Genomic DNA, 72,089 nt, shown 5'->3' with positions numbered 1-72,089 from the left:
CTATTCATTAAGCCCTTAGGTGCTCAGTAGAGTGCTATCACCACAGAGAAATAAAACGTGACACGTCTTCATAGAAGTTAATTCTCTCGGTAAAAACAAGAAATTCTTGCCTACTTGAAGACACATAAGAGAATACACAATTAAAGACACCCAAGTACTGTGGTTTAGTTTCACGAAATTAGAGTCAGTTGTAATTTCTATGTGGTTAAAAAATTTGCTCACCCCCTGAAACAGCTTCCTGTGACAGGCTGAGAGGTCTGAGTTCTTCTCTCGAAAGATATAAACAAATGTTTGCAAAAGTGAAACCATCTTCAGCATCCACATGGACTAACTGGTTAAATACACAGTTGACTTACCACTTGACCCAGTTTCTGCGGAGAAGGGCACAGCCTCCTGACCCACCATCTGAGTTGCTGTGGGAATGGCCCGGGACAGTTGAGAGACCAGCTTCCTTTGGAACAGACGGTCCTGACCGTTAAGGGCAAAAGAAACCACTCTTTATCCCCCTGGTAGCTCTACCTCACCAGTCACAGTTCTCGGGGACTCCCCGAAATAAAGCAACTTGAAAGCTCCCCCAGACCCTTGAGTGTTTCTTAAGCCTCTGAGAGGAACTAGGAAGTTGTTTCCTCCTCCCGCTTCCCTGTACCCCGCCTCTGATTTCCCTGTGCCCTTCAGACAGCCGTCCTCCTGGCCGCCCTAGATAAGGGAACTAAGTTCCCGCTGCTGCTTGGCGATACTAAGGGTGTGTGCGAAGGCACTGCTGGCATCTACCACTCTGAGCAGGTAACAGCTAGCAGCTGAGGAGAAGAATGTCACATGGTGACTATGCACTCAGACCCCAGGGGCCTAATGCTCGCCTGCAGCATTTCATCAGCCTCAGCAGACGCCCACTCCCTGAGTGAACATGGCATGGAGAACCACAGTGAGCGGCGTGCGCTTGGGTTTTTGTTGTCACTTTTGAGAGAGACTGTGCTTTGGCTGAGGCATGGGGTCCCCAGAAAGGATTTTGGGAAAATCGAAGCCACAGAGCAATGTCAGTCGGGAAGGGGGGTGCAAGAAGGGGCCTTAGTGCCCATGAGCTCAGGGCAGCCATGGGCATTGATACTGAGGAAAGCAAGGAGTTAGGCAAGCTGTTAGGAGCTGACCCTGCTCCAAAAAGGAGAACCCAGCGCAGGAAAATTCCATGGTGAGGACACGGAGGCGTCACCCAGTCGGAGCTGCAGAGAATGCGAGGGGAACAAGTTCAACCCCAGACTGAGGCTGAGGGTGGGGCGAGGTTTGACGCCGGGGAGAAAGGAGACTGAGGGAAGAACCCAGATCTGGAGTGCTGGGAGGAGACAGCGTGGAGGAGGGAAAGGCACGGGGGCGGTTTGGAAGAAGGACGAACTGAGAAGAGGAACTCGAAATAACTGAAAAATCTGTATAAACTTCTCCCGAATCAACTACTTGTACCTATGAGGGACCTAATTTGGGAATCAGCCTTACACATTAGTTTAGCATTCATATCACTGGTTAAATGACATCCTGTTAATGCCAAAGATGTGTTTGAGATAGCATTCAATACAGAACTTGGATCTACTAAAATAGAAATGAAAATGAGGACACTATTAAGAGAAAGGAAAAATAAACAAAAAGAGCCCAGGCCAGCATGTGTTTAGCAGTAAGTGTAACTGAAGGGAAACATCAAAGTGATGCTCCTCCGTACGGAGGGGTTGGTGCTGGTGGGAACCCAGGCTGTGAAGGCTTCCCAACGAGTCCTCTCCCGCCCGTCCCACCCAGCATGGGCTTCTGTGAGTGAGTGAGGGTCACCGTGCCCTGGGAAGCTCTGCCTACTGGTGGCGGCCACTGCCCTGGGATCAGCAGTGGTCCTTCTTCCTGGGGCTCTACCTCCTTTGCTGGGCTATTTAGAGCTACACCAGGACACCCCACAACCTTGAGAGAGTAAGTGATGGTGACTCGTGTTGCTTTATTGCCGATGCTCACCGGTCAGTCCCAGGCAAGGGGATGAGAGTCAAGTCAGACTTTGAAACTTGAGAAACCCCATGAATACACATACTGCACAAGTTATGGTTAAGCTGAAGAAAATAGCAGCAGGCAGTTACCTCATACATGTCACAGAATCATGTGAAATTTGGTTTCCCAAAGAAAAACCCTGTTTTGTAAATTTAGAATCACCCTAACTTCCCAATACTCACATGGCCTTCACTTTCAGTATTATTTTATTTTGGCTTCATTCCCAGAATTCTGCTTTTCCACACTCAGGCCATGGGATTTTTCCTTTTTTTAACTGAGATGTAATTGACATATAACATTGTGTAAGTTTAACATGTAGAACACATTGATTTGATACATTGATACTCCAACATGATTGCCATTGTAGCTTTAGCTAACACCTCTGTTTTGTCACATGATTATCATTTCTTCTAGTGGTGGGAACAATTAAGATCTATTCTCTTAGCAAGTTGAATGTTTATAATACAGTTTTGTTGTCTATAATCACTGTACTGTGTATTAGATCTCCAAGGCCATGGGATTCTTGAAACTTCTAAATTGGTAGGAAGGAATGATTTAGAGGTCTGAAGTTGAGGCAAGAGGAAAGTTTTATTTACCATTCTGATGTCTGGAACCATAACAGAGTCATCATTATTTGTGAAATGTCACCACGTTCTGTGGCTTTGGCATATGACTCGTAAACCCTACCTTTGAGGGTCTGAGTTCCTCTTATCACTATAATTCAACCCCAATTTCAGTCTAAGAAACTATCATGTTGTACGCTCATTCTTCCATACATGTAGATGACTCGTTTATTCAACAAATATTTACAGACTACCTAGCATGTGTCCAGCACTGTTCTAGGTGCTGAGGGCACATCGATGAACAAAATAGGCAAAGATCCTGACCTTCATGGAGCTTACATTCTACAGACAAGGACAAAATAAGCAAGGAAATGGCAGGATAGTAGGAGAGAAGTTCTATGGGGAAAAGCAGAGCAGGAAAGGAGACTAGGCAGGGCCAGGGTGGTTTGGGGTTCACATTTTACACAGGATAGTCAGAGAAAGCCTTGCCGACAGATGAGCACGGAAGCAGCAAGTGATTAGGTCCAATAATTAATGCTCATTAGCTCATCCTTTCTTGGTACTCAGTTCTTATATCAGGGAGGTTGGAAAACACAGTTATGACTTTAGCAATAATTTCACAGAAGATGCAGAAATATTCTTCATGTGACATTGGCCCTCAATAAAAAAGCAAAGGATCCAACGCATCTGTTGTTAATTCACTGCCTTTCAGCTCCTAACCCACCCTGCTTTGCCTTGCTTTATGATCTTAGAGCTGAAATCTATAAACATTTCTCCTTCGCCAGTGATGTAGAAGGCGCCAGAGAATAACAGGAAGAGGCAGAGGCTTCTTATTCTGGTTCCAGGATTTTGTTGTTGCTGTTTGTTCGTTTTTGCTCCCTGGGCTGATCTGTCAGTGCTGTATGGAGACCTAGTGATGCCCACCCTCCTGTGAGTCTCACGGTACCCCTGTGGGCAGCTTCCTGCTCAATAGCCCCAATGGCAGCCCCTCCGCAAACTCCCTGACAAGCCACTGGGTTGCAGTCACACCCTCTCTACCAAAGCCTGAATCTCAGTCTTGGGAGGGAAGGCATTTGCCAAGTGTGTTCTTTCTTGGGGGCTCTGCCTCAGCCTAAAGACTGCTCCCCACATCTGCCATTCCTCCTCCCTCCTTCCTTGGGTAGTTAATGCTCTTCTACTAGTTATTGATTCTTCATAGTAAATGTTCTTTGTCAGATCACTGATGTGATTTCTGTCTCTTGACTGGCTGCTGATTGATAGGTAGAACATTAAATTTAGCTCAGTGAAGGGATGTGAGAATGCTAGGATGAGGAAGGCCAGCAAGATGACATTTCCCAGAGCTTTAACTTGATGTTGAGAAACGGGTATTCAAAATTTTAGAATTATGATAATTTAATCTATCCCTTAAAATGGCTTCTTCAAATATCAGTGCTCTCAGATTATCGATCATCTCTCTCTCTCTCATCTATCTACTTTTTATTAGTAAATATTCCACTACAGAAAATTTGGAAACTACAGAAAAAAATAATCTATGATACTGATATTCCCATATAATAGCTATTCTAAGTTTTAAATAGCACTGCTTCTTAATGGAAAATGTGCAAAACTAATTCTAGAGAATAATCAGTTTTCTGCTGGATTAGTTGTTTGGTATTGAGTAATAGATCGAAGGGGCAAATACCCACTGAGTGTAATTTTAGGGAATCTGAGAATGTCACACCTGCTTCCCACATTTTCTCCCACATACTGGCTAATGCCAAAAACTCCATCATAGTGCTTGGTCCTCTCAGAAGCTGGGCTACCTGTGAGGACAACAAAGGGGAGATGATCTTTCCAAAATACAATCTCATTGATAATCAACCTGAAATATAGATTTTATAAGTACTCACTGGAAGAAAAATTGTTAACTATATCCTAACAGAGGCTTTCTCAGTGCGTATTCAGTTTATTCTGCAGTGTGCTAAAAAGTATACGAAAAAAAATGGTATGGGGGACTTCATTCAAGTAAGTTTGAAAAATAGCTGGACTAAAAAAATAAAGCAAGTTTCCTTACTACAGGACTTCTCAGAGCTCTTAATATGCTAATCAGCATTATGATCCTCCATGAGGGAGAGAGGGCATGCAGTGTCTCCCACAATTATTTTATCAGGGAACCCCTTTTTTATTCTCGTGCAGATACTTATGGGCCAAGGCTCTGCAGAACGTATTTTGAGAAATGTTGCCTTAGACATACAAATATTATTGTGTTGTGTGGCAGCCAAGGGAACAAGTCTCCATATCTCTGAAAGGAGCATAATTGGCTGAGGGTCCCAGCTGCTGCACTCTGAAATCCATCCTTGCATTCATGCTGAGGCCATGCTTACACAGGCTACTCTCAGCCAACGACCCTACTAAGGACACTGTGACAGGCCTATTCCTGGGAGATGGACTCTGATGGGCGACTTTGGCTGACGCTTCCACACAACCTTGCTTCCTCCTTCTCTCCTTCACTTGGAATCAGATCTTCATTGTGATCTGGTAGCCTTCCCAGCTTCTCCTGGCTCCCTTTGCAATCTCTCTCAGAGACGTTTCCTCTAATACATTTCTTTTATGCCACATCCCATCTTGGCATCTGTATCTTGAAGGACTTGGGACTTGGGCTAATGCAGCTTTGGAAGGGAGGAATCAGTCTCTAGAGAGTCTTGAGTTCTTTGCTTACTGGAGAATGATATGTTTTGTAGCATCTTAATCCCTCTCTTCTCTTCTTACCCACCATCCACCTATGGCCTGCTGGGATCAATCTTTTTGGAACACATAGGACCACTTAACGCCATCATGGCTCCATCCTGGTCATCTTTAGTCAACTCTTCTGCTTATACACCTTCTCCTGTTTCTCATTGCCTTTCTCCTTTGTGCTTCCTCTGCCCTCATCTCACTTCCCAATGTTCCCTTTCCTCCCATGCTTTTCCTCTGTGCCCTCTGGAATCTGAATTCCGTGATGGACAATCCTCCTAACATCCTTAACTTATTCTCAGAACATTCCTACCATCTCTTGTCCCTTGAGGATACTCCTTCCCTCTCACACCTACCTCAAATTTGGGGGTCAAGATGTGACATCCTTGGCCCCAATGCCACTTGCCTGGCCATCACTCTTAAAGCTGGTATATGAGAGACTACTTTGACCTCCAGCTCTCCAACTGTATCATCCTCTACTCCACCTCATCACTGCTACTGTCTGCCTGATTGCCCCCTGCTTTTATTTAAGACTCGTGTACATAGATAAGGGGCTTCTATTCACCCCAGCTTCCTCCATGATCCTGGTGACTTAATTGCCCATGTTGACCCCCATCCAGTGCCCAGGTCTTTCAGCTCATTAACTCAACTTCACCGGCCTTCACCTTCACTCCGCTAGTGTCCACACTTATAGTCAGATTTCAGGTTTGTTAACATTGATCTACTACTGAATTCTTGCAATAAAATTGTTCACTTTTCTGATTACAACTTCTGTTCCTTTTCTCTCGCTTGCTCCATTTACTCTCTCTGTAACTGTTGTTCTCCTCCATCAAGCCCCCCCAGCCTCTGCCTATCAGCCCCTCGTGTGATCATATCCCTCCCTGTCTAGCTGAGATCCAATAGTGTATCACTTAGTCATTCTCTGGTCAATACCCTGACTTCCCTTGAAGCCCCAGCCTTAGATCAGTCCATCAATCTACTTCTTCTCTCCGTTCCCTCTTTGAGTATGTTTCTGAGTGTAGCTGGTTAAAACCACTTAGCCATGAAGACAAGATCCATCATTAACCTATAGTCTCCAACCTCAACTAACTTTCAGAGATTTTTCTAGTTTCCCTGGTAGCTCTTCTGACTATCCCAAATTGTCACTTTCTCCTATGTTCCATTGGCGATTTCAAGCAATTTAAAACTCTTCCCGTCTCTTCAAACTCCCACTTCCACCGTCTACATTTATGCTCAGGAGATGACCTCATCTCCTACTTTTCTTAGAACTCTCTCAAATTCCGAGTCCTCAGCTTCACAAGTAATTGTGGTCATCTCCATTCTTCCCGCTTTCCATGGACAGAGTTACTTCTCTTATATTGAGGACTAATTTCTCCTCCTGCACTCTGGATCTCATTCTGTCTAACCTCCACCAGTTGTTTCCACATTTTGTTTTAGCTCTAACCTCTCTTTCTCTATTGGATTCTTCAGAATTTTAAAATGCTCAAGCCTCTCCCTTAAATAAAGGCTATAAATCTACCCTTAACCCCACACATTGCTCTAACTCTCTCTCTTCTCAGGCAGCCTTCATTAGTTGTCCAAACTCATTGTTCCTATGCCATCATTGTTCATTCCATACTCAATTCCCTCCAGCCTGCCTTCTGTCCCCAGCATCCCACTGAGATTGGTCTCCCTCTCTACAGGATGTCACCAACAAAGTCCTGTAGTGAAATGTAATCAATTGCTCTGCCAAGTTGGGGCAGCTAATGCATCATGTGCCCGTGAACAGGAAGTGTCCAATATCTCCTTACTCCCCAATATTATAAACAACAAAACCCTAAAGTCAACAACACACAAACACCACTAAATGTAGAGCTGCCCAAGCTGAAGCAGAGCTTAATGTCTCTGAAACCCTTATAGAATCTAAAAAACATTGGTATGGAACTTTCTAGTAAAGATGGCAGAGTGAAGCAGGATCATGACATTCCTTCCTCTAATACCTTATAAAATGACCCAAAAATAGTTTCCACAAAACTTCTAAAAATTTGCCAGTAACAACTGAACAAGAAATAGGGCACAATCTTATACCAAAACTTTGAAATGTGGTTCATCAGAGCTGTGCCTCAACCTAATCCTATTACAGATACAGTACTGATGAAAGAAGGAAAATTAGTAAATCCTGAGAATTATCTTAATACTCTCCAATGAGGAGACAAGTGGACTCAGAAGTTGAGTATGTATCCCTAGGAAAAGAAAGGAACAGCACCTACTGAGTAAAAGCCACCATATTCCAGAAGGGTTTCTAGGACTTTCCATATTCTAAGACACTGTGCTGAGTTGGGGCAATAAGACAAATTTCATGAGAGTGGAATATACCCTTGTATACACTGAGTGGGTTCTGGTAATAATACTTTGTTTCTTTTGTAGGATTTTGATTCCTTATAAAAATACTTTTAATCAAATCATGATTTAATGAAATAAAGCATTCTAATGCTATGGTGTGTCAGACATGACCAACTGTCACTCATGGTGATCCATTTCCTTGTGTGTCCTGTAGTCTTGACGTGAGCTCATATTTATTGGGGATTATTTTCTCTGCAGCAGCTTTTTGTGGCCTGAAATGGGAGCACTCTCTTCTGGAGGAGTTTTGCGTTTATTTCAGCCAGGAGCATGAGGGGACATCGATGGCCTGAGATGAATTTTCCTGACCTGGTTTTGGGGTTTTCCATTTTGAGGGTATTGTAAAATTGAACCTCATATTTGCATGAGGCATAGATTTTAGATTCTCAGAGATGTTTCCCCCATCACTTAGAACCTAGAGGGAAAACAGATAAGCTTCCTTATTGTCCTTTGCCCGTGGGTGAATTTCTTCTGGTCCACCTTTTCCCAAGTGCTAGCTTTATGTCAGGACCCTCAGTTTCAGCTCCCCATCTCATGTAGCCCAAGGCCTTGCCGTCTGCCCCCCTGTTGGAGTCACACTTAGTGGGCTTTTTATGTGTGCGACCTTTGATTTGTCTACATCTGACAGTAATCAAGATGGTAAATATCCATTGAGCAGTGTTTCAATGAATATTTGTTGAAAAATGTCATTCATTTATTCATTTCACAGGTATTTAGTGTCTACTGTCTTATAAATCTTCCTTTTGCCCCCTGTGTCCACTCTTCACTCTCCTCCACCCTGCTGTATGTCCAGGGAGGCTTATCTTGTTAATAGCAGACTCCTCTGTCCTCTGAGTTTCTGTTGGCTTTGGGCAATGGGGAGTTTTAGGCAGGAGACTGGAGAGTGAGGTCAAGGGATTTAGCTCCCTGGCTCCTTTCTGGTGGGGCCCTGGGGGTCTCCTTCCTGATGGCGCTGATGTGTCCCTTGACCTCCAGGCAGCTCTTGTCAGACAGCACCTTTGCCCTTGTTCCTAGCAGGCAGCATGGTGGCCTGCTCAGTAACACCAGGTACTGCACTATGTGCTGTGCTTCCCGATACCCTGTCTAAATCTTTGTAAAGAATCCTCTTACCAAACTTTCCTCAGTTGCCCTACTTGAGTGTGCCATTTGTTTTCTGCCAAGACTCTGAAGGACACAGCTCCCAAGTGTCAGGAACTTTGCCAGGCCCCAGGAGAAAGTGGTGAGCAAAGTAGACTGGTTCTCTGCCCTCACGGCGTTGACATTCTAGGGGGAGATGGTCAGGGACGTAACTGATTATAATTCAGGGAGTCATGTGCTATGCAGGGTGGTGGGGGGAAGCACACTGGAGCCCCGGGGACAGTCAGAGGGCACCTGGCCCAGCCCAGAGGGAAGGTTTCCTGGGGTAGGTGTCATCTAAGCTGAAAGCCTGGATGGGAGTCAGCCAGCAGAGGAGCGCATAGGTCTCTTCTCCGCTCCTCCATTTTCCTCCTAATGCCTTCTTCTTCAGGTCCTTGAGGGACCATCTACTTGTATCTCAGAGATGGGATGAGGGAATGGAAAGTAACAGAACTCAAGGTGGAGACATTTTATTACTTATTGGCGTCTATGACTGAGTTTCTGTGGAGGAGAAAGTTGAAGCCAAGAACCAGACTATTTTATTATTTATTTATTTATTTTTTGTGAGGAAGATCAGCCCTGTGCTAACGTCTGCCAATCCTCCTCTTTTTTTTTTTTTTTTGCTGAGGAAGACTGGCCCTGGGCTAACATCCGTGCCCATCTTCTTCCACTTTATATGGGACACTGCCACAGCATGGCTTGCCAAGCGGTACGTCGGTGTGCACCCAGGATCCGAACCGGTGAACCCCAGGCCGCCGCAGTGGAGCGCGTACACTTAACCGCTTGTGCCACTGGGCCGACCCCAAGAACCAGACTATTTTAGATTGCATTCCAGGAATCCAGAGCTCTCAGAGAGAACATTGTATGCAGAGGTCCGCTTGGGGAGGGCTTCCAGGAGACACACCTGTAAGGGAGTGAGCAAGGCAGGACCAGACAGAGGGAGAAGCCAACAGATATGTAGTTGCAACTGAGGCCTCAGCTGATCCTATGAGGAGCTCTGGAGCTAGGATAGTCCTTCAGCGCTGTCTCACATTGAGGGAAGGAGCTAGGCCTCTGCAATCCCACATCAGCCAGTCGTTGGCCCCAGCCATCCCCTGGGAGGGGTATAGCCTGGGCAGGCAGGTCCCATGGCTGAAGGTGGTTCCCAGTGAGGGGCACAGCAGCCCCATCCCCAGTAGCTGGGAGAGTGGCATTTGGGCAGAGCCCCACAGCATCCACTGTATAGGCCAAGGGTTCTGGATTTCCCTGAATAACAAGAAACAGAAACTGAAAATTTCAAAACCACCATTTCATAAGATGGTGAAACCCAGGTGTGCTCATGGGAGGAATCACGTGCCCAGCGTGACTGAAGGAGGAGTCACGTGTCCAGCGAGGCCACACTGCACACTCACTTCCCTTGACTGTTCCGTTGCTTACTCACCCGTCGTGAAGAAAAGAGTCAAAGAGGAACTGGAACATCCCTCCCGGCCCCATCCGTCAGCTTCCCCTTTTCCTCTTTCTCCTTCCCCACCTAATTGGCCACACTCCTGTTTTCGTAGAATCGGGCGCATTGGACAGTCATTCGTCTGATACTAACCATATCTTCAACAGATAAGAAATCTTTCCTTATGAACAGAGGTAAAAGGTAATAAACTAAGTAGCATCCTCACTTTAAAAATACTCCCTTTGACAAAATTAAATTATGAAAGATTTTAACTGCGCAGGACAGGGTTTGCCCTGGTCCTCAGCCTGGGTGGTTCCTCTGGGCCCTTCCTAGGGCCTAGGCCTCTGTGAGCCTTTGCGTTGTAAACTCCCTCCCTGCCCAGTGCTCTCCCAGGAGCACAGTCCTTGAGGCTCCTCAGAGGCTCCGCAGCCATCCCCTTCCAGGCCCTGTGGGCTCTTATCTCTGCACCACAGTCCCAGGTCCCCATCCTCTTCCTGTCTGAAAGGATTCAGCCACACCCTCTGGAAAGGGTCATTGGAAAGGGCCCCTCCCTCTCCCGGCAAACCAGGACCTTCAAACCACAAAGGCTGGTCCTGTGCCCTCTGGAGAGCCCAGAACTTGGGGATGAAAGTCATGCTTTTCTAGGGGGAAGGAAGAAATATGGTTCTGTGCTCCTTTGCCATGAGTCGGCCGGCGGAGGAAGAGAAAAGGCAGGAGCTATAAAGTCATCTTGCTTTTCTGATTGCATCACAGAGTCAGTGGATGTTTTTTCCGCTCTTATCTTTCTTGGCCTCTTCACAGCATTTGACATTGCTGACACTACCTCTTCCGCCCAGAGCTCTCTTCTCTGCAGTTAGCTCTGCCTTTCCTGGCACACCTTCTCCTCCTCCTTTGGGGACCCTTTGCTCCCTGTATCCCACGAGGTTCTGTCTTGAGCCATTTGTCCACTGCCTATGACCCTAGATGTGGATCTCTACCCATTTGCTCTGCTGGGTTCAAGGCCAGCACACCCAGCTTCTCCTGACACTGCCACCTGACGTCCCCCATGATTTCTAACTCAACCTATCCTGAAAACTAAACTTATCATCCCTCATCCTGAAGCCAGTGCTTCCCATCCCACTCGGCTGGAGCCCAAGCCTTGACCTCTCCCACTCGCTCCCTAAATCCAAGTCGTGATGAGTCTTTCTCCCTCGCAGCTTTCAAATCCATTAACTTTTCCCCACTTAGAGCTCTTTACTTTGGCAGAGGCCTCCCTTGTGTCCCAGAAGGAGCACTGCCAAAATCTCTGCCTCAGGTCTCTGCCTCCACTCTTGTCTTCTTCCAATACATTTTTGCCACTCCAGGGCCAATCAAATGTTCAAAGTATGAATTCGCTCCCTGGCTTTGAACCCATCTCCACCCCATGACCCCACAGCCCCACACTTCTCAGCACGGTGTGTAAGGCCCGTCCTCATTTGTCCTCCACTCACCAGCTTCCAGTCCCATTTCTTTCCACTCCCTTCTCACTTCCTACTCTCATGGAACCACTTACTCTTCCCTGCAGTTGCCTCCTCCCCATGCCTCCATGTTTTCTCATACACTGTTCCCATTGAAATTCTTCCATTCATCCCGCATATATACACTTTTCCTTGTGTTTTCTCCTCCCCCATATACACATATATTAGATCACTGAGAAAGAGACCTAGAACTGCTACGCTCTAAGGACAGCTTGCCAATTGGAGGACAGGAGACACACTCACCAGGTTTACTTATGCCGTGGGGGAAGCCTGAGAGCATTCTGGCCCCTGGTGAGACTCATTATGGGTGTGTCCTGCATCAATAGGAGTGGGAAGGCCATGGAAGTCGTGGAGTGACATGGATGGGTAGATTAATGTGTGCCCGTGGACGGCCTGAGTCTCCTGTGGCCATGCAAAGAATCCAGAATGTTCCATGAGTCTAGAGTAAGCTGCAGCAATCTCTGAGGAGCCTGATCCAGCCTCCCACAGGCCTCAGAGTCCTCTTTGAGGCTGGAGTAGGGTTTCTCAATTGTGACAGTGTTGACATTTAGATTGGATAAGAGTTTGTTGTGGGGGATTGTCCTCTGCATTGTAGGATGTTGAGCAGCATCTCTGGCTTCTTCCCAAGCTGTGACCCCAAAATGTCTCCAGACACTGCTGGATGGCCCCTGGAGAAAAATCTTCCTCTGGTTGAGATCCGCTACACTCGAAGAACCAACCGTAGGAGTGGGCGGAAAGGGAAAAAAATTTGGCGAGGGAGCACGGAACAGAAAAGGAATCCTATGCATCTTGAATTTGACTGAAAAATCATGGAGTTGGATTGAACATGCTAGGCAGGATGAAATGGAGCTTTGCGTTCTAAAACAAATGTAGCTCGGAATGAGGAAAAGTATGTTTGGTTATAAAATAATTTCATTTGTGCTTGTGAGCATGAGGCCTGACAGAACCATGAGACATCAGGAGGCTCCTCCTTGGGGCTCAGGTTTTAGCTGAGCCACCATCACTGCCGGGAAGCCTGTTCTTGACAGCCCAGCCCTGGGCGAGGAAGCCCTCCTCGCTGCTGGCAGGGTGCCTCACTCCACGTCCAGATTGTCTGTTTATCTCTCTGGCTCCTGTCTCTAGACTCTTAGATCAGTCCTTGAATACAGGAACTTGGCCCTGTTATAACCCTAGCACCAGATGCTAGCTTCTCAATAAGTATTGGATAAATAAAAGATTAATTTAAAACGCAAATCCCCTGAATTAGTGACATTTTCTACTGTAATCTGTTATTTACTCTGTGCCGGGTGAAGAACGGGAGAGGAAGTTTTGATAGTGGAAGAAGACTGTGGGGGCAAGGGGGCAGCCCCTTGAGAGGGGATAAAGCAATATTCTTTGTAATTAATATAAGGTCCCTTTAAGAAAGCAACTTCCAAAAGGATAGACAAAGGTCTTGTGGTAGAAATGCGTGGCGTCTTGATCAGCTCAGGCTGTTATAACAAATTACCATAGACTGGGGTCTTGAACTGCAGACATTGATTTTCACACTTCTGGAGGCTGGGAAGTACAAGATCAAGGTGCCAGCAGATCCGGAGTCTGGCGAGAGCTCTCTACCCGGTTGCAGACGGCCATCTTCTCATTGTATCCACACGTGGGATGAGCCAAGAAAGAGAGCACACGCTCATGTCTCTTTTACAAGGGCACTAATCCCATTTATGCAGGCTCCACCCTCATGATCTAGTTACCTCCCAGAGGTCCCACCTCCTAGTACAATCACACTGGGGGTTGGGATTTCAACATATGAATTTGGTAGAATGAGTAGGAGCAGCAGGGACTTTACATCTGAATTAGTAAAGGCGCTCTCGGTGCAAGTGGCATTGCTCTGGCTTGCCTAGCAATGAAGGAAGATTCTTGGGCTTGATCACAGGAGAGAAGGAATCGTGGAACATCTGGCCTTGGGAAAGATGTGATCCAGGGCAGTTCTGTGTCGGGACATCTCCCCCAGGTGGTCTTGGGTCCTCTCTCCAGGGCACTGCCAGCCACTGTGAGGCCCAGTCACGGTCATCATTTTTGGGAGCAGGAATCTGACTGGCACAGCTTGGGTAGCACACATCTACCTTTGTGGTGGGAAGGTGGCCTCTCTAATTTGTGTCCACTGCAATGCCCTTGAATGTGTTACCACACAAAGGGCACGATCTGCTCACCACAAGACAAAAGCCAATCATCAAGAGGCAAGATGGTGGAATAGAAAAAGCAGTTTATTACAGCTTGCTAGCAAGGGGGAAGATGGCTGACTAACATCTCAAAGAACCATCTTACAGAACAAAGACTACAGGCCAGTTACATAGACAGCTGGTCTCTGAATGGGGGTGGCATTGGGTCCCTGGGTGGGACATCCATCTGATTAGTGGGTGGAGGCATCTGGTCTCAGGGTGGGGGCATCCATCTGGTCTTAGTTCCCGGCAGTCTTTTGTTTTACTTGATATGCATCAGAGACTGGAGCAACGCCCTATATCCTGATCTTTCAGTTGTCATTGATGATGGCTGTCAGCATAGACTCTCTGCCCAGGGGTCATCACATTCCTAAGGAACTCAAAAGAACAAAGTTATCAACTTTTAGCAGCTTGGAGGGGCCATGAAATCCAGAGTTAGTCAGAGGTCATTCTAAGTTACAATATGGTTTCTTTTCTACAATATGGCTTCCCTTATGTTAACCTTGTACTGAGCCAGTATCAATGCTCCCTATTTTTTTGGTTCATTCTTCAACCTTGAGGGAATGGGGTGCCGACTGCTCTAGCAGCTTCCTGCTGGTAAGGAATGTAGGCCTAACAAGGACTTGAGGAATGACCAGCTTATAATTGTAACTACCCACAAGTTCCAGAGCACTGTTCCTAGAGGGATCGATATCCTTGGGTCTCTGGGAATAGACTTGACAAGAGAATTAAGAATCTTGAACCTGAACAGAAGGTATAACAAGATCATCACTAAAGGATCTATTAGTAAGTACAACCATATCTCATTGGGAAGAAATTCTTATTTACAAAGATATGCTGGGGTGAGAGGGAAGGCGACATCCCTATCTTGGCTTTTGAGGCATTGTAAATGTTTAAAGCGGACGTACAAAGCCTGCCCAACAGGCTAGTCAGGGCTTTCTGTAAAAAAAAAAGAAAATTGGGTTAAGCCAAATTAATTTTAAACCAAATGGCTCCCCCATATACTCCAATATATCCTATTGCTCTCCATTTATTTATCATTTTCCTCCTTTTTCCATAGAAAGCTTGATGATTAAAATATCGTCCCTTGGCGCCAGGGTGGTTGCCACCTGCCCTGGGTCCCTCAAGTCCCTTGGTGCTGGGCCTTTATCCCATTGGTTCACCTAGTTATCCACATTGGGGGGAGATAGTGGACAAGCATAGATATACGTATACATATTAACAGAGGAAAGTTTTCTTATGTTTTTCAATTATTTTTAGATTGTCGTGCAAGCATTGTACATGTGCTTTTTTTGACTCTTTATGATTACATTGTTTACAATTATAGAAAAGACTAGTTTTAAAATAAGTTCTTAAGTTTTATCAGAAATAGTCTTTATCAGAAAGATAAATTCGTCCAGAGTTGGCAACAGGTATTAGTTCAGTGTGAATCCTTCCTTGCATCCAAGGGAAATTCCGGGTGCAGTGTTTAAGCCATCCAGGCAGTAGCCAAGGCCAGAGATTTGTTCTACATAACACTGAGTTCCATTAGGAGTCACCCAATACATGCCTGGCCTTCGAGACCAGTCTGTTCCAAATCAATCACTTTCTTTAAATATGATAGTATTTTGAAAACCTTAAATGGAACAATTATAAAATAAGCATACGGTTTAAGCATAACAAAGGTTTAAATGAGGAGATTTAAGACTGGGAATACAGGCCTGGTCCAGAGTCTTGGGACAGCTGTCTAAAACATCATCCTGGTATGGTCCTTTCCAACAGGGCCGCAAAGAGTCTTTTATTTGATGCCTCTTCTGATAAATAAATTCTCCAGGTTATGGTCCATGATCCTTAAGGTCTGGGAGCTCTCTGTGGAAAGAAGCGGCTACCAACCTCTCATCATTCTTTTCCTTTTTTTAAGTGCCTCAATAAGACCTTGACAATAATTAAGATTATTTCCTTTAAGCAAAGTTGGTTCATACATTTGTCTAATTGTATAGGCCGTCCAGTTATTATTTTGGAAGGAGACAGCTGATATTTACCAAAAGGTGTAGATCTAAGATTGAGGAGCACTAGTGGAAGAGATTTTGGCCGTGAGAGATTAAATGCTCCTGAAAGCTTTGCCAACTGAGTTTTGATTGTGCCATTAGTTCTTTCCACCAATCCTGAGGATTGGGGATGGTAATAACAGTGGAAATGCTGCATTATTGGCCAAATATTACAAATAGATTTAATTATTTCTGGTGAAATGAGTTCCCGGTAATTATATAACTCAGTAGGAATTCCCCAAACAGGAATTATTCTCTCCAATAATAATTTGTCTAAAGCCATCGCTCTTCTGTAAGGAAACGCCTCAACCCAATGTAAGAATACACAGATCATTACAAGATATATTTATATCCTTGAGATGGTGACATTTGGATGCAGTACAATTGTCATACCTCAAGGGGTCCTTTAGAAAGGGGAAAGTGGCTTTGTGATTCATGAAATAGTTTCTCTAGATTATATTTTGGGCATATAACACAACAAGTGTAGGCTTTATGGGCCACTGTGGGAGAAAGTTTCCAAAAGTTTTGTTTTCCCCATAAAATCATCTTTTCAGGTGCACAATGGGTTAATTGGTGTATATCCTGGAGCAGTGGCAACTATGCTCCAATAGGTACTATGGGTTTCTTATTGGGTCCAACCCACATCTGTGAGGGGGTCTCAAAAATTCCCCCTTTTGACTGCCATGTCTGTTTCTCTTCTTCCGGGCCGATTTCTTGAGCCTGTAGAAGGAAACCTTTTACTGGGCTAGCAGAGTTAATGGAAGGTAGCAGGCATTCTCGAGGCTGGACAGCATATCCAGCTTGATAATGTTTTGCTTATCATTTAAGTAAGACTCATCTATAAACCAAATTAAACAGAATGTAGTCATGGTCTTTTCCTCTTGTGATGTTGGAAGCAAGGTAGCAGGGTTAAAATAGTGAATAATATTTACCTATGCAATATAACCTGAGGAGGTTTATCATTTACTTGACAATGCTTCCCATGCAATTTAGCACACCAAACAAGCCTAATTAGTTGAGTATCTTCCTCTTTATAGGAAGAGAGAATAAATTTCTTTGAGAAGTCCCAGGGCCCTTTGAGAATTCCCAAAGAGAAAAGTCAAAAGAAAGACTTTATTTAGGATATGAATTTTGGGGATTTTGTCAAAAATATCAAAAGATTTTAAAACATTTGGTCAGACAAGATCAAGGGGCTGCTGATCTTGTTGCAATGAAACAATGCTTAGTAATCCATTCAAACAAAGCGACAACCTTAATAGACCTCAGTCTTTTTGAACATAGGAAATTATTTTAAGATAGTTTTTCTGTCTTTTAGGTAGACTTACTCAAAGGTAAAGAAAAATGTTTTATAACCTCTTTATCAAGTTCAAGAAAATTATCCTTTTAAGAGAGAGGAAAAAACCAAATTCTAATTTTGCACTGGCTTACTTACGACATTAAAACTTATTTACTTAATTGGATTTAGTTTAATCTTAGCCAACTTGACCATGTATAAAACTCAGGGTTTTACTTTCACAAACTTTCTGTCACTTTTTACATTTAGAATTTGTCCCATGCCTTCCTTTCTCCTCTTCTAGTACTTTAGGACAAATTTATCTCTCTTAACCAAACAAACAAAAATATTTCTATTTTTCATAACTTCTTTACTAAAAAACATATCTTACTTTTCTTGAATACAAGCATATTTTCCTTAATAATTTCTAGTAGTTTTAATCACATATTAGAATTTTAAACCCTTAGAAACCTTAATTTTCAAGTAAAAACTAAGAAGTAAGCAATTATAAACTTTCTTTTACAGTAGCATTTCGTGGCTTGGCAAATTTATAAATACCTTTTACAATTTTTAAAAATAGTTACTTCATAGCACAATCTTTTAAAAAAAACACAAGACATGTTTACTAATAGACCCAAAACACCTTTTAGTTTTGCTGTAATAAGCCAAAAGTAGATAAACTTAGATATGTTTAGCAATAATGTTTCAGTATTTTATCTTTGAAAATGACCCAGACACTCAACAAACTTTTATCATTAACTTAATTTAGCAAAACTCGAAAGTTTTGGAATTTGGAAGCTGTTTTTTCAAGTATACAGACTATAAAAGGTAATTATTGTACCCAAAAACTCTCACTTATTTTCTTCTATCTAAATCATTTGTTTCCAACAATTCTCGCTTAAACTAACAAACTTAAACCAGCTTTCATTTACCAAAGATTAATTTATATCATGTTATCTTGAAAGACATTTGGGTTAATTTCTATTACTTGTAGAATTTCTGTAAGCACTTACTCTAAGCCAATTAAACAAAGATCTTAATTTTGACCATCCCATCCAGAGGTAAAATATCACACCCATGTAACATACATATAGATACACATACACAGAGTCTCCGCAGCTATTACTGCCATGAATCAGGTATGAGGCTTCCTAGTTATGAATCCAAATTTTTGTTTTAAGCCTTTTGACTAACGTTGATGGAGAAGACACTCGAGATGCTAGATTTTTGGCAAGGGCACTCTTATGGCTGTTTTTCTGGCCTTTTATCTTTTTTTCCTTCAGTCCTAGGGGTTAGTCATGGGCCAGATAACAGTTCCCAGAGAGGTGAGATGATAATCCTTTTTGAGATAAAGGAACTGGGTGGAATTTGAACTGCCTCTAGAGCTGCATTTCCAGTCTTGCAAGGATTTTTTTTTTTTTTTTTGGTGAGGAAGATCAGCCCTGAGCTAACATCCATGCTAATCCTCCTCTTTTTGCTGAGGAAGACCGGCCCTGAGCTAACATCTATTGCCAATCCTCCTTCTTTTTTTTTTGTTCCCAAAGCCCCAGTAGATAGTTGGATGTCATAGTTGCACATCCTTCTAGTTGCTGTATGTGGGACGCGGCCTCAGCATGGCCAGAGAAGCAGTGTGTCAGTGCGCGCCCAGGATCCGAACCTGGGCCGCCAGTAGGGGAGCGCGCGCACTTAATTGCTAAGCCACCGGTCCAGCCTGGATTTTTTTTTTTTAACGACAATTGCTCTGAATTTCTCAGAAATTGGGTTGTAACTGAAATGACATTATAGGTTGATCTACCTGTCCAAATACATCACAAAGGCACAGAGAAACCACTCAAGTTTTCCCCAAGAAGGAGTTTCTGGGGCATAACCCATCCAGTTGAGATTGTTTCCAATTAGTTAAAATGCACCCAAGGGGTGAGTCTCCGGGGATGTGTGGGGTGTTCCCCATGGCGGTAAAGCAGGTGTCCCACTGACAGCGGGCCGGAGAAGGGTGCAGAGCCGGACTGCAGGCATCAATATAGCCATAAGATTTAGTCAAGTCCCACTCAGCCTGGGCACTTAGTCCCTGAGCCAGCACAAGGCAAGCCAGGGAGGCAAGAGGCAAAAGCCTGGAGTGGGCTGGAGGCCGGGGCTCCCAACGCCGGGGTTGAGAGTTAAGTCTCTGGCAAAGGTTTCCAATTTTACAGAAGGTCCAGGTTCTGCTCAGGTCCAGCCTGACTTAACCCCGACTTGGTGACAACAGAGGAGGGGACGAACGAGACAGACAAAGAAGGGAAGGAGGTGATCAGGCCTCACCCTCATGGCCTCTTCCCAAGGATTATCAAGATAAGGGTCACACAAACAACAGTTCCAGTGCTGGGGCACACAACCCTGGCAGGACAGTTTACAGAATAAATTACAGGTCTCTTGTCGCAATAACTGACTCAGTAGGTGCCTAAAATACTTAACACGTTCTTGACAGGAGATAAAACAGGGTTCCAGATTGTCAGTCAAATGACTGACCCAGGGGCAACCTGGAATCACTCCAGGTGCCCCAAAACCAAATGAGAGCTCCCAGAGGTAGAGCTCAGACTCTCAAACCAGCCAGAGGAGAGCTCCTAGGGGTGGAACACAGACTCTCTGAAACCAGAAGCTGCAACCTCGTCAGTCAAAGGACTGACCCACGGGCCAACCTGGAATCACTCCAGGTGCCCAAACAGATTAACAGAAATCAGATACCAGAACGTCAAGAGAGGGCACCTCACCTGGGGTCGCCGAGGTGATCAGGCCTAGAAACAAGAGGGGAGCTCCCAGGGGTGGAGACTACGACTCTTTAAAGATTTATTTGTTTCTTGGTTAGAAAGCTCAAAAGGAGCCCCAAATGGCCACTGTGACTTTAAATTATCCTGGGTTATCTTGCCAGCTGTTTACAGCTATCTCCATTTTAGGGGGCTTTTCCCAAGGTGGCTATAACAAGCAAGGTCTGATAGTGAGCCAGTGGGAGCAGCTCCCCCAAGAATAATCAAGGGGTCAGCTCTTTCCCTTACATGTCCTGGCACCCACAAAGTTCAGGTGATATAAGCCCTGGACGAGCTGCTGCCACCGATGGCCTCACCACTAACAATGAGGGCCCAGTAAGATACGTTCTTCAGGAAGGGTCCCTATGAGGCCGTTGTACGTCATGGGCAGACACCCTGACACCTCTGTAAAGTCCCCAGTCACCTGGGAACATCCCGAAGGACCAGAGAGAACAGTGCTTCTTTTCTTCGGAGTCAGAAGACCCTCACAAGATTAGTCTAAAAGGCAGTTGGTTACAGTCACCGAGAAACTCAGTCCCCAAGCAACCAATTTTAACCAATAAAACAGTCAGACATAGACAAACATGAACAGACACCAAAATCCGATATTCTAGGACTCTAACCGAGAGCTTGGGTCTCTAATCCAATCCTTTTGAGTGCCCCAGAGGCTGTAACCTTTATATTGCCTCCCACAATCCTAGCCTTGGGACTTTAACCCAGAAACCAAATCTCATCAGTGCAGCCTCTACTTGGGACTTTAACCCAGCGACCAAATCTCATCAGTGAGGGTCTAACCCAGTATCCTGGTGAGATATTAGACAATTTTAGGTACAAGCGCATTTCAACGAGGTCACTCACCCTAACCCAAAAGACTTCTGATCCTGGAGCTCTATACAGACACAGACAAAACAGACACCATTGAGCTGGTTCCTAGATTCCGGGTAAAATCCTATCACTCTTCCACTCTGGTAGGGCACCCTATTAGGCAGATGGTCCCCCCTTCTCAAAGAGGGGACTCCAGATGGAAATGAAGGAAAGTTCCAGATGTGAGCCCATCGACCCACCAGAAGTAGCCGTTTTTCTTTCTACCATAGGGAGTGTTGGGAGGCAGCCAGCGTTGGCATGGGAGAGCAGGTAGGGCAGATCCCTGAGACAAAGAGAGCCTCGGCAGCCACTAGGGACTTACCCGACAGGTGGCTAGTCCGAGGTTGGCAGGCCTCGAGCAGGACTTAACGTCCCACCAGAGTCACCAGATTTCTGTTACCGCCCAAAGGGCACAATCTGCTCGTGGTGAGACAAAAGCCAATCGTCAAGAGGCAAGAGGGTGGAAAAGAAAGGGCAGTTTATTACAGCTTGCTAGCAAGGGGGAAGATGGCCAACTAATGTCTCAAAGAACCGTCTTACAGGATAAAGACTACAGGCCAGTTATATAGAGGGCTGGTCTCCAAGTAGGGGAGGCATCGGGTCCCTGGGTGGGGACATCCATCTGATTACTGAGTGGAGGCATCTAGTCTCAGGGTGGGGGCATTCATCTGGTCTTAGTTCTTGGCAGTCCTTTGTTTTACTTGATATGCATCAGAGACTGGAGCAACGCCCTATACCCTGATCTTTCAGTTGTCATTGATGATGGCTGTCAGCATAGACTCTCTGCCCAGGGGTCATCACATTCCTAAGGAACTCAAAAGAACAAAGTTATCAACTTTTAGCAGCTTGGAGGGGCCATGAAATCCAGAGTTAATCAGAGGTCGTTCTAAGTTACAATATGGTTTCTTCTCTACAATATGGCTACCCTTATGCCAACCTTGTATTGAGCCGGTATCAAATGGTCATCAAAGGCTGACTGCCCTTGAACCCACTGATGGAAGTTCACACCACCGTAACGACAGTGCCCCCTGTGTGGAAGGACTCCCCCACCTTCGAGAGGTCTCACCAGGAATCACACCTGCACCTGACCCAGCCTCCAGACACCATCTGGCAGTTCAAAGAAAATACAGGACACAGAGAAATGTGTTAAGTGGCACCTGGGATGCAGTCATTTCTATAGATGAAAGTATAGAAATAGAGCCAGACACCATGGTGGTTTAAAATAGTATAGAGACGGCATTTTAAGTTAGTAAGAAATTATTTAATAAATGGTCTTGGGATGACTGTGTGCCATCTGGGGAAAAAAATCCTGAATTCCCACTTCCTTCATACTCCAAGATAAATTCCAGAGAATAATACAGGTTATAAAAAATGAAACCATAGAAGCTTAGAAGAAAAAATGGCAGAAATTTACAGTCTCAGAGTGGGGAAGGCTTTTCTAAACATGCTGAAAATCCCAGAAACCAAAGAAAAAGTTACGTTCAACTGCATAAAAATAAAATCTTTCTGCGTGGCAAATAACAATAACCACAATAATAGATAAATTCACTGAGTGGTTGTCATGTTACAGGTAATACATGTCACATATTGCCATATGCCAGTTAGTACATTAATTCATTTACTCTGTGGGACATCAAGATTTGGCCACCCTGAAATCTATCTCTTTACCTTGATTGTTTTCTCTGACGGACATTTGACCTCCCCCACTAACTGCCTAAAGAATTTGACATAGTAACTCCTCCCTGGAACAGATCTTCTATCTGATCGCTGTAATATAATGTAAAATAGATGTTACAATAGGAAAGGCACCAACAAGCCCATCTTATCAGAAGTTCTGTCTCTCTGGCCACATTCTCTGGATGGCCCCGTGAGGAGTTGCCAGACAAACATTTACATTTATAAGGGAAATCTGCATTTGTAAAGGTATCTCCCTCTCTGCATTGGGAAGAGGGGGGATGACCTCATTTCTAGAAACTTATCAATGTGGAAAGTGAGGCCTTAAATCTGCATAATAATCTTACTCTTGTTTACAGTGCTTTAGTGGTAATCTCCTGTAACTGACTCCCCCCACCCCCAACATCCTCCTTTGGCTGAACATGGTATTTAAGACGAGAATTTCTGCTATTGTGTTGAGAAACGCAGTGTCCCCGCTTTCTCCCATGTATACATGTTATTAAACTTGGTATTATTTTCTCCTGCTAACCTGTCTTGTTAATTATTTGGCCAGCCATAAGAACCTTAAGGGAAGGGGCACAGGAGGATTCTCCCTATTCCCCCACAACTCCTTGGAACAATCTATGAGGTTGGTATTATTATCCCATTTCACAGATAAAGTGATGCATGGAGAGCTTAAGCAATTTGCCCAAGATCATAAAGTGAAAAAACCCAAGGTATGGTATACAGTACTAGCATTTGTGAAAATAGGAGATCAAGATATGGATGTGAATTTGCTTATACATGCAGGACATGTCTCCTGAGGATAAGAAACTGGTAAATTAATTGCTTCTAGGAAGGGAACCTGGGTCACTGCCGACAGGGGTGGGAAGGAGAATTTTTACTTCTTCCCTTTGGTATCTACGAACTGAAAGCAAGCGGGGAGAGGGGGAATTATAAAACAAGACCTGAGAATTCAAAGAGTGCCTGGTGCCTTGCCTGCAGGCGCAGGCTTCTCCGCACCCCATGATGACCCCAGCTCAGGGCAGTGTTGCTGGGACAATGAGGAATAAGCACATTCTATTCAGTGTAGTCTATAGAAGGAGGAATAGAGCCAAGCAGTGGGTTGTGGACAGCCTTTCTTTGCAAAATGGTCGCAATAAAACACCGACCTTAAAAGCCGTGAGCTTCAGGTGTCTGGAAAACTCTGCTGTGTGGAACCTCATTCCCTGGGGCCCATGGGATCCTGGCCCTCTCTGCCTCCACTGCCTCTGCCCTCTGCAGGCCTGGGCACACGCGGCACGGCAGGAGGGAGGTTGTGATGCCTGCTCCTTCTCTGAGTCTCTCCTTTTTTCCTTTGGATAGAAGACTTTTTCTCAAAAGCAAAGCTGATCATGTCTAACACCATCTGGGGTTTCCTGCAGCCTGCAGGATAAAATCCATACTTGACAGCGGGACTTAGACGTTGCACACAGTAGGCACTCCATAAATGTTGAATTGATGAGTCACAGGGGAGGGTGGAATCATAAATAGCTAATGCACTTGGGTACTGTGTTAGAGAGACCTCCTGCTCCGCGTCACCCTGTGCTTTGCTCCTGCTCACAGGGAGGGCAGAGTGTTGCCCAGGGGAAGGCTGGAGGGGACACTTCCTGGTCCTGTCCTCCCTTTGTACTGGCCTCTGCTCAGATCTCCCTCGGGGGAATGCCCACACTCACCCACAATCACAGTCTCTCCATTTCTCTCTCTCTCTGACATCTATCTCTCTATCCATCTATATCTATCTATCTGTCCATCTATCATCCATCTAACTCATCTTTGCTGTGCCCCTTTAGGCACCTGGACCATGCCTCGCTCTACCTCATTCAAAGAACGCTTAACAAACTCCAGTGTAACTTTATTTGCCTGCCTGTCTCTCTAAATAATGAATCTCATGAGGACAGGGACTCTCTTTCATGGCATGGTTTTGTGTCTTGCAGAGAATAGGCCCTCCATAAATGTTTGTTGAATGAATGCTGAATGTTGAACTGCAAATGGTTAATACACAACTGAACTGTACTAGGGAGACCGCCCCCAACTTCCCCTCTCCCCAGGTTTCTGCTTTGGCTGGAAGAAGGGCAGAACCTCTTCCCACGTTCCCTCTCCCTCTCAGGGGAGGGCTGACAGGGTCACTTCCCATTCTTCTCCCACTTGTGACTGCCCAGCCTCCATAAGAGGAGAGTGGGCTTGGGGTCTACTGATTGCTCCCCTTTCCACAGGCACACCTGAGGGCGAGGGTCCCAGATCAGATCGAAGGGGATGGTAAGAAACCCCATCTCCTTCCTACTCAAGCCACGTCCGCCCACGTCTGCCCAGGGGACTTTGCCGGAGCTTCTTGTTGGATATTTAGTACTTATCTAATTTTTCTTTTTTTTTTTTTTTGTGAGGAAGATCAGCCCTGTGCTAACGTCTGCCAATCCTCCTCTTTTTTTTTTTTTTTTTTGCTGAGGAAGACTGGCCCTGGGCTAACATCCATGCCCATCTTCCTCTACTTTATATGGGACGCCGGCACAGCGTGGCTTGACAAGCGGTGTGTTGGTGCCCGCCCGGGATCCGATCCTGCGAACTCCGGGCTGCCGAAGCAGAGCACGCACACTTAACCGCTACGCCACCAGGCCAGCCACAGTGCATATCTAATTCTTAGTAAATTAATTCTTACTTTCTTTCTCCTTGTGTGTGAGCTTCTGTCAGAGTCCAGACGGAGGGGTGGGGAGTTGGCCTGCCACCAGAGATCTCCCACTTTGCTTTGAGCTATAGTGTCTGCATCTGGCCAGAATTACATTATCAGGTTAATTACCCTCGAAAGTCTTTCCAAAGGAGCTACCTGAGGTCAAATGGATTGAACACAATCGCCACAAAGTTGGGAGCCCTTGCCATCTATTACTCTGAATCCATGGTGTTTGATTTCACACCCGAATAGCCCTTTCAGCTCTGCAGGGCTTCTGTTCCACTGCAGAAAGTGAGCTGGATTGCCACGATGTTGAAGGGCATTCTCTGGGGGAGTGCAGTCCTAATCTAAAGAGGAACTAGCTGTTACTGGGAAAGGAGCTCATGGTTACGAGAACTTCTCTGTGCCAGGCACTGCTTTAAACACTCACCATGCGATTTCTCATTTAATCCCCGGAGCAAACCTATGAGATAGGTATTATTATTAGCCCCCTATTACAGATGAGGAAACTGAGGCTTAGAAACATTAAGTAACTTGCCTAGGAATTTAAACAAGAAATCCCTGATGCCATGGTCCAAGTTATACTGATATTTATTGAATATCTATTGTATGCCAGACTTGCACTGTCCATTAATATAGCCATTGGCCATATTAAAATTAAATTAAAGTTAAAAATCTAATTCCACAGTCACATTAGCCACATTTCACACTAGTCTGGTGGCCACTGTATTGGATGGTGCAGAAACAGAGCATTTCCATCATTACAGAAAATTCTACTGGACGGTGCTGGTCTAGACACTGTATCCTAACATAACTCTGGCAGATAGATACTAATAGTATCCCAAATTACAGGAAAGGAACCTGAGATCCAGAGACTTTAAGTCACTTCCCCAAGCTCCCACAGCCTCAAGGCTGGAACTCAAGTCAGTTAGACTTTTAAATCCCTGCTCTTTTGTCTACTAGGCTCTGCTTTCTATTCTGCGGGAACCAGTGAGTAAACCAATCAACGGAGAGTCCAGACTTGATTAAATGCTAAAAAAAATCATAATGTTCTTAAAAGGGATTTTTGAAGAATATTAGCTAAGGAAAAAAAACCCAAGGAGAGGCATTTTAGAGTAAATATGGACTACTGCTGTTTTAAAACTAACTTTGTTGCTTTCTCCACAGAATTATCATTGCCTCACTCACGGCTGACACAGCCTTCCAGAGTTTTCCAGTTCTTCAGGGATACTGCTTTACTGGACATAGTTGATGGGATGGCTCACTGGAGGGACGAGGAAATGGTCGGGGGAGAATTCTTTCACCAACATAAGCAAAGTCTACATTCACTTGTAAATATCTCAAACAGACCTTTTCTACATGAGAGACTGGTTCTCTCTGGAAGTTGAAGCCGCCAAGCTCAGCTTGGGCACCAGACATCCCACTTTCATTTACTTTTCACTTGGAATGGATGGGTCAAAGCATAACTCAAAACCAGAAATGAAAGTGAAATACTTGGAGCTTCAAATACAGATATTTTACATTGCCAGTTAAGTTTAGATTCCTATGCTTTAAAAACCAGCTTGCAGGAAGACAGAGTTAGTGTTCTGTTATAAAATCAAGGAGCCGAATCCAGACTCTCCCTGCCCTGCGGTCCGCCCACTTCCAGCCAGGCAGGATCTTCCTCAGACTGCAGCCCTCGCTCGGGCAGGCTCTCAGTTTGATGGGCTTTAAGCAGTGGTTTTCAAACTTGGCTACACTTAGAATCACCAGGAGCTTCTAAAAGTCAAAACCACAGGCCACATTGCAGACCGATCAAATCAGAATTGCTGGGGTGGGACTCAGGTGTCACTATTTGTAAAACTCCCCAGGCGACTCCAACCTGCAGCTAAGATGAGGCCAGGTCCAGGAGCATGGCCCGCAAGAATTCTAGGCCCAGTTCTCCCTGATTAACATGGGTGCCAATGCTGAAGGGAGTTGGAACTGCTCCCACCTGCCCTCCTCCATGGCTCATAGCTGGCTACCCATGTGTGCTGGGGAAAGACCACGTGCGCATGGACCCCTGCAATGCTCTGGCCCACCCCAGACCTACTGCATCAGAATCCTGGGGCTGCGGGTGGGCTCAGCTCTTTGTGCGTCGGTTGAGGGGGTTAGCTTGACTGATCCTCAACAACCTTTCCGTTTGCAAATTATATGACACCACGAGCGTCACCCAAACCAGGTGATAACAATAATGGAGCAAGTGTGAATAAAAAAAAAACCCACCTAAATCCCGATCGTATTTGTTTGCTTCAAACGCTTGGTACCTGCAACCATTGTTGGATATACAAGAGAGACACGTAGCAGGGGCTTGTGGTGTTTTATGGACTGTGAAACATGCTTTGTCACAAAAACATTTTGCTGACTTTGTTGTAAGGTCGTGAGTTTGGGGATCTGCAGAGACTGGCGCTCAGTAGCTGGGACCTTCATTTTACCACAGGCATCAGCCTGTGTCCTCCACTGATGCTCTTCTTGTTCTTCAGAAACAAGAGTGAGCTGTGCATCACCTGCCCTGAGCTGCTGTGGAAATACTTCCTGTCCACCATGGGCACGGTGCCAGCAGAGACAAACAGCAAACAGCTGAATGTTAGAATGCCCCCTGTCTACACTCTCTGCAGTCAAGACGGCTGCGAGATGCCCCGTTGGTTTGCTAAAGTGACCACGGGGGGGCAGTGTAGCCCAATGTTCTTGGCTTTGAAGGCCTTTCTGTTGAATCTAGTTTGAAAAAGACGTTTATGTGACTTCTTTAAGAAACTAGTTACCACCTTAAGAAAAAGAAACAAAAATAAGTTGCTGAAACATGATAGAATCACAATGACACAGAACTTATAATCAAATTAATGTAGTAACAGAACGGAGCCAAACATAAAACTTGTAAAAATGCTCATAGAAAATTATGAAGGAAAAATGGGAAATTTGGCACAATTATGACATATATATAATATAAAATATTAAAATTTGACTATGTTTTGGAAAAATACAAGCAAGACTTTTATAGTGAATTTTACTTAAAAGCAAAAATACTACGGAAATGCTTTCCTGTTTTTGCCTCTTTTATCCGCCCTCATCCCTGGAAGCTCTCCACACACCCTGACTGCGAGTATGTGAGTATGTTAATAAACCATGAGCAAGAGCAGTTAGAGAGTCCACGACTTGTTCTCCGGCTCACATCTTCACTTCTAGCCTCCAGGGTAGCTTCTGGTAAGTCTTATACCTTCATTGGAAGGGTTAACACTTGAAAGTTGATGTTCATGTTTGGGAGTCTGTCTTTCCCTTAGATAGAAAATAATTGACTTGTAAATTTAACCACAGCAGCGGAACTGCCAATGCATTTTAATTTAATCAGAGCTTTTTAAACTAAGAACCTTTGGAATACAAGTGTAAACAGAATCCTAATTTATGAATTTGCACATCATTCTTCCCTGCTAAGGACCTTCACCTTTCCTTTAACTTGACCCATGCATGGAAAGTAGGCAATGCCCTCCTTGACAGGGGCCTCCAGCTGAGGCAGCAGGGTACCTTCCCCAGGGGATGGTGAATGGAGTCAGAACCTGAAGGTCACGATGAGTTCAAATTTGTTTGTCAGTCTAAGAGGTGGGGCAGAGAGGAGGTGGGAATGGAGTGTCCAGGAAATGAGTGAAGGAATGGGCATGGGGAGATGATGGGGATGCGCCTGGAAAGGCTGCAGACACCCAGGTAGCTTTTTCTTCATGCTAACGTTGGATAGATTCATTAAGATGGAAGAGGATACGAAGTGCATGTATATCAGCCGTAAAAATCGACGTCTTCCGACCTGCCCATGGCAGCTGCTTTCATCGTATGGGACAGGCCTCCTCCTCCTTGACCCTTCCCTTTGCTGTAACGCCAGCCCCTCCCATCCTTCCTTGGCTCATGCCTCCTTTGGCCTAAGAGATGGAAGGAAGGCAGCCCTTCAAGTATTGTTAGGGAGAAGCTGTCCTAAGAGCCAGCTCCAGCTGTCCTCATTTCAGGGACCTGCAGGCAGGACGGTAGCCGGCTCTGGGTGGTGAGAGCACGGCAGGCTGAAAACCAGCGTGTTCCAAACTGTGAACGTGACCCAGACAGGTCACCTCTACCCGGAGTGCCTATTCTCTCCGAGGATAAGAGACATGTGCACAGAAATCCAAATGGGCACCATTGTCATCATTCCAATTACAGCCCAGTTTTGGGGAGGGATTTTAAGTGAAAGAAAAGCAACCGTTATAGCAACCTACCTCATCCTCATACATCATGTGTCTGCAACTCAGGACTGCAGATCAATCACCAGGCCCTGACATTACCTATCTTCTTCATTTTCAAACATGGACACCTGACATATGCTTGAACACACATCGATCTTTTTTTTTTTAAACGTGTCAATTCTTTTGCTTGAGGAGTAGAATTAAATTTGAAATTTAAAAGTTTTCAGGGTCAATTTCTCAGAAACTCCACCCCTAGAGGCAGCATCATTAAATATGAATTATTCTGGCAATTTGACCCAAGGAGAGGGTCAACTTTTAAATATACTTAAAAAGAAATACGATTTTCAATGTGTGTGTTTGTGTGTGAAATTTTCCAGAATGGCTACTTATAAAACACTCTCACCATTTTATGTGCTGTTCTCTAAATGTACGCTTGACTGAAAGAACAAGAATACAAGCCATTATTTTAGAGGGTGGTTTTTATTAGATGCATATTTTCCTTTAAGCAATTTGTAACTTTCTATGTACATAAGAATATCATATATATGTATACATGTGTATCCACCCAAAGATATCAAAATGTCTTTGAATTGCCCCAGCGCTGGGGTCATATGCTCCTGATGCACTCTCAACAACCTGAAGAGCCAAAGAAAAGGCTCTTCCAGTGGCTTCCTGTTGACAGCCACAGCCCTCAAGTTTTGTGTTTCAGAGCTTGAGAGAAATCAGCAGCACCTCTTATTATTCTGACACCTTAATCTCCTGAGGATTCTCACTCCTTTATGTTTCCTCACCTAATCTTTGCTACAATGCTCTTAGCTAACCCTACATTCAAAACAATCTCAGGCATGTACAAAATAACAAAAGTAGCAACCGCAAAAAACAAATCATCACTCTCCATTTGACATGAATAAATCCCGTGTGTTGGGCACAATTTGTCTGGAGAATGCATCAGGAAGGTGTGTCCAAAGCCCCCACACTCAGCCTGAAACGCGGAGGTTGGTAAATTGTACTTTCCTGTCGCATAAAGTTCGAGGCAGCCTGCTTGCAAGTGAATGTGTCCATTCTCCCCTTTGCCTATTGATGGTTACATAGAAAGACATACTTGAACAGTAGTTTGTCCCGAGCAGGCAGAAACTCAGTCATTAGGGCTCCTCTCACCTCTTTGAGGCCTCTTTACTCAGTGCTTATAAAGCTCTGGATTGTCATTAACTATGTAATCAGTCCTCGCCTGGATCTCATGTCTGACCTAAGGTGTTCCTGGACCTCAGGCTCATGCATTCATAAATCTAGTGTTTCAGAACCTCCTGGAGATGCCTCATTACTCGAGCTGGGATGGGAATGACTGCTCTGAGGGCAGGGAGGCCAATGAGAGGCAGCCCAGAGTCCCTCTACGTAAGGCTGCATTGAAGCTCACAAAACCAACCCTTCCTCTTCCACCAACCCCTCCTGTTTTGACTTAAACCTCTTGCTCCTTCCATGCCTAAGGTCTCTTTTAGGCCATCTCCCATCTGCACGCTTGAAGCCTGGAGGCCCTCTCTGACTCCTCTCTGCCCTTCACCTCCAAGCCAAATCCACCCAATGTTCTGCTGACTCTCATCCCAAATGCTGTGAAAATACACCCCTCCTTCCCATCCCCGGTGCCTCAACCAAGTGGAGGCCTCCTTGCTCCATCTGACTGTTGTTGGTCTCTTTTCCAGGTCATGCTTAGGCCATGGAATGAGCCTTCTGCAACCCCAACCAGGGGTCCCTGTTTTGCTCTCAGGTTTGATGAGCAAAGCTGTCTCAGTTCCTCATGATCCAGCCTCGTCCTTCCTCCCCAGGGGCTCCCCCAACCAGCTACACATCTGCCAACGGCCAAGCTTTGCCTGTGTGTTCCTGGAGCTTGGAGCTCAGTTCCCTCTCCTCCACCAACAGCTGATCCACCTCAAATCCCTTCTCTTTAAAGAAGCTTTCCCAGCCCTTACCAGGCCACAGGGCTCTCACTTGGTCTTGAACGTCTGTGGAACTTATTAACCACACCTTGGAGGGGAGATCCCCTTGGAGAAGAGACCACACTTGGAAGACGTCATTTCTTAATGGATCACATTCATGTCTTTCTCCCCACAGCAAGACAAGGACCTATTTTAAACATATTTGAAAACTGTACATTGCCTTGCACAGGTAAGAAACTATATAATATGTTTCTCAATTCATTTGGTTATTCCTGTTCAGGTAACCAAACCCAAGAATCAGCAATTCTCTGAGGGTTTTTTTTTATAATGAACTTTTGCAGTGAAGGGAGCGTTTGCCAATAAACTGATGTATGTGGAAGGGAGATGAGAAGGTTGCTATTTCATCACCATAGATGGATTCGGCTTTCTGGTATTGATGGACTTAAAATATCTAATATACTTAAAAGAGATGCCAAATAGATGGATGAATCTTAGACCCTCTATGACAGTAACTTCCTTATTAAAAGAACCACTCCCACCTCCAGGCTGTGTATAAAAACCCAGTCCAGGTCACAAGCCAACAGAGATTTCCTGGTCCCCAGTGGATCGAGTATAAACTGAGCTCCCTCGCTCAGGAGCCTCTGGCTGGAAGAGTGGACAGCGTTTGCAAAAGCGTCTGACAACGTGCTTCCGGAGAAAACCGGAGAGGTAGCTTCTGAACTTCTCGCCGACAAAGGCGTAGATGACGGGGTTGATGCAGCAGTGTGTCATCCCAAGAGTTTCTGTCACCTGCATGGCTTGGTCCAGCCTATTAGAGCTACTGCATTTATTCAGGCCAAAAGATTCCTGGAAGGTGTTCAGGAGAAGGACGACGTTGTAGGGAGCCCAGAAAAGAAAATAAACAATCATGATCACGAAGATGAGCCTCACGGCCCTGTGCCTCTTCTTCTCATTGCGACACCGAAGCAGGGTTTTTAGGATTCCTGAGTAGCAGATGACCATTACCAGCAGTGGCAGGACCAGCCCCAAGATGGTCATCTTTACTGCCTGGAAATTCCTCCAGAAATGATAATCACTGGCTGGATAATGAGGGCTGCATGTAAAACGAGAACCCTCTTTTTGGGATTTGGTGAAGATGGTTCCTGGGAGAGAGGCGAACACAGCCAACACCCAAATGACCCCACTTGTCACCACCCCAGAGGTGACCGTCCTGGCTTTTAAAGCAAACACAGCATGGACGATAGCCAGGTACCTATCGATTGTCAGGAGGATGATGAAGAAGATTCCAGAGAAGAAACCTATAAAATAGAGCCCAGTCAAAAGTTGACACATTGTATTTCCAAAGTCCCACTGGTGTGCTGCGTAGTGAGCCCAGAATGGGAGGGTGAGAAGGAAAAGCAGGTCAGAGATGGCCAAGTTGAGCAGGTAGATGTCAGTCATGCTCTTCAGCTTTTTGCAGTTTATGAGGATGAGGACAACCAGCATGTTGCCCACAAAACCAAAGATGAACACCAGCGAGTAGAGTGGGGGCAGGAGACCGGCTGCAATTTGTCTCACATCGGTTTTTTGGCAGGGCTCTGATATACCATAATCAATGTAATAGAACGGAGTTGTCGTTTGGTAATCCATCTTGCTCAACCCTGTGCATAAAGAAACAGTGATCTTTTATAAAGCCTTACAATGTACTTAGCAGTCCACCATGAATGCCAACCATCTTATACATTAATAGGCTTTTAAAATTGATACATAGATTTCTATATTTAACTGAGCTCCCTATTTTGGCCAAACAATGAACTTTTGTAGTAAAAGAGAAGGTTTGCTGTTAGCTTCTCTGCTCATTAGATAGACAGCTTGGCTCTGTTGGGGAAATTTACGAAAGCATCATCTCTCCAAATAAAATCTGGTGTTCTATAGCCACAGGGAGTGAATGGAGCTTTGATGGCAATTTCAAGAAACTGAGTCAGGCACCGTCCAACACTGTCTTACAGTCTATGCTGAAGCTGCCATTCCCTGGAGCTAACCTACACATAGCATCACCAAAAATGTGCTAGTAATAATTAATAGTTCTCAATGGCACTCTGCGTGCCAACCACTGTTCTAAGCTTTACATCCATTCATTCATTAATCCTCAAGGTGACTCCAGGAGGCAGGTCATGTTATTGTCCCCATTTTGCAAATAAGGACCTTGAAGTCACAGATGAGTAACTTGCCCAAAGACACACAGCTAGGAAGCAGCTTATTTTGAATGTAGGCAGCCTGCACTCTTATCCACCATGCTCCCCTTACTCCTTGGTGAGAGAACTAGAGTGGGACCATCAGCCTGGCACGTCTGTGTAGTCAGAATGAAATGGGCTAATGCCCAAGTCCCCCCAAAATGTGATAGGAGCCAGAAGCCCATTTGTAAAATCCAGACTGCCATTCTCACATTTTCTCTGAAGTTTACGTTTATAGTTCCTGAGTGGCTGAAATTAAGAGCTCCCACACATACACAAGAAATGGCCAATTGGAAAATATTTCCTCTACCACCATACATTCTGTGTTAGCTCAGTTCCTTTGCAATCTGCTGGCTTGCCTGGTCTGCTTCAGTTCCACTGCTTGGCTGAGAATTTTCTCTAATTAATCCTTGTGTGTCTCAAGTTCCCTGTACCTCAGATTAGGCATCTGGGAGAAGCACACAGAAAATTTCACCTTTAAATTCTGAGCCAGAAAAAAGGTGACGGCTTTTTTTTTTTTTAAAATAATATTCTCCCTTTAAAATCTTTCATTCATAATCGTGTTTTATATCTTTGATGTTATCACAGTCTGAAACTCTTTCTAAATTCTAACTCTTTAGATTATATTTTAATATAGTTCTATGAGCACCTGGTGTTTGTTTAATGTCTTTTCTGGGTTTCCTGTAAAGGCTTTTACTCATCACAGAAGCCGAGCTAACTAATACGCCAAGTGGCTGAGAGGTGACTTACCGAGAGAGGTTCTCGTGGGGAGACGGATGTCTCAGCTCCTCTGCCCAGCTGGCTGTGCAAATCAAACATATAGACAGCATAAAAGTAGGAAATGCTGCTTCTTCTGAAAGGGGGGTGGAGTTTTAATGAAGTATGTTACCAAGCAAAAAATCAGAGAACAGTTCTTCTTTTTTTTCAATTGAGCTTAAAATAGGCTACAGAATAGACCTCTGTCTGAGAGTGTTTTCGTGGGCTTCCCTGATGACACTGTCTTCTTTTGGTTCTCTGCTCATCAACTACACAGAGTCTGTGAGAAAACAGAAAGAACCGAAGGATATTAGAACTAGAAGAACATTCACATTCATCTAGTCAAAAGCCCTCATTTTGCTGAAAGAAACTGATGTCCAGGAAGCAAATGATTTGTACAAGACCACAGGGCTTATCAGTGGTGAGACAAAAAGGGTGTGAGATTCTGATTCTCTCCCTATTTGTCCTCAAAGAAAGCCAACTGGAACCAACTTTAAATTGAGATGGGAATGCCTCACACCAGCCCCATGCTCCCCTTTGTCCACTCTCCTCTCATCCCCTCTGCCTACCACAACTCACACACATACGCTCACCACCCAATACTGTTTTTCTCTGTAAACTAAAATGACTAGTTGTCCAAAGGGTTTTAACTATAGCTTCACCTCAGAGCTAAGCACGTTGCCTGTCTTTCTCTGGATCGGGTACCTAGAGGGGTGTCTCCTTACAAGTTTTCACTCTACCTGGTCTCTGTTTCGCAGCCTTGCAAACCGGCAGGCATCTGTGAGTGCCTGTGCTGTGCCAGATACAGAGACAGAGTCCCCCCTCCAACGATACAGTTTGTCTGGAGCCGTGAGAAATTTTCAACATGACTTGGGCAAGAACTGACACAAGAACAGGGTCAAGTTCAGGATTATAAGACAATACTACTGTATGTGCAGTCATGTCAAGCTTTCTTGGTGGTTGGTACTACTTATCTAAAAACCTCAATCGTTGACAGCAGAGCTGAGAACACGGGGGAGAGCCGCTCCTGAACCACAAGAGCGCCCTCTGGGGGGCCTCTGTTTCCTCTACTGTGGAATCAGAAGCATTGGCTTGTGATCTAAGGGAAGGCAAAGGAGACCCTAAACCTGTGGAGGCAGCCTGACACAGGGGCTAAGGAAGTGGCTCCTGCAGGCAGTCTGCCCCAGCTTGAAGCCTGCCCAACCCTCAGCTTTCTCATCTGTGGAGTGGGCCGCATAACCGTAGCTGCTTCATGGATTTGTTGGGAGGGTTACGTGAGGCAGCCACGTCCAGAATTTAGCACATAATCTGCACTCAGTAAACCTCAAACTCCTAGTCACTCATTCAGCGATCCTTTCTTGGAGAGAGTTTATTTTATAAAATTCTAACTAAATTAGTTCCCTGGGGTCCTTGTCTAGAGCAGATTAGTATCAGCAAACTAGAAGCTGAAAGGGTGAAGCTAATGGTTGGTGCGTAGAGAACAGGAGGAAATGACACCAGAAAACCATAGAAGTAGCCCAGCGACCAAGAACCACTCCATATAGGGTATACGTTTGTGTTACAACAGCGCCCAATAACTTGCAATCATAACCAGGACAGTGAATCATGAAAAAAATGTTCACGTTCATTCTGTATGTGCAGTTCGAGAGGCAATGATTAAAACCGGACTCTGTAGATAAACTGTGGGGTTTAAACCCCAGCTTCATTATTTGCTACTTGACTCTGAACGAGTTACTGAAACTCTCCAGGACTTAGTTTTCTTATCTGTAAAATGGGGGCTAAAACCCCAAAACACAAACCTACTTGATAGGTCTGTGGTCAAGATCAAATGATATAACCAGTGTAGAGTCTTTCACAGATATCTGCCCTCTGTGGGCTATTTAAATGGTGAAATATGGGTAAACAAAATGGGTAGCAAATAAATCCATATAAAATTTCACAGAAAATAGGTCACATAAATACAGTTTTGGTTCTCTGAAGAGCAGCCTGTGTTCACTGGTGATGCACTTGTGTAGAACTCTCAGATGCTGCTGGACAAATGTTACACATCTGTAGGTGACAATGGCTGGTTCTTACTTTCAGCACTGGAGCTGGGGCTTTGCCCTGTGTTCTGGGTGTCCCTTATAGGGGTGGCTGAGGACATGACCACATGCTCACCCGCAGAGGGCAGCATGGAGTAGTGGAGCAGGCTCAGAGTCACCCAGACTGTGCTGCTGCCTTGCTGTGTGCCCTTGGTAAGATACTTCCCTTCTCTGAGCTTTCATTTCCTCATCTGTTTTGTGATGTGCTAGACCTGGGGGGCAAGGGAGGCAGCTCCCCACTTACATACCAAATGGCTCCATGGCCAAGTTGGTTTGGAAAATACACATTGGATGGGAAACAGGGTGAGGATTCACAGGCTGACACAAGGAAACCCTTGCAGGTTTCTGGGTCCAGAGGTGAGTTCAGATCACCTCTTGGGACAGGGGTTTGTCCCAAGGATGCACAAAGAAGTGAGGACCCATGAGAACTTCTTCAGCATTTAATCCATGAAACATTTACTCTGGATACAACAATGATGACAACAAACTAGGAGTTACTCAAGCGGTGACTTTGTTTCTCTGCTTCTCTTTCTATTTTGGCCCTTCCGGTTTGCAGGGCTCTCGTTCACATATGTATGGCATTCAGACTCCCCACAAGAAATGATCTTTTGACCAGTTTGTCACTCTAGACTTGGTATCCATCTTGGAGAGTGTCTTGTGCCAGCCCTCCTTTTAGGGCACTGGCCAGCCTTTAAACAGCTGCTCCACATCTAGTCACTGCACCCGAATTCCAAAGGTCACATCACTCTCCTTGCCCCCGCCATCCCTGGACCCTCGACTGGGAGCATCCTCTACAGGATGGGGGATGTTAGTTCTTCTCCTTGGATGCAAAGGGCCAAGCTCAAGAGCACAAGTAGCTGAAACCCTGCCACACAGCAGCTCACACATACGCATTGGGGCTGGGGTTGGCTCTAGGTCAATGTCAGTCAGCAGGGAGATGAGCTGTAAAAATAGCGAATTCTCATTGTGTGAAATTAGGAAAAATAGAAAGTAGGAAAAAAATTAGACACATTTTCACAATCTCGAAACAATCCCTCTTAACACATGATGTGTTTCAATCCAGACCTTTTCCCCTGCATACTTTTTAATTAATTGTCCTCTTACATACGCCCAATTCTGTATGCTGCTCTGGTTTTTTTGCTGAAGATTACAGTATAGACATTTTCTCACGTTATTAAAAAACTCTTTATGACTATAGTTCTTTGTTATTTTTGAGGTATAACTCACGTGCAGCAAAGGGCACTACTGCTCGGTGTACAGCGTGGGGAGGTATGACATGCATGCACCCGTGTAACCACCACCCTGGTCCAGATGATCACCCCAGAAGGTGCCCCCCAGAGTCGAGGGCCACTCTGACTTCTGTCATCCTGGACTAGATGTGCCCGTTCTTTAACTTCATATAAATGGAATCACAGATGCTGTCCTGTTTCATGTCTGGCTTCTTTTGTCCAGCAGAATGCCATGGCTATATGCGACAGAGCTCTGTTATTAGGCAGTTGGGCTCTCTCCAGTGTGGGCAGTGTGTTTTGAGTGTTGCTGTCGGTGCTGTCATATCCCCACCAAGGAGGAAGCTCCCAGTGTCCCCAAAGCCATCTTGACCAGGAAAGCCAGAGAATGCCCACACTCCTCACAAAAATAGGAAGAATCAACCCCCGCCCCGTGTCACATTTTGTCACCTGTGGGGGTCAGCAAAGATGCTTGGGGCCTATGACTCCCAGCAGTCCTTCACCCTCTGTCTCAGACACTGGCACGGTGAGTGGGGCTGAAGTCACCATGCTGTCCTCTCCATGCCTACTGTCTCGGTCCTCATCCTCCCCAGTATAACCCCTTTTCCCAGCCCATGAGCATGTCCCCCACGCCCTGTGTAGATCATCAAACCAAGTCGACACTTGCAGGCTGTCTACCTCATCACTTGTCTGCATACGTCCAGACATGGTGGAAACCCCTTAACTCAGTGGGAAGTCTCCTCTATGCATTTTGGGTATTGCTTTCAGATCAGCGCTCAGACCTGGGGCTAATGCATCTTAGGTGCAGTAACAGAAGTCAAATGTGCCGATCAAGGTATATCACGGTCCCACTGTGATCTTCACGGGGTCAGATCCCACCTGCAGCTCTAGATTCGGCTCTGTGATAACAGGATACTGTGTGGGACTTTTCTTGTTGCACCAACCTGGCAACTGGCCTGAGGCTGAAGGCAAAGAGGTGTTAAGTACCCTACCGTTCTAAAGAAAACCACTGACACCTCAGCTCACGCACCTCCCCCAGGGCTGACAAAGAGTGACAGAAACAGCGCTGAGCCCCCATCACTGTGTCAACTCCTCCCACCCCTGTCTGGTATCAGGAGATGAGCTTGGGTGGGAAAGGGTTGTGGAAGTGGGTGGGATTGATGAGAGGAGGGAGAGGTCCTCTCCTCAAAGCCAAGGGAGGGGGCTCTGAGACAATCGTGTGAGGAATGGGGGCTTGCAGGAGGGGAGCCCAGCACCTCATTCCTGGGTGGGGCATCCACTAGGCAGCAGACCAGTTGGACAGAGAAAGAGGGGATTAGAGAGAGGCAGTGGTGGAGACAGGGTGTGGCAGTGAGGCAGCAAGGATGTCCCAAGGATGTGAGAGCACCCCTGGGCCAAGTTACAAACATGGTGCCAAAGTGGCGAGTCTGAAGAAATTCCAACCTCAGTCACACACCACACCCAGGGCCAGGCCTCCGCTCAATTCTGGGCTGCCTCGCAGCCGTCAACTCACCAGCCTGGATGCCCCTTCTCTCATGGTGAGCTTCCTCTTAGGGCCCTCAGTGGCCTTTGCTGCTAATCTCACCTGAGGCCATTTCAATTTGTCAGGGAAATTTTAATAATGAGAAAAAGCAGAAGTGGAAAGATGGGGTCTTGATGCTTACTCCCAGGAGGCAGCAGGGCCTCGCTGAAAAATGCTCAGCACCCCCCCAGCAGCTTTGAGCACCACAGATGGAGGAGGACGGCACTGGTGGACCATGTCAAGCCCCCAACTCCACTGAAAGTCTTAAGAGACACATCCCTTGGAATGATGACCTTCCCTGACACCTGCTTCACGCAAACAACCCACTCAAGTATTCTCCCCGGAGTAAAGAAGACTTGAGGTTTCCACTTCTAGAAATGGAGATGGTTAGCAAATTTTAAGCGACAGTTTCTTTGTTGGCAATAAAATCCTACTGTAGCTGTTATTATCATTGAGTTAGTCACTCTCTCCTCTGGGCTTTCAAAAAATTTCACATATACCTCTATTTCTGTGCTCTGCACAGTGCATTGTGATTTATGAATACACCATTCTCTACCGCTCCTCCCCATCAGCAGTCCCCGGACGTGGAGGTCTAAGGGCGTGGGCATTAACATATCCTCTTTAAGTACCTGACCCAGTCTGGCACATGGTAGATCCTCAGTGTGTTTGTCACATTGAATTCCACGATGGAAAAACAAATGGACGCTTTTCTAAATTTTATTTATGAAGTTATTATACACCATATGTATTAATTAGCATTTGTGCTTAGCAAACATTCACCACCACCCCAACTCAGTGACTTAAAACAGTAAATATGGACCTCTTGCTCCTGAGCCATGTGGCTGCCTTGTGGCTGGGGCCTGGCTCTGTTCTGTGTCTTCTCGAGAGCTCACAGGGCCTGGCTGAAGGAGTTGTGGTCTGGGCTGGGCCCTCCTGTGGCTGAGCAACGAGAGCCAGGGGCTCAGCCCAACCACTCTCAATGCTCTGCTCCAATGAGGCAGATGTCACTTCTGCTCATTTTCCATAGGCTGAGCCACCTGTGGACGGGGCGGGTGTGTCACTTGCAGGGCACGCTGCAAGTCACAGGGCGAGGACAGGCATGTGTAATCACACAGAAAGGAGCGAAAAGTCGCGAACAATAAGACAATCTATCACACCACAGTACAACAAAGTGGGCAGGTCTTCTTTCATTGTGGCAAGAACATTTAGCATGAGCTCTACCCTCGTAACAAGTTTTTAAGTGTACAATACAGTATTGTTATCTATAGGCATGATATTGTAAAGCAGATATTTAGAATTTATTTATCTTGTATAACTGAAATTTTATGCACATTCATAAATGGATAAAGAAAATGTGGTGTACATATACAATGGGACATTATTCAACCTTAAAAGAGAAAGAAATTCTGCAATATGCAACAACATGGACGAAGCTGGAGGACATCATGCTAAGTGAAATAAACCAGTCACCAAAGGACAAATACTGCATGATTCCACTTACACGAAGTACCTAAAATAGTCAAACTCATAGATGTGAAGAATAGAATGGTGGTTGCCAGAGGCTGGGGGGAAGAGGAAATGAGGAGTGCTAATCAGACAGTTTTTTTTTAAACAATCTAGTTAGAGCATTGATTCACTTTCCAAGTTATAGCTATTTTAAAAAACAATATTTACATTTCATTATCATCAAAACAAAATTTAATGCATTCATTAGCATAACACAAATATCTGAGGGTGAACCGTGCCCCCCCTCATCCCCAACACACACACTTCTTTCTGAAACCTTCTCTAGCCGTGAAGCAAGAAAGTAAAACCATAGTAACTTCTAGCTCCTGAGTTGCCAGGTTCCAGAAGTCCTGTGTTTCTTGCTTGCATCAGATCAGAAATGCACTGGGTAACATTCCTAACATTCTCTCTCTCTCTCTCTCTTTTTTTTTTGGTGAGGAAGATTGGCCCTGAGGTAACATCTGTTGCCAATTTTCCTCTTTTTTGCTGAGGAAGATTGGCTCTGAGCTAACATCTGTGCCCATCTTCCTCTATTTTGTATGTGGGACGCTGCCACAGCATGGCTTGATGGGCAGGGTGTCTGTCTGCTCCCAGGATTTGAAACTGCGAACCTCAGGCCGCCAAAGCGGAGTGCTCAAACTTTACCACTATGCCACCGGGCCAGCCCCAACGTTCTTAACTTGGCTCAAGCAAGACAAAAGTCTTTGCTTACTTGCGTGAGCCAACCCCCTTCCTCTACACACAGGGCTGACGAGCTTTGATTGGGGGCCAGCTAGATTCAGGAGTCCCCACAGGCCAGACGGGGCCATTTGAGCATCAATACGGACATCTGCAAAGCCCTGAAGCATCCAAACCTCATTAAATCCATGCGTTCATAACGATGCAAATAAGATTTTTGGCAGCAAGTCTGAGGGAATAAAGGCACAGCCAAGGTGACAGTTGTGGAGTGTTCACTGTGATCCAAATGATATTATTTAGACGCTACATCACCATAAGCTAGCAAGCCCATAGACCACAGACCTCCAACGCCCTGATCAACGACAACTCATGCTGAATCAGCAGTCTCCCAAACAGACTACATGCTCCAAAATTTGAAGCTCAAAACCAGAATTGTCTCTATGACTAATACACTATTTCAGGCTTGGCATAATAGTAACTCTTAAAAAGATAGTATCACATTTGCAAATTGCAGTTTTCAGCTTTAATTTTATTTTGACAAAAAATATATCGAATTCTATGCCTATATTCAAAAATGAGCTGCTGGAAGGTAGTTTTTTCCAACCCATCTAGAGTCTTTCTCATCTAGGCCCACGCTGCCTGGTAACTTAGACCCCGAGATCACAGGCTGGATGTGTGATTTCCAAGGCAGGGGTCTCTGTCACCTCGCAGGCCCCTTCTCTGCCCTGAGGACACACCCCAGAGCCCCACCCATTGTTTTCCCTCTCCTGGGCCCAACAAAGGCGCTTGTTGCACCGTTTCCTTCACATTCTCCGCAACTCCGCTCTCCTGGACATCCACAAACTGGTTTTTGGAGGAGGACACTACGACAGGCGAGACTTGTTTGGTAAAGGCTGTGGGCAAACAGATGGAGCAAGGGCCGCAGGGAGGCAGGGAAAGGCAACAGGAAACGCGCACGCGCGCACACACACACGCACACGCACATGCACACGGTCAGATCTGATACGCAAGGCCTCCACAGGTTCTGGTGCACCCATGCTGACCTCTCCTCTGAGCTGATTCTGGAAACATAATGGTCTCACACATCCTCCTGTGCTCTTGCTAAGGCCCCTCCACTCCTGGTGGAGGAACTCATTAGTCCCCACTCTTTCTCAAAATCACAACCTCCAACTCTCCCCTTTTCCTGGAAGGACCAAACAAGGGCTTTTATTTTTCATCTCGTTATAGATGATGCATGTTTTATAAACAAAAATTTTTACAAATTTTTATATAGGGGAATGTGGCCTAAGAAGCATGTGAAAAATAGGGCATGATATTTAATAGACTTCAAATGTGGGGTGCATGGTTGTCGTAGATAAACCATAATAAAGCAAACATGTGTCATGCATGTACGGAGAAGGGGATCATGGACCCAACCAAAGCTCACAGAAAGTTATTGCAGTTCCAAGGCTCTCCATGACCTGGTGAAGCCTTCAAAGTCAAACACGGGTGGGAGATTTATTTCCTGGCTGGATGAGGGAACCCCTTACCTTCATCCTCATTCAGGCTCAGCTGTGCTCAGGTCTCCCTCCTCCTTACACTCGGCCCTGAACCCATGCAGCCTCATTTCGTTCACCCATGCCTGTCTTGCTCTCTTCCCCACCTCCAGCTGGGCCACTGATTACAAGAGATTGACAGAATCAGAGAGTGAACGAAGACATGGAGAAGACTGGAAAAAGAGCATTAGCACAACGCGATGAGGCATTTTCCAGGAATTGAGATGAGGGGCGGGAGAGTTAACGTCTCCACCCACAGTTGTTCTGGAATGTTCCCTGAGCATACCTTGGCTATCCAAGGAGTGACATAAGTCTGTCTTGGTACACACAGCCCTGAGGTTCCTGGGCACTTGCTTTCGAGACTTACAGGCCTCTTTTCTTCAACAAACCTTGAGGTGTACGATCATATGTAGATTGTTATCACCCTTTAAAAATAAGCAAACTGCTGCTCATTTACAAACCAGCCGAGACTTCCTGCTCCCCAGTGGAAGGGGTGTATGTTGAACTCACTCGATCCGCTGTCTCCCTATAGAAAACTGGGCATTGTTTGCAGAGATGTTTGGCAATGTGCTTTCGGAAAAACACGGAGAGATATCTTCTGAACTTCTCGCCGACGAAGGCGTAGATGATGGGGTTGATGCAGCAGTGCGTCATCCCAAGAGTCTCCGTCACCTGCATGGCTCGGTCCAGCCGACCAGTGCTCTCACAGTTACTTAGGTCAAAGAATTCCTGGAAGGTGCTCAGGATAAGGACGATGCTGTAGGGAGCCCAGAAAAGAAAATAAACAATCATGATCACGAAAATGAGCCTCACGGCCTTGTGCTTCTTCTTCTCGTTGCGACACCGAAGTAGGGTTTTTAGGATTCCTGAGTAGCAGATGATCATGACCAGCAGTGGCAGGACCAGCCCCAAGATGCTCCTCATTATAGTATGGAAATCCTTCCATCTTGGTGGAAAATAAGGGCCACAGGAGTAACCAGAATCTTTATCAGATCCCAAGAAGTCTTCTTTTTGGGATTTGGTAAAGATGATTCCTGGGAGAGAGGCAAAAACAGCCACCACCCAAGTGACTCCACTTGTCATCACCCCAAAGGTGACCGTCCTGGCTTTTAAAGCAAACACAGCATGGACGATAGCCAGGTACCTATCGATTGTCAGGAGGATGATGAAGAAGATTCCGCCAAAATAACCAACGTGATACAGTCCTGTGAATAACTTACACATCCCATCTCCCAAGACCCACCCATTTATAACATAATGAGTCCAGAGTGGGAAAGTAAGAAGAAAAAGCAGGTCAGAGATGGCCAAGTTGAGCAGGTAGATGTCAGTCATGCTCTTCAGCTTTTTGCAGTTTATGAGGATGAGGACAACCAGCATGTTGCCCACAAAACCAGAGATGAACACCAGCGAGTAGAGCGGGGGCAGGAGGCCGGCTGCAATTTGTTTCACGTCGACCTTTTGGCAGGGTTCACTGTAATCATAGTCATAACTAGTGGTGGATTCTCCAACTTTCCCCTCGATACTCGTTGTAAGCGGAGAATGAGATGTGAACAGCATGTTGTGGCTGAGCTGGGGAAACGTGACATTGCCATCCATTTTTCTCTGTCCTGTAAACAGAGAACAAAGTGACGACACACAAGATAACTGCCACAATCCCTGATCTTACAAAACTCCTTGCTCCACTTTAGCAACGTCTCACTCTTTGATCTTTCCTTTGCAGCTGTCTCTTTGAAAGCACGTGTGCGAGTTCATCACTTCCCCTTATTCCTTGTAGCAGGAGCCAGTTGTCTCCTCACCAGCCATTTCCCATGCCCTGGGCCTTCCCAGTGAGCCCATTCTCACTATAAGGCTAAACGTGCTGGACACTTGCTTTCTCTATGTCCTCTGCAGGTGGCGCACACACCTGTGACCCACTCTTGGACAATAATATGTAAGGTGACTCTGCTAGGGGGCTTTGGGAATGCTCTTCTCTGATAAGAGAGATGCAGGAGAAATCCCAGCCTGGTCCTTCCATTTTTGTAGCTTGTCTTATGAGGGCTTGGTGCTTGGGACCATGGATGAAAGACTCAGAGAACAGGAGCAAAACTAAGCAGAATCCCAACATCACCAGTCCCAGACCCTCCCTTGAGCTGCCCATCTTCTGACTTCTTTTTATTTGAGAAAAATAAGCCCTTGTTTTTAAGCCATTATGAGCTGCATTTTCTGTTACTTGCAGCCCAAAGCATTCTAACTCATACCTTTCTCAACTTTATCATCCTGTCCAAACTTCTCTTGCCAAGGCTGCAATGACAATCCAATTTTTAAATGCCCTGGCTTCATTTCAGTTTCATCCTCGTGGAGTATTTGACTCTTCTGCTAACTTCTCCATTTAAAACTGTTCTGGCTTCCAGGAGTTTAGCTCCTCTCTCACCATTTCTCATTACTTTTCTTTCTTGGTGTCTCCTCCTCATGCCCACACGGTAAAAGTCCCCGCGCACCACCCTTGGCTCTCACTTCTTTACCTTTTACCTCTTTACTCTTGCTCCAAAGTTCTCCCTGAATCATGTCGTCTAACTCAGGGTTCTAAGTCTCCCCAGTGCTAATCCTTCCCAAATCTCTGTCTTACAGTCCCACCTTCCAACTCCTGCACCTCAGAGGTGAATTTTCCACTGCCTACTGCACAGCTCCACGGATTTATTCATTTAACCAATATTTATTGAGCACCTACTGTGAGCCATACTCTGTTTTAAGCACTGGAGATTCAGCAGTGAGCAAAGTGGGTATCATACAAGTACCACAAATTCAACCCACCCCAAACTGAACACCCCCGGAACCTTGCTTCAGCTTGTGGATTCCTTGTCTGGCTATTGTCATTTATTCCACTAGCTAAGAAGCAGGATTTGGTATTCTCCGGGGTCCCCTCCTCTTCAGAAGATTAGAAGCCAAGCCTTTGGAGCCAAACAAACCTGGATTCGAATCCTGCCTGCAACTTACAAGTTGCGTAATTTGGGGCTAATTACTTTTTCAACTATCAGTTTCCTTATGTGTAAAATGTTAACTATGCCGAGTTGCTGGGATTAACGGAGATGAGAACTTGGCACAGCACCTGGTGCAGAGAAATAATCTGTATTGTTATTATTATGTCACATGAGTTCTACCCCAGAAACACCTCTCAGATTCATCCCCTCGGCTCCTCTTTCAGCTGCCATGTCCTTCCCTTAGACATTTGTCACTTCTGGCTTTGTTGTGGGCTTTTATTTGCTCACGCCTTGTTCCTAGCCATGCTCCCTTTCAATCTATTTGCTCTAAAATTGAAATTGAATCATGCACTTCTCAGCCTAAAATCTCCAGGTGCCCCTAGATTTGTATGTGGTAGGACCTCAAAGGTAATGCCCAGACTACTCATCACGCTTTTTCTAAGCTCACTTCTCAGTTCCATCTACAATTGCTTCTCAAATCTCAAATCCTGTGTTCTAGCCATAGCCATTTTCTTTCCATTTCCCCCAAACTCACCATTTCCTTCACTCCCTCTGCCTAAAATAACTAGTGAGCTCCTATTAATCCTTCAATACCCCCTGCTCAAACTCCCCTTCTTTGTGAAGCCTAACCTGCCTCCTCTATCAAATCACTGTTACCATCTCATAACACTTTGCATGCCTCTAAATAAGCACTTATCATACTATCTTCTACATATTATGAGCTTCTTGAGGTCAAGGACCAGATTATGTTTCTATCTCCAGCTCTTATGATACCATCTGGCTAAAGGAGGAACCAATAAATGTTCATTGAAAGAATGCACAAAGATCTTTGTAATAAGTATGACACCTAACATCAATAGTCTTGATTCTCAAGATTATTTACTTTTTTCTGGTAGTGACTGTGAATTTGTTTTTATCTATCTACACACCTTATTCTTCAATGTCTCTTGTGATTGATACATTTCACATATGGTACATTTCACATCACTGAGCCAGATTCTTGAAATCTGCAGCAAGTAAACAAGATTTCTGATCAAGCTTGGGTAAAAATAAAATGTATCCACCTAAAGAATTTCAACTCTGATCAATAACTGAGTGCTCCCTAACCTCCAGGTGCTGTGCTAAATACTTTATATACATTAATTAATTTAATCCTTACAACAGTTTTGTGAGATAAGTATTTACACATTTTACTAGTGAAAATCCAAGCATGGATGGATTAAATGAATTTCCCAAACTCACTAAACAAGTAATGGCTGAGCTGGAATTTGAACCCTGGGCTTTTCAATTTCAAAAGCCCTCAGGGGCTCCCATCTCCAGGCTCTGAGAGCAGAGATGGATGTAGAACAGGTAACAGATTTTCTAGGTATTCTTCCATGCCTTGAACAGAACTTCTTTGGGATTCAGCCTTAAAATCCACACACTCACTCATACAAGCATGCCCCTCCCATGCATGCACAAGCATGTGCGTGCGCACACACACACACACACAACCATTTCTGCCAGAAAATAAGCTCCATGAGGGCAGAAATCTTTATTTTGCAATGAAGTATCTCAGTGCCCCAGAACCCAACCCGGCACATAGAGGCTAGTGAATAAATATCAAATGAATAAGTGAGTAACAGAGAACTAGCTGGCTGCAAGCTGCTGAGAATCAAAATGCTCCACTGTGGACTAGACGCCCAGGTAATCCAGTGGGAGACCCTATAAAAACTAACAATGGATATTGGGGATCCTTGCACACTGCCCATCAGCTGCAGTGAGCCCTCTGGGCTGTTCTGTAATTACCCACAGGGCTGTCTCACAACTGTAGGGGACAGCGTGGACTGGATCAGTGGTTCTCAGATGCTGTGTCACACAGGAAGTCTGTCAGTTAGAAATACACAGCCCAGACCCTGGCTCTGGTGAATCAGATTGGTGGTGAGGGTGGGGTGCGAGGGGGTGGATTGCTCCAACCACTTCCACTGTGTGTTCCCTATGCTGTGTTGTTTACCTGTACTGGCCTCTCAAATGTCAGCCACCAACTCCTTTTTATTACTCTTCCCCTGTCACTCCAGCACACCCAGCTCCTACCACAGCAGACACTTAGCAAGGTGGCTGAAATGCACTGGTCTAGGTGTCACTTTCAAGTGTCAGGACATATCCAGAATCGATTAAAAGCTGCCTCTCAAAAAAGTAAATTCTTCACTTCAGCCTCTGTGGACCTCTGAATTGACACAAGAGGCACATTTTGGTTCAGGGCCTGGACTATCATATATATGGACTAGCGGGGCGGGGAGGGGGTGGAATTTGGGGTAGAAATTTCCAGCTCTTTAAAGCCGTTAGGGCCTGGGAGGGGCAGAGTAAGAAGAGGAGTAGTTGAGTGCCTGACTGTCTGTACTCTCTTGGGTCGTCCTCTTTTAGTGCACTCTCTCCTATCATCTGAGCCTGAGGGGTGGGCTCACCCTGTTCTGCTCTCCCTCACTGTCTTCAGGGTCTCTCTAATATTTCTGGTGCAGACACCCCCCTCCACTCCTTTTTCCCATCTTGATCATCCCCCAAGTTCCTGGGCTATGCAGACCCTCAGGATGTTCCTAGTCCCTGCATCTCTAGTGTCAAGATGCTTTGAGCCTATAAAAAAAGCCACAAAGCAATGGAAAAAACACCCATAACTCACCGATGGATGGCTTCTTCCAAGTGGCACTGTTGTGTCAGGCTTCTCAGCAACTGAACCGAACAGATCTGGAGGTAGAAACTTGGTGTGCAGAAGTAGGAAATAAAGTTTCCTGCAGAAAGAGAAGGCGGAGATACAAAGGCAAGTAATGGTAAAGATTTGAAGAAAAAAAAAAAAAAAGACTGCTATAGTTCTTCTTTTCCAGCCAGGATCGTTGTACACTAGGTTAAACTCTCCAGAGTAGCATTAATTTTGAAATCTTGCTTATGCAACCTTGAGTGTGAGTCAGACACACCCTGTACATCTGCTCCTGTGCCTACCCACTCTGGGCTTCTTTGTCTTGTGGGTCTCTATATCTGGAAATCTTCCTCTGTCTTCTGCCAGTGATAATTTGCATGAAACGAGCACAACAGAACTTCATTTCCCAGAGGATAAATGCTAATGGGCCCTGTTGGTGATGGTGGAGGAAATATAAGGAGGTTTTATGTGACCACGTGCACTGGGTTTCAAGTGGCATTGTGGATTTGGGAACTGATTAGAAATTTTATTTAGATAGAGCTTCTTAATGAAAAGGGAATGCTAAGTGTTCTCTTGTGTCAGAGATGTCCTTAGCAAGAAGGGCCTCAGTTAATATAGGTACCACTCGTCAGAAAGAAACTTTATTTAAACCACCATTGAGAGTTTGGGAAGATGGTGGAGTAAGAAGCACCAGGAATCTCTCTCCCCACTGAGACAACAACTGCAGAATCTGTTCAATCTAACTATTTGGGAAATCTGGAGTCTACTGAAGGCTTGCAACTTTCAGGGGAAGGCTTGGATGATCAATTGCAGTTAACTTCAGTCAATTTCAGCTCACAGCACAATAGCAGCTACTCATCCCCCACCCTTGGCCCCTGGGCAGCCACGTGTTCCTGGAGCAGTTGGCATACAGCTTGCAGGAGCCAGAGTGGGCAAAAATTGGACCTGTCTTCCAGATGTAAGGGATCTGTGCTCTGATCGCTGATTACTGCTTCTCATCTCAGAGGTACAGACAAAGAGGCAGGCAGCCACTTTTGTTGTGTTTCCCCTCATTGTTGCAAGCCCCTCCCCCACTGGCTGAAATGACTTTCAGGGGATTTAAAGAGCCAGCACTCTTTATTTTCCTCCCCTTCATTTTCCTCTTTTGGGAGCCAGATATTCAAAAGCAACTGCATTTGCAGGGAAAATTAGAAAGTGACCACACATACCCAGGGAAAGGCACATGCTCAAAAAAGACCCCGAGCAGACCTTAAGTTCACACCTCAGGCTGATCTTTGAGGCAGAAACAGCCTACAGCAATTTGAAAAAATAACAAAAAGCAGCAAAGCCTAGAGAAGGAGGAGAATCTGATTTCCAGAGTTATCACGTCATTAGATTCAAACGTCCAGATTTCAACAAAAAAATCACAGGATATACAAAGAAACAGGAAAGTATGGCTCATTCAACAGAAAACAATAAACCAACAGAAACTGTTCCTGTAAAAGATCTAATGGCAGGTTTACTAGACAAAGGCTTTAAAACAACTGTCTTAAAGATGCTCAAAGAACTAAAGGAAGATGTGGAGAAAGTCAAGAAAACTATATATGAACAAAACGGAAATATCAGTAAAGAGACAGAAAACCTAAAAAGAAATTCTAAAGCTGAAAAATACAATAACTGAAATGAAAAATTCACTAGAGGGATTCAAAGGCAGACTTGAGTAGGCAGAAGAATGAATCAGCAAGCTTGAAGATAGAAAAATGAGAATTATTGAGTTTGAGGAACAAAAAGAAAAGATTGAAAAAAAATGAACAGAGCTTGAGGGACCCATGGGAGTCCCAGGAGAAAAGACAGGCAAAGGGCAGATGGAATATTTGAAGAAATAATGGCTGAAAACTTCCCAAATTTGAAGAAAAACATGAATATAAACATCCAAGAAGCCGAATGAGCTCCAAATAAGATGAATTTAAAGAGACTCACACCAAGACACATTATAATCAAACTTTCAAAAGACAAAAATACAGAGAGAATCTTGAAGCAGCAAGAGATGAGTGACTCGTCACATACAAGGGATCCTCAATAAGATTAGCAGCATATTTCTCATCAGAAATTTTGGTGGCCAGAAGGCAGTAGGCCAATATGTTAAATGAGCTTAAAAAAATTGTCAACCAAGAATCCTATATCTAGCAAGCTGTCCTTCAAGAGTGAGGGAGAAATTAGGACACAAGGAAGTTTCTTACCACTAGATTGACCTTCAAGAAATGCTCAAGGGAGTCCTCCAGGGTGAAATGAAAGGACACTGGACTCGAAGCTGTATGAAGAAACAAAGGGAAATACACGGCAATATAAAAGCTAGTATTATTGTAACAATGTTTTATGACTCCACTTGTTTTCTACATCATTAAAGAGAGTAACATATTTGTAAAACTTACTAGTCTAAAAGCTAGTATTATCGTACATTTGGCTTGCCTATCATACCTTTAATTATGTTTTCTACATAATTTAAAAGACTAATTCATTTAAAATAATTATTAGTTTATGTTTGGGGGCACACATATAAAGATGTAATTTTGTGACAACAAAACCCAAAGTGGTGTTGATGGAGCTGTAAAAGAGCAGAATTTTTGTATGTTATTGAAGTTAAGCTGGTATAAATTTAAATTAGAATGTTATAACTTTGGGATGTTAAATGTGATCCCCATGGTAACCACAAAGAAAATAGCTATATAACATACACAAAAGGAAATAAAAAGAAATCTAACCATTTCACTACAAAAAATCAACAAAAGAAGACAGTAATGCAAGAAATGAGAGACAAAAAAGCTATAAGGCATATAGAAAACTAATGAGAAATGACAGAATTAAGTGCCTCCTTATCAGTAATTACTTTAAATGTAAATGGATTAAACTCTCCAATCAAAAGGTAGAGAATGGTAGAATGGATTAAAAAACAAAGCAAAATATGGTTTAACTATATGCTGTCAACAAGGACTCGTTTTAAATCCAAAGACACAAGTAGTTTGAAAGTGAAAGGATGGAGAAAGATATTCCATGCAAACAGTAACCAAAAGAGAGCAGGGGTGGCTATAGTAATATCAGAAAAAATAGACTTTAAATTAAAAAAGGTTATAAGAGATAAGGAAGGACATTATATATTAATAAAAGATTCAATGCAGCAAGAAGATATAAACATTTACTCCTAGTGACAGATCATCAAAATATATGAAGCAAAAACTGACAGAACTGAAGGGATAAAAAGATAGTTGTACAATAATAGTTGGAGACTTCACTATCCCATTCTCGATAATGGATACAACAACCAGACAGAAGATAAATGAGGAGATAGAGGACTTGAACAACATAATAAACCAACTAGATCTAACAGACGTGTACAGAGCACTCTGCCCCAAAACAACTGCATACACATTCATCTCAAATGCACATGGGACATTTTCCAGGATAGGCCATTTTGAAAATAGATAGAGAACTCCTAAAACTCAACAACAACAAAAAAACTTGATTGAAAAATGGGCAAAGGACTTGAATAGACATTACTCCAAAGAAGATATACAGATGGCCAATAAGCACATGAAAAGATGTTCAACATCACTAATCATTAGGGAAACGCAAATCAAAACTACAATGAGATACCATCCTGTTAGGATGGCAAGTATCTAAAACCCAGAAAATAACAAGTGTTGGCGAGGATGTAGAGAAATCAGAAAACTTGTGCACTGTTGGTAGGAATATAAAATGGTACAGCTGCTATGGAAAACAGTATAGCAGTTCCCTAAAAAATTAAAAATAGAATTACTATATAATCAAGCAATTCCACTTCTGGTTATATACTCAAAAGAATTGAAAGCAGAGTCTTGAAGAGATATTTGTACACCCATGTTCATAGCAGCATTATTCACAATAGCTTAAACATGGAAGAATCCCAAGTGTTCATCAATGGGTGAATGGATAAACAAAATGTGGTATATACATACAATGCAATATTATTCAGCCTTAAAAAGGAAAGGAATTCTGACATACGTTATAACACGGATGAAACTTGAGGACATTATGCTAAGTGAAATAAGCCAGTCACAAAAAGACAATGATTCCACTCATATGAGGTACAAAGAGTAGTCAAAATCATAGAGACTGGAAATAGAATCGTGGTTGCCAGGTGCTGGGGTGAGGGGTTAATGGGGAGTTATGGGTTAATGGTTATAGAGTTTCAGTTTTAGAAAATGAAAAGAGTTCTGGAGATGGATGGTGGTAATGGTTGCACAACATTACAAATGTATTTAACACTACTGAACCGGACACTTAAAAATGGGTACGATGGTAAATTTTATGTTATGTAAACAATATATGTTATTTTATTTTACCACAATAAAAAAAGAAAAAAAAGGCAATCATCTTTAGCAGCACAAATTCTACAATGTAGGCACTACACATAGGAATATTGCTAAAGTCTCACAGAGAACATTGGTCATCTAAGTTGGCCCTTGGCACTTTCTGGAATTCAGTAGACTTTGGGATCAGGATCCCATGCTGTGGCTTTGGCAAATTTCTAAACTTTTATTTCCCCAACTGTAGAATAGGAATTGTAAAGCCTCTGGGATCTGTGAGGTGTAAATGGATATGAAGCAGCTAGTACAGTGTCTGCTGTGTAGTAGGCACTCAACAAATGGTAGCTAACAACAGCAATAACAATAAAACACTCAGTGCAGTCCATGTGTCTTTTCTAGATTTCAGTAAGTTGTGGTTATGTATCTTGCGTAAGACCTCGTTTATGTAGTAAGCAAGAAGGGCCTCAGGTTTTTCCTTAGAAGACAGCTTCTTGCTTGATCAGGAACAGTAAAAGTTCCCCATTGTCCCCTAATGTGGTCTCTGAGCAGGGATCAGAAGGGTCTTTCTGAGATTTCAATAGAAAAGCGGGTCATACTCACCCCAGTGATGCTGGATCCACTCCCACTTACGGAATCTCCTGACTCCAGCATCTTGCTTCTAGTTCCTCTGAGTCAATCTGGGATACTGAAGGTCAAGACCCAGGAATTTTACTCTTGCTGATTAGGATCACTCTGCATTTCTATCTTCACACTAGACAGTGTTGACTCCAACCCTGTAATTTTAAAAACAGAAACGGGCACAGAGGTAGGCAGCGGTAGAGCCAGGATTTGAATCTTGGCTTACCTCTAGCGCAGGAACAGATGGCACACTTGGTTGAGATCTTGAAGAGACTGAACAAGGATGACAGTATGTACAGAGGAGTAAGCCTGGGTTAGGAGAACCAACAGGGGTCATGAGGTGCCTAGAGACTAGCAATAGTGGGAGCTGGTACCCCTGTGCTTGAAGGGTCAAAAGAATAAACAATCTCACCTGAGCCCTATTGAGAGCTGGAGGCAAGAGCTGAAGGTCAAAGGATACAGCCACAACTAGAACTTTGGCAATGCAGAAGGAGAGTAGGAGCAGAAAGTATCCGAATCTTCTGCTCCCACTCTGATCTCCTGCCAGTGCCTCTCAGTGACTGAACCCAATGGGAAGAGGGAGCAGTGGGGAGTCTAGGTGATGTAGCCCATAGACATGGGCTTCATCACTTTCTGAGGCTCAGAGTGGATCTGAGGGATCCACTGATAACCACAAACTATCAAGTCAAACTTTTTTTTCTTGTCACTTTGTTCACACCTCGTCCATGTAGATAGTCAGAAAATTGGGAACCGGCGTAAGCACACCTTAGAATACTTTATGCACATGGAGAGAGTAAGGAAAGATGCTTTTGCATGAGTTTGAGAACTTCGTATCTGCGTGTTGGCACTGGGTTAGTGGTTTCTGAAACTCTTAGTCTGAAATAGGAGTATACCCTTTTGAGTAGACTGGAGGGAAAGAACATCACCAGCCTGTTTCTAGTGTGTCTGCTGACCAAGCAGGATCATGTAGAAGGCATGGCTGTGGTCACCTCAAGGTGACCTGGGGCAGGGATGAAGAGACAATCAATTCTTCTGTAAACCAAGGAAATAAAAGTAGTTCATGTTCCCTGAATGAAGAGGGATGAACCAGACCGACACTGGCCGTGAGAAGTTTAAGATTCTTGTTTATTTGTACTCTCGAGGTCAACAGCTGAGTTGAGGGTTAGATCATTGACATTCAAAGTTAGGTTTGTCCTAAGAACCTCTCTGCCCCTCCATGGATGGCAATACTCAACCAAATGAAAACACGGAAAACAGTATGTCTGGAGAGAATTGCTACCAGGACAAGAAGACAGAAAAGGTTTATCAACAGCCTGAGAGGACTTTGACCATGCCCCTTGTAACCTCCTTACTCATCTATGATGGATTTGTTCAGTTGACACCTTTAGAAGATAAATTCTTGCCTTTTTTCAAAACAGATGCTTTTGGTTGATTGTGGTTTCTATGGTTTGCATGCTTCCTGTGACCTACTAAAATAGATTAGTGAGTTCTAGGATTTTACATCTTCAGTTTTGGTTAAAAACAATGATCTGGACTAATATGATACCCATAGAAAGAGCACAGTTATATGTTCCTACGTGTTCTAGTCATGTCTCCATAATAAAAATAATACAAATTATTTCTACTGTTTTTGTCTCAAGTAACAAAGTAACTCAACAGGGTACGTAGTCATGGCAAGAAAGGCCAGAAACTATAAATGATTTTTGGAAAGGAAAAGTGTCAAGTAACAGACGTCAGACATGAATTTCCTCCTCACCCTCTAAGTTCACCACCATCTCCAAGTAAACCAAGAACAGACAAGAATATGTGATGAAAAATTGAAATAAAATGTCATCAATAATGATAATTTGTCTTTATTAACTTAGAGTGTAAAAGTAGCAGATTGGATGTTTCCATATCTTCAGGCCAAATAAACTTTGGGGAAATAGAGGTGAAGTCAGAATCTTTAATACATTCACTCACTGGAAAGCCCTCTTAAATGACTTAAGGGGACATCATTTGAACGCTGTAGTATGGAGAAAATCTTGTGTTCTATAGCCTAGATATTTTAAACTACTCTGTGACTAGACTCAGATCTTAGTCTAGTTGCCCCAGAGGTGGCCTGCTCTGGGGAGGAAGACTTGGCTGGGGACAGGTCAGGGCAGAGTACTTAGAAGGCATTTTTAGACACCTCTAGGACATGGCAACAGTAAGTTGGGGTTCTGGGGAAAGAGAAGCTGAAATTACTCTCACCACCATCACTGCCCTCCCCTCAGAAGCATGGTGAGTAGGAGGAGGATGGAGTGAATGCCTGCAGGATGAAGTTTCCTACATGGTATTAGGGGCCATAGCTACTCCTCTCCCATCTCTGACATCATTAACTATTTGAGTGTGGCTTCTGAGGTGTCCCAGGGAGGGGCAAAATGCTGTAGCCAACTATGAGAAACCCAATAGTGTTCTTTTTGGTACAGGTGGCATAAGAAGAAATCCACAAAGCTGGATTTGGCAGAGATTCTGATTTGAGGACATGACTGATGCCTCACCCCGGGTGGGCAGTGGGTGATGAAAGAGAGTAAGAGAGCACCTAACTGTGGCTAGCTGGAGATGTGTCCAACTGCTGCTGGCTTTGCAGGAGCCATAAATACTTGGTAGTGGGGAAAGGACAAGTTTGGGGAGGATAGGTCATTTGTAATGCAACTCATTGTAATGCAATATAATATGCATATTTTAAAGTAATACAGGCTGAAAGCAAAAGTTAGTTCTTTGAAAAGATCAAAAACGTTGATAAACCTCTAGCTACACTAAGGGAAAAAAAGACACAAATAACTAAAATCAGATGAAAGTGGGGATATTACTAGTGACTTTACAGAAATAAAAAAGATTATAAGAGAATACTATGATCAACGTCCACCAACAAATTAAATGACCTAGTTGAAATGAACAAATTCCTAGAAACACATAAATCACCAAAAACTGACTCAAGAAGAAATAGAAAATCTGAAAAGATCTATAAAAAATAAAGAGATTGAGGGGCCGGCCCGGTGGCGCAAGTGGTTAAGTGCGCGTGCTCCGCTGCGGCGGCCCGGCGTTCGCCAGTTCGGATCCCGGGCGTGCACTGATGCACTGCTTGGCAGGCCATGCTGTGGTGGTGTCCCATATAAAGTGGAGGAGGATGGGCATGGATATTAGCCCAGGACCAGTCTTCCTCAGCAAAAAGAGGAGGATTGGCAGATGTTAGCTCAGGGCCGATCTTCCTCACACACAAAAAAATAAAGAGATTGAATCCAAAATAAAAAACCTCCCAACAGAAAAATGTCCAGGACCAGGTGGCTTCACTGGTGAGTTCTACCAAATATTTAAAGAAAAATTAACATTAATTCTTCTCAAACTCTTCCTAAAAATAGAAGAGGTAACATTTCCTAACTCGTTCCATGAAACCAGTGTTACTCTGATAGCAAAGCCAGACAAAGACACCACCAGAAAACTGCAGACCAATATCCTTTGTGAATATAGATGCAAAACTGTCAACAAAATACTAGTTAACTGAATCCAACAGCATATTAAAAGGATTATACACCATGACCAAGTGGGATTTATCCAAAGAATGCAAGGGTGGTTCAATGTAAGAAAATCAACCAATGTAATACATGACATTAACAGAACAGAGGAAAAACCATAAGGTCATCTCAATTGACACAGAAAAAGCATTTGACAAAATCCATCATCATTTCATAACAAAAACACTAAAAAAAGTAGGAATATGAACACAATAAAGGGTGTTTGTGAAACCCCACAGCTAGCATCACACTCAATCGTGAAAGATTAGACACTTTCCTTCTAAGATAAGGAACAACATGGATGTCCGCTTTCACCACTGCTGTTCAACACTGTACTGGAACTTCTAGCCTGAGCAATCAGGTAAGGAAAGGAAATAAAAGGCATCCAAATTAGAAAGGAAAAAGTAAAACTATCTCTTTTCACAGATGACATGATCCTATATATAGGAAATCCCAAAGAATCCACAAAAGAACCTACTAGAGCTAGTAAACAAATTCAGCAAAGTCACAGAAAACAAAATCAATGCACGAAAATCAGTTGTGTTTTTATACACCAGCAACAGAAAATATGAAAAGGAAATTAAGAAAACAATTTCATTTACAATAGCACCAAAAAGAATAAAATATCTAGGAATAACTAAGGAAGTGAAAGACTTATACACTGAAACTGCAAATCACTGTTGAAAGAAATTAAAATAAATGGAAGGACAGCACACGTGCATGGATTGGAAGACTTAAAATTGTGGAGATGGCAATATTGCCCAAAGCTATCTAAAGATTTAGTGCAATCCCCATCAAAATTCCAATGGCCTTTTGCAGAAATACAAAAGTTGATCCTCAAATTCATATGGACGTGCAAGGCACCCTGAATAGTCAGAGCAATCTTAAAAAAAAAAGACAACAAAAAGAACAACTTTGGAGGACTCAACTTCCTAAATTTGAAACTTACTACAAAACCGCAGTAATTAAAACAGTGTGGTAGTTGAGTGAGGACAGACATATAGGCCAATGGAATAGAATTGAGAGTCCAGAAGTAAACTCCTACATCTGTTGCCAAGTGACTTTTAACAGGGGTGCCAAGACCGTTGAATGGGGAAAGAATAGTCTTTTCAGTAAATGGTGCTGGGACAACTGGACATCCACATGCAAAAGAATGAAGTTGGACCCCTTCCTCACATCATACACAAAAATTAACTCAAAATGGATCAATGATGTAAATACAAGAGCTAAAACAACAAAATTCTTAGAAGAAAATATGGAGGTAAATTTTTGTGACCTTTGATACGGAATGAATTCTTAAATACGAGACCAAAAGCATGAGTAACACAAGAAAAAAAAAGACAAATTGGACTTCATCAAAATTAAAAACATTTGTGCATCAGAAGACATTACCAGGGTTGGCCCCGTGGCTGAGTGGTTAAAGTTTTGGGTGCTCTGCTTCAGCGGCCTGGGTTCACAGTTTCGGATCCCAGGTGGGGACCTATACAACTCATCGGTGGCCATGCTGTGGGGGTGACCCACATACAAATAGAGGAAGATTGGCACAGATGTTAGCTCAGGGCTAATCTTCCTCAAGCCAAAAAGGAGAAGGTTTGGCAACGGATGTCAGCTCATGGCGAATCTTCTGCAAAAAAAAAAAAAAAGATATTACCAATAAAGTGAAAAGAAAATATTTGCAAATCATGTGTCTCCTAAGGATCTAGTATCCAGAAAATATAAAGAATGATTATAAATCAGGGGCAGGCCCGGTGGCGCAAGTGGTTAAGAGTGCGCGCTCCGCTTAGGCGGCCCAGGGTTCGCAGGTTCAGACCCTGGGCGTGCACCGATGCACTGCTTGGTAAGCCATGCTGTGGTGGTGTCCCCTATAAAGTAGAGGGAGATGGGCACGGATGTTAGCTCAGGGCCACTCGTCCTCAAGAAAAAAGGGGAGGATTGGCATCGGATGTTAGCTCAGGGCTAGTTCTCCTCACAAAAAAAAAAAAAAAGAATGACTATAAATCAACAACAAAAAGGTAAACAAACCAATTTAAAAATGGGCAAAGCACTTGAAGACACATTTCTCTAAAGGAGATATACAAATGACCAACAGCACGTGAAAAGGTGTTCAACATCTTTAGTTTTTAGGGAAATGTAAGTCAAAACCACAATGAGATACCACTTAATACCCACTAGGATGGCTATAATTTTTTTTCCTGAGGAAGATTAGCCCTGAGCTAACATCTGTTGCCAATCTTCCTGTACTTTGTATGTGAGTAGCCACCACAGTGTGGCTGATGAGTGGTGTAGGTCCACGCCCGGGATTGGAACCTGCGAACCTTGGCTGCAGAAGCAAAATGCACTGAACTTAACCACTACACCACAGGACTGGCCCCTATCATTTTTTTTTAAAAATGAAATAAGTATTGGCAAGGAGGTGGAGAAATCGGCACACTCTTATGTTGCTGGTGGGAATGCATAATGCTGCATCAAATTTTAAAAAGTTTGACAGTTCCTAAAAAAAGACTAAACATAGAATTTTCATATGACCCTGAAATTCCAGTCCTAGATATATACCCCCCAAAATTGAAAACAGATAATCAAATACTGGTCCGCCAATGTTTATAGCAGCACTATTCACAATAATCAAAAGATGGAAACAACCCAAATGTTCATCAACGAATGAATGGACAAACAAATTGTGGTCTATGCATACAATTATCCTTAAAAAGTAATGAAGTACTGATACATGCTGCAATGTGGATGAGCCTCAAAAACATCATGCTAATTGAAGGAAAAAGTCACATGTTGTGTGACTCTATTTATATGGAACACCCAGACTAGGTAAATCCATAGAGACAGAAAACAGACTGGTGGTTGCTGGAGCAGGGGGAGGGGAGAAGGGGGGGCAACAGCTTAGTGGCTACAGGGTTTTATTTTGGAATGATGAAAACGTTTTGGAAGTAGATAGAGGTGGTGGTTGCACAACATTGTGAATGTACATCTCTCCTATTTTCCCCCAGTTTATAGGTTTGTGTTATTGTTTATATGGCACTGTATATATATATATATATATATATATACTTTTGTACCTTTCAGTTTTTCTAACAAGCAAGACAAAATTTTTCCATGTTGTAAATTGTTCATAAACATAATTTTAATGGCTGCATACCAGCCAAATGATAAAATGTTTCATGTGTTTATTCACTCAACAAATGAATACTCAGAGTTTAGCCTGGACAATGGATATAAAAAGGCGAATAAAACATACCCAGCCTTGGTCCTCAAAAAACTTTTGTGTTCAAATGTGGTAGGGAGATGTTAAACAAGTAAAAACACATATAAATATATAACTACACATTTTAATACGTGCTTGGACAGAAAAGGACAGGGTCCTGTGAAATCTAATTTATACTGGAGAGTCAAGGTAGACTTCTTTGAAAAGTCATGTTTTAACTATCTAAAATATGAAGGACAAATAGGAGTTGACTAGACAAAGAGATTTGATAATGGTGGTGGTGGTGATGGTGACAATGACAGTAATGATGGTGATGGTGGTGCTATTGATGGTGGTGATGGTAATGGCAGACATTTACTAAATGCTTACAGGCAGTGTTCTAGTGCTTCACATATAGTGGCCACATTTGATCCTTATAACAACCCTGTGAACTCAGTACTATCTTTATACCCAATTTTTGAAAGAGAAACTGAGGCACTAAGAGATTAAGAATCTCTCCCTAAGTCAACTCAGTGCTGGGACTCGAGCCCAGGCCGTCTGGCTCTCTGACTCTACTCAACCACTGCATAAAGAATTCCAAGTAGAGGAAGCCATACAGGTGAAGGCCAGGAAGTAGAAAAGAGCTAGTTAAGAAAACTACCTGAGCATTTTCATTTTTTAAATGGACTATTTAAATGTATAGACATATTCAAAAAAATGACAGAATGCCTGTACCTACTGCCCAAGTTTAACAAATCTTATTTTGCCATAGTCACTCTATTTTTTTTTTTAATTTATTTATTTTTTTCCCCCAAAGCCCCAGTAGATAGTTGTACATCATAGTTTCACATCCTTCTAGTTGCTGTACGTGGGACGCGGCCTCAGCATGGCTGGACAAGCGGTGTGTCGGTGCGCGCCCAGGGTCCCAACCCGGGCCGCCAGTGGCGGAGCCCGCACACTTAACCGCTAAGCCACGGGGCCGGCCCTAGTCACTCTATTTTTAAAAAGTAAAAATTTAGAGCTACAGCTGAAATTTACCTTGTGTACTTCTCCTAGTCCTCATTCATCTTTCTCTCTCTTTCCCTTCCTGGTGTCAGCACTGTTCTGAATTGGGTGTTTATCATTCTCATGCATGATTTATTTATTTTACTGTACATGTAGTACTGTTTTATGTGTTTTAAAATTAAAAAATGATATGCTGTTTGTATCATCTGAAACTTACTTAATGATTTTAGGATTTATCTCACTAGTATAATTGCCTCTTTTGGGCAAATTGCTAGAAGTAGGAGTACCAGATCAAAGAATATGTTCACTTTAAATTTTTATGCGTGATAGAGAAGCCCAGTAACCAGAACATGGTTGGAATGGTCCTGTGCAACAGGTTTCCATCTGATGAAATGAAACTCCAATTACTTCATGCAGTATTCCATTTCATGAATTACCACAATTTTAAAAAATCTTCTCCTGCTGATGGATATATTAATTGATTTCAGTTTTTCACTATTTAAACAATGCAACAGTGAATTCTCTTTAGATATTTAGCAGAATTTCTCTAGGTAATATGCCTAGGAGTGAAATTGTACCAGGTGTTATCAGATGTGAATGTATTTGCCAGTCTGGTGGGTAGTAGTGTTTCATTGTGTTTTTTTTTTTTTTTTTTTTTTTGTGAGGAAGATCAGCCCTGAGCTAACATCCGTGCTAATCCTCCTCTTTTTGCTGAGGAAGACCGGCTCTGAGCTAACATCTATTGCCAATCCTCCTCCTTTTTTTCCCCCAAAGCCCCAGTGGATAGTTGTATGTCATAGTTGCACATCCTTCTAGTTGCTGTATGTGGGACGCGGCCTCAGCATGGCTGGAGAAGCGGTGCATCAGTGCACGCCTGGGATCTGAACTCAGGCCGCCAGGAGCGGAGCGCGGGCACTTAACCATTAAGCCATGGGGCCGGCCCACACTGTGGTTTTAATTTGCATTTTCCTGATTACTAATGAAGTTTATTGGATATGTTTATAAATTCTGGATACAAATCTTTTTGCTTTTTAATACTGGTGGCAAAAGTATTCTCACTGTTTGTGGTTTATTTTAACTTTATTCATGGTGTCTTTTGATGGACAGAGTTTTTGTTTGTTTTTTGCTAAGGAAGATTCTCCCTGAGCTAATATCTGTTGCCAATCTTCCTTTTTTTTTTTGGCTTGAGGAAGATTGTCCCTCAGCTAATATCTGTGCCCATCTTCCTCCATTTAGTATGTGAGTCGCAGCCACAGCATGGCTGAGGAGTGGTGTAGGTCCACGCCTGGGATCTGAACCCATGAACCCGGGCCACCGAAGCGGAGCACACCAAACTTAACCACTATGCCATGGGGCTGGCACCCCCCACCCCGAGTTTTTTATTTTAATGCAGTTTATTAAAATATTTCTTGATGAGTAGTGTTTTTTGTATCTTGTTTAAAAAACCCTTTTCTACCTTAAGGTTGTAAAGGTTGACTTCTAAAAGCATTATTATTATTATTTTTTTTGTGTGTGAAGAAGATCAGCCCTGAGCTAACATCGGCGCTAATCCTCCTCTTTTTTTGCTGAGGAAGACCAGCTCTGAGCTAACATTTATTGCCAATCCTCCTCCTTTATTCCCTTCAAAACCCCAGTAGATAGTTGTATGTCATAGTTGCACATCCTTCTAGTTGCTGTATGTGGGACGCCGCCTCAGCATGGCCGGAGAAGCGGTGCGTCAGTGCGCGCCCAGGATCCGAACCCCGGGCCGCCAGCAGCGGAACGTGCACACTCAACCGCTAAGCCACGGGGCCAGCCCAAGCATTAATTTTTGCTTTTCACTTTTAGGTCTATGATTCCTCTGGAATTTATTTTTGTGTATCATGTGAGTTAAGGATCTAATTTTTTTCTATATACTAATCAATTAACTGTGTCATTATTGAATAGTCCATCCTTTCCCTGATTTTTAAACAGTTTTATTGAGATATAATTCACAAACCATAAAATCCACCCATTTAAAGTGTAAAATTCAATGTGCTTTTAGTATATTCAGAGTTGTGCAACCATCACAAGTTAATTTTAGAATATTTTCATTACCCCCCAAAAAAGCCCTGTACCTATTATCAATCACTCTCCATTGCCCCTCCCACTCCCTGTCCCCTGCTGTGCCCAGCACCAAGCAACCACTAATCAACTTTATGTCTCTATAGATTTGTCTATTCTGGACATTTTATATGAATGGAATCATACAATATGGGGTCTTTCCTGACTGGCTTCTTTCACTTAGCATAAGTTTTTTTTTACTACAATAATAATCTCTGGTATAGGCTTACTGCTGTACCTAACTCCTCTTTATTCTTTCAGCATATTATATCCCATGTTACACAATATTCCCTTTTGTTTACATTTTTTTTAATATTTATCTTTTTTGTATTGTGGTAACATTGGTTTATAACATTGTATGAATTTCAGGTGTACATCATTATACTTCTGTTTCTGCGTAGGTTACATCATGTTCACCACCCAAAGACTAATTACCATCCATGACCACACACATGTGCCTAATCATCCCTTTTGCCCCCCTCCCTTCCCCCTTCCCCTCTGGTAACCACCAATCCAAACTCTGTCTCTATGTGTTTGTTTGTTGTTGTTTTTATCTTCTGCTTATGAGTGAGATCATACTGTATTTGACCTTCTCCCTCCGACTTATTTCGCTTAGCATAATACCCTCAATGTCCATCCATGTTGTCACAAATGGCTGGATTTCATCGTTTCTTATAGCTGAGTAGTATTCCATTGTGTATATACACCACATCTTATTTATCCATTCGTCCCTTGATGGGCACTTAGGTTGCTTCCAAGTCTTGGCTATTGTGAATAATGCTGCAGTGAACACAGGGGTACATGTATCTTTACACAAGGTATAATGTTTTTAAGCTTCATCCATGTTGTAGCATGTATCAGCATTTCATTGCTTTTATGGCTGAATAACATTGTGTAGATACACCACATTTTATTATCCACTCATTAGTTAATGCATATATGGGTTGTTTTCAGTTTTTGGCTATTATGAATAAAGCTGATATGAACATTTGTGTACAAGTTTTTGTGTGGACATACGTTTTCGTTGCTCTTGGGTATACACCTAGGAGTTGGATTGCCAGCTCATACGGTAACTCTGTGTTTAACTTTTTGAGGAACTGCTAAACTGTTTTTCAAAGTTGCTGCTATACATTTTACATTCCTACCAGCAATGTATGAGAGTTCCAATTACTCCACATCCTTGCCAATAATAGTTATCTGTGTTTTTGATTATAGTCATCCCCGTAAGTGTGAATTGGTATCTCACTGTGATTTTGATTTGCATTTCTCTAATAGATAATGATGTCGAGAGCCTTTTCCTATGCTTATTGGCCATGTTTGTATCTTCTTTGGAGAAATGTCTACTCATATCCTTGGCCATTTTTTAGTTGGGTTCTTTATCTTTTTGGTATTGAGTTGTAGGCGTTCTTTATGTATTCTGGACACAAGTCTCTTATTAGATACATTATGTGCAAATATTTTCTCCCATTCTGTGGGTTGTCCTTTCACTTTCTTGATAGTATCATTTGTAGCACAAAAGTTCTTTTAATTTTGATGACGTCCAATTCATCTCTTTTTTCTTTTGTTCTTGGTGCTTCTGGTGTCATATCTAAGAAACCATTGCCTAACCCAAGGTTGTGAAGATTTACTCCTATATTTTCTTCTAAGAGTTTTATAGTTTTAGCTCTTCTTAAATTTAGCTGTGTGAATCACTTAGAGTTAATTTTTGTATATGGTATGAGATATGCATTCAAATTCATTCTTTTTTGGGGGAGGTTTGTAAACAGTCATGTTGTTGGCTCAGCCCTGGGTGACAGAGCATCAGTAGTCTCACTGGACCCACAGCAAGCTGGTCCCAGGGTGGAGCTCAAATTCATTCTTTTTGCATGTGGCTATCCAGTTGTCCCAGAAGCATTTGTTGAAAAGACTATTCTTTCCCCCTTGAGTGATCCTGGCACCCTTATTGAAAATCAATTGACCAGAAATATAAGGTTTTATTTCTAGACTCTCAATTCCAATCCATAGATCTATGTGTATTCTTATACCAGTAACACACTGTCTTGATTACTGTAGCTTTGTAATAAGTTTTGAAATCTGCAAGTGTGAGTCTTCCAACTTTGTCCATTCTTCTTTTCAAGATTGTTTTTGCTATTCTAGGTCTCTTGCATTTCCAAATCAATTTTACGATCAGTATGTCAATTTCTGCAAAAACATCAGCTGGAATTTAATAGGGATGGAGTCGAATATGCAGATCATTTTGGGGAATATTGCCATTTTAACAATATTGAGGTTTATTATTACTTCTGTTTTGTCTACTCCACCAACTCTAGCACAAGACTCTGTCCTCAAGTTCACTTGGTGGTCTAAAATGCTCCCAGCCATCATGCCCACATTCAGACAGCAGAAAAGAGCAGTGAGGAAGGAAAAAAGGGGAACCCATCCCTTTGCTTTTAAGGATAATTTGCAGAAGTTCTACATAATACTTCTCTTCACTTCTCATTGGCCAGAAATTAGTGATATCTAGCAGCAAGGGAAGCTGAGAAAAGTTGTCTTTTGACTGGCTATAATTGCCTTGCCTGGGATTTTGTTACTAAGAAAGATAGAGTTACTAAGAAAGAAGAGCTGTTAGAAGGCAACCAATAGTCTCTGTCAGAGTCAGACATTTGGATGCATTTCTACTCCCCTTTCCTCCACCCTTCTACCAGGAGTGCTAGAACCTCATCCTAGCCTCTGACTTTAAGCTATAAGCCTTGGCTATCTTTATTACCATTGGATTTCTTCACGAATTGTGGAATTTTGACTTGTAACCTCATTTTGAATAAAAGAATATTGGTCTTCCTCCTCCTTTTATGCTTGTCTTTCCCTGTCCAGCTATTTTGTGGTTGGCTTCATCTAATTCCCCAGGCCAGAGCCAGGCCTTGTGTGCTGGTTCAAAGCACTTGCCCAGAGAGGATATCTGGGCTGTAACAGCAGGTGGCCTGGTTCAGTGCCTGGTTTCCAGGTGACGTCTGGGTCTTCCTGCCTCCTTAGGCCTGCTGCTCTGTATAAGCTGTAGCTGCGGGAAAGAGTGGGCAACAACTGTCAGCCTTCCTTCAAGAGTTGCGGAATCTCACCTTACCTTTGATTTTAAGACTCAGCCTGGCTCCTACGCCCATCTCAAGCATGCGCTTTTAGTACCTATTACCATCAGAAGACACACTCCTGGCTGCCATCAGCCACTTTCGGACCTGGGCCCAAGAGGCTTGTGGTTTAACTCCACTTGCCACATTGGTTTTCTGCTCCACTTCTGTTTTAGAGTCTGGATTTGTCTTTATATATATATACACACACACACATGTTTATATATATTATTATATATTTTACATATTATTTTATATATATTATATTTATATATATACGTATGTTATCACTGCCGTATCTTCATAGCAGAAAGAGCACAACCAAAGAGTAAAATTAATAAGCCCTCTGGATGAGAAATAAATGTTTCCAAGGAACTAAAAGAAGGCCAATGTGGCCAGAGCACAGTCAGTCTGGGAGGGTGTGATGCGAAGATTTGCGGGGTTGGAAAGGATCAGACTGTATAACACCTTGTTAAGGTGTGAAAGTGTAATGTAAAATAGTAAAGGCTTTTGATCAGGAGCATATAGAAGGGAAGCAAGAAACTACATTTCCCAGTTTTCTCCATACATATTTTTAAACTTTTTATTTTGCAATGATTTCCAACTTAGAGAAGAGTTGTAAGAAGAGTACAAATTAATTTCTCCCCATGCAGAGAAAAAAAAAAAAAGAACTACATTGCCCTGAATCTTTCTCTTTGAATGGATTTTATACGGCTTCCCTTCTCTGTATGGTTGGAGGTCTCGAGTGAGAAGAGCTTGACTGTAATTTGGAGGGCAGAAGAGAGGAGAGGCCATTATTCTCAGAAATTTGTGGTAGCCAAATACAAGTGCTATTCAGACTTCTCTCTCAGCTCTTGCTTCCCTGTTAAAAGAACCAGGAATTTTACTGTTCATGAAGTTTTATCATAGAGCCTCATTTTATTACCTGGGAGTCTAGGGGATGTGGGACCAGCTGGGCAATTTCATTATATTTTACTGTCTTTTCCTCTGACTCATTAACTTGGCCAATATTTATCAGGCTTTAAAGTCAGGTGGATGAACATTGCAACATATAATGATTAGCCCTTAGAATTTTTCAATAAACTGCCCTCTATGTTTTTATTGACTTTGCACTGACCTTCATTATTTATTCTTTAGATCCATATTAGGGGAAATTAATGGTTCACTTGAAAAGTATACAACTATATCTGGAAACAGAGTATACGCTTTCATTCATCAAATGCTGACTAAGAGCCTAAAGTGTTTTGGGTACTGTGCTAATGAGATATAAAGATACACAAGGCATGATAAGGTGTCTGTCCTTAAGGGGATGACAATGTGGCAAGCTGGAGAAATTTTAATATAAGACAACATACAATAATGGCTACAAATGTAGACCTCCGTGTTTTGGAGAGCTCAGAGGAGAGAGAAACTCCTGATGGAGGTTTCATAAAAGACCATGAAAGAAAGGGCATTTGAGATGAGCTCTGAAGAATTTAAACCTGAGGGAGGACATTTCAGGTAGAAGAAACAGCTTGAACAAAGGTATACATAGAGAAAGAATGATAGCATGAAGTATGTGGTAAAGACATGTCATGGGGGATGAGGCCAAAATGTTAGATTGACTCATGGAAGTCATGGAAGACCTTGAATGATAAGTTCAGGAGTTTTAGGCAATGAGGAGGAACCAAAGTTTTTTGTTTGTTTGTTTGTTTTTTTGTGAGGAAGATCAGCCCTGAGCTAACATCCATACCAATCCTCCTCTTTTTGCCGAGGAAGATTGGCCTTGGGCTAACATCTGTGCCCATCTTCCTCCACTTTATATGGGATGCCACCACAGCATGGCTTAACAAGCAGTGTGTCAGTGGGCGCCAGGGATCTGAACCTGGGCCGCCAGCAGTGGAGCGCACCCACTTAACTGCTATGCCACAGGGCTGGCCCAGGAACCAAAGATTTTTAATCCCAAATCTGCCTTAAATGAATTGGTGCTTTGACAACATAAATCTGATCCAGGGGGGTAGAATGGATTGAGGCCAAAGAAACCTATTGGATGGATGAGCTAAGAGGTCATTATAAGAGTTACCTGGTGGAGGAAACTGGAGAGAAGGCAATGGAAGGGAAAGGAGAGATGGATGTGGATGAGGAGCTAAAGGGAAAATGGATGGGATTGTGTGAGTGTTACTGATTAGGAGTGGCAGTGAAGATATTAGACTCAGAATTTTGGTTCTTATTCATTTGCCACATCAGCCTGATCAATTTTTAAGTTAGGGTGTCTAGAGCCTCGCTACTCAAAGTGTGGTCCACAGTCTGGCAGCATCAGCATCACCAGAGAGCTTGTTAGAGATGCAGATTCCTGGGTCCCACTCCGGCCTGTGGAATTAGAAGCTCTTTGGGTGGGGTAATCTGCGTTACAGGTGATTCTGATGAATGATAATGTTTGAAAACCATTAGTCTAGAGAAAAGAGGTTTTCTGTAGCAGATAGGACACTAGATATGCAGTCGAGAACATTGAGTATGGGTCCAGTGCTGCCCCCTAATAATCTGGATGACTAAGTACAACTCATGCAGCCTCCCTGGGCATGCAGGTTCTGGACACAAACAGCCTATATTTTGATCTCACTCGTCCAGGCCCACCTGGTGACCCCAGGTGGGCAACTTTGTTTCTCTGAGCCTCTACTTCCCATCTGACAGGATCACATGTCAGGCCTCAGAGAATGGGAGCTATTAGTATAGTCATGCACCACATAATGATGTTTGGGTCAATGACAGACCACATATACAACGGGGGTCCTGTAAGATTATAATAGAGCTGAAAAATTCCCATTGTCTAGTGACATCATAGCTGTTATAATGTCATAGCGCAACGCATTACTCACGTGTTTGTGGTGATTCTGGTGTAAACAAACCAACTGCACTGCCAGTCATATAAAAGTATAGCACATACAATTGTGTAAACTACATAATACTTGATAATGATAATAAATGACTATGTTACTGGTTTATGTATTTACTATACTAAACTTTTTATTGTTATTTTAGAGTGTACTCTTTCTACTTAAAGTTTACCATAAAACAGTATGCCGTGTATGTTGGCAGCCTCGTACATCTTGTGTTTGCTGCGTGTCTTGATTGTATCATTTTCTTCTGTGCTCTGTTTAATCTTGTGTTGTTTTCTTCATCATGGCCCGTAATCATACAAAACCTACTGCTAATGTTGCCAGTGAGAGGCCACATCTAGTGATTGACCTGAGAACACAATTAAAAGTGATTAAGGACTTCAAAGTTGGAAAATCAGTGATGGTTATTGCTCACTAGTCAGGCATGTCCCATTCCACCATAGCTATGATCCTGAAGAACAAGAACCTAGTGGCAGAAACTGTTAAAGGATCTGCTTCATTGAAGGCAACAAGGCTAACAAAAATTTGACAAGGGCTTATATCAGATGTAGAGAAACTTCTAATGACCTGGAATGAAGACCAAACACAGAAGCGTATCCCTCTCAGCACCATGACAATCACGGCCAAAGCAAAAAGCTTGTTTGCAATGTTGAAAGAAAAGGCTGGACCTGACTATGATGATGAATTTACTTCTAGCTCTGGGTGGTTGAAACAATTCAAGAATCATTATTCATTACATAATATGAAAGTGAGTGGTGAGTCTGTGAGTGATGATGCAAAGGCAGCTGAAGAATTTTTGGAAACTCTAGATAAGCTGATTGTGGAGGAAAATTACTTGCCAGAGCAAATACTCAATATGGATGAAAACTCCTTATTCTGGAAACAATGCCTGAAAGGACTTTCATCCATAAGGAGGCCAAATCAATGCCAGGTTTCAAGGTTTTTAAGGACAGGATAACAGTCTTGCTTGGGGGCAATGTTGCAAGCTACAAATTGAAGCCCTTTGTGATCTGGCACAGTGAGAACCCCAGGGCCTTCAAGGACTTCAGTAAGCACACACTGCCGGTGTATTACAGAGCAATAAGAAGTCATGGATGACTCAGCTCCTCTTCCAAGATGTCCCTCCTGAATTGCTATTGCCAGTGAAATGGAGAAGTACTGTTTGGAGAATAACATACCTTTCAAGATTTTGCTTATTTCTGATAATGCTCCCAGACATCCTCCTTTTATTGATGATCTTTATCCCAATATCAAAGCAGTGTTTCTTCCTCCAAATACCACCTCTTGAATCTAACCAATGGCTCAAAGAGTTTTAACTTTTTGACTTAGCTTTTAAGGCCTACTGCCTGAGGAGGACCTTTGCCCAGGCTATTGCAGAAACTGAGGAAGACACTGATGCAATTCTAGAAGGATTACAACATCTAGGACTGCATCAAGAAACTTTCTTGGGCTGGGGTGATGTCACGAAGGAGTGTATGGCATCTGGAAGAAGACATTCAAGAGGTTTGCCCATGACTTCAAAGGATTTGCCAAGGATGAGGAGGTTGCAAAAATCAACAAGGCTGTGGTTGAAATGGCAAACAACTTTAACCTGGGTGTGGACAAGGATGACATTGAGGAGCTCCTAGAGGTGGTTCCTGAGGAAATGACTGATGAGGCGTTGTTGGAACTGGAACAGGAATGCACAGCTGAAGGAGAGGCAAGAGAAAAGGAGCCTGCAGGAGAAGAAAAAGAAGAAGAATCCCCCAAAAATTCACAGTGAAGGGTTTAGCGGAAGCTTTTGTAGACCTCAACAGGCTCCTTAAAAACTTTTCATGTGGACCCCAACCCTGAAAGATTTTCATTAATAGAGAGGAACGTTTATGGTGCATTATCTGCTTGCAAGCAAATCTATGATGAAAAACAGAAACAAACCAAGCAGACCACCATGGACATATTTCTGAAAAGAGTGACAGCTCCTCAAGAAGAGCCTCAGGCAGGTCCTTCAGGAGGTATTCGGAAGAAGGCGTTGTTATCGTAGGAGATGGTAGCTCCATGCATGTTGTTGCCCCTGAAGACCTTCCAGTGGGACAAGACGTGGAGGTGAAGACGGTGATATTGATGATCCTGACCCTGGGTAGGCCTAGGCTAAGGTGTGTCCTTGTGTCTTAGTTTTTAACAAAAAGTTTAAAAAGTACAAAAATTAAAAAGTTTTAAAAGTAGAAAAAAGCTTATAGAATAAGCGTATAAAGAAAGAAAATATATTTTTGTACAACTGCACCATGTGATTGTGTTTTAAGCTAAGTGTTATTACAAGAGTCAAAAAGTTAAAAAAATTAAAAAGTTTATAAAGTAAACAAGTTACAGTAAGCTAAGGTTAATTTATTATTGAAGAAAGAAAATTTGTTTTATAAATTTAGTGTAGCCGAAGTGTACAGTGTTTGTAAAGTCCACAGTCCTGTACAGTAACGTCCTAGGCCTTCACACTCACTCACTACTCACTCACTGACTCACCCAGAGCAACTTGCAGTCCTGCAAGCTCCATTCATGGTAAGTGCCCTGTACAGGTGAACCATTTTTTATCTTTTATGCTGTATTTTTACTGTATGTTTTCCATGTTTAGATATGTTTAGATGGATAAATACTTACCGTTGTGTTACAAGTGTCTGCAGTATTCAGTACAGTAACATGCTGTACAGGTTTGTAGCCTAGGAGAATAGGCTACACCGTAGAGCCTAGGTGTGTAGTAGGCTATACCTTCTAGCCACAACAACGAAATTGCCTAACAATGCAATTCTCAGAATGCATGACTATTATTATTTCCTCATCTGTACAATGACACAATTGGCTTAGCATTCTGTGCTTCTAAGAATGCTCTGAAAGGTTGCCCTAGTT

At 43.5% G+C, this 72,089-nt stretch overlaps 3 protein-coding genes across 4 annotated transcripts in view; all 3 read right to left on the bottom strand.

Moving 5' to 3' along the window:
• CCRL2 (C-C motif chemokine receptor like 2) overlaps nucleotides 1-736 on the bottom strand; it is a 2,042-nt gene extending 1,306 nt beyond the window's left edge. The window contains exon 1 of one of the 2 annotated variants that reach the window (XM_058556772.1): nucleotides 357-736. Coding sequence is in view for 1 of the 2 variants with exons in the window: in XM_058556763.1 (XP_058412746.1) it covers nucleotides 223-324 (102 nt within the window). In the remaining variant the exon portion in view is untranslated. The other variant, XM_058556763.1, reaches the window with a different exon arrangement.
• Nucleotides 737-31,761: 31,025 nt separating this feature from the next.
• On the bottom strand, nucleotides 31,762-34,349 carry LOC131415289 (C-C chemokine receptor type 5). The gene is made up of 2 exons (XM_058556810.1): nucleotides 34,304-34,349; nucleotides 31,762-32,980 (listed from the first exon to the last, which is right to left on the bottom strand). The coding sequence occupies exon 2, from the start codon at nucleotides 32,967-32,969 to the stop codon at nucleotides 31,911-31,913; it is 1,059 nt and encodes a 352-aa protein (XP_058412793.1). The 5' UTR covers nucleotides 32,970-32,980; nucleotides 34,304-34,349; the 3' UTR covers nucleotides 31,762-31,910.
• A 5,490-nt stretch (nucleotides 34,350-39,839) lies between these two features.
• On the bottom strand, nucleotides 39,840-48,785 carry CCR2 (C-C motif chemokine receptor 2). The gene is made up of 2 exons (XM_058556786.1): nucleotides 48,471-48,785; nucleotides 39,840-44,464 (listed from the first exon to the last, which is right to left on the bottom strand). Exon 2 carries the CDS (start codon nucleotides 44,451-44,453, stop codon nucleotides 43,311-43,313), a length of 1,143 nt encoding a protein of 380 aa, XP_058412769.1. The 5' UTR covers nucleotides 44,454-44,464; nucleotides 48,471-48,785; the 3' UTR covers nucleotides 39,840-43,310.
• Between the last annotated feature and the right edge of the window lie 23,304 nt (nucleotides 48,786-72,089).

This window comes from Diceros bicornis, chromosome 2 (assembly GCF_020826845.1).
Source record: "Diceros bicornis minor isolate mBicDic1 chromosome 2, mDicBic1.mat.cur, whole genome shotgun sequence".
Taxonomy (NCBI): domain Eukaryota; kingdom Metazoa; phylum Chordata; class Mammalia; order Perissodactyla; family Rhinocerotidae; genus Diceros; species Diceros bicornis.
This window is presented reverse-complemented; position numbering and strand designations above follow the sequence as displayed.

What these genes read in the sequence shown, in the direction of transcription:
- LOC131415289 (XM_058556810.1), bottom strand. Translation starts at nt 32,969, where the DNA reads ATGGATTACCAAACGACAACTCCGTTCTATTACATTGATTATGGTATA.
- CCR2 (XM_058556786.1), bottom strand. Translation starts at nt 44,453, where the DNA reads ATGGATGGCAATGTCACGTTTCCCCAGCTCAGCCACAACATGCTGTTC.